Source organism: Calliphora vicina, chromosome 2 (genome assembly GCF_958450345.1).
Source record: "Calliphora vicina chromosome 2, idCalVici1.1, whole genome shotgun sequence".
In the NCBI taxonomy this organism is placed as follows: domain Eukaryota; kingdom Metazoa; phylum Arthropoda; class Insecta; order Diptera; family Calliphoridae; genus Calliphora; species Calliphora vicina.
The window spans coordinates 102,476,048-102,530,955 of NC_088781.1; the positions used below are offsets into that span (position 1 = coordinate 102,476,048).

The 54,908-nt window shown below is 31.7% G+C and overlaps 1 protein-coding gene across 3 annotated transcripts; it reads right to left on the reverse strand.

Moving 5' to 3' along the window:
* Positions 1-283: 283 nt before the first annotated feature.
* On the reverse strand, positions 284-40,533 carry LOC135952147 (uncharacterized). 3 transcript variants are annotated; one of them, XM_065501949.1, is made up of 2 exons: positions 40,389-40,533; positions 284-2,750 (listed from the first exon to the last, which is right to left on the reverse strand). In XM_065501949.1, the coding sequence occupies exons 1-2, from the start codon at positions 40,531-40,533 to the stop codon at positions 1,246-1,248; spliced, it is 1,650 nt and encodes a 549-aa protein (XP_065358021.1). In that variant the 3' UTR covers positions 284-1,245. The 3 variants fall into 3 exon arrangements, with proteins under 3 accessions (XP_065358021.1, XP_065358024.1, XP_065358023.1); XM_065501952.1 differs by lacking the exon at positions 40,389-40,533 and adding an exon at positions 30,246-30,857; XM_065501951.1 differs by lacking the exon at positions 40,389-40,533 and adding an exon at positions 2,834-3,050.
* Between the last annotated feature and the right edge of the window lie 14,375 nt (positions 40,534-54,908).

Consider the following 54,908-nt stretch of genomic DNA (forward strand, 5'->3'; position numbering starts at 1 on the left):
GGGCGAATTTAACAATTAGAGAGCTGTTTCGAATGTCAAACTCCGTATAAAAAAAATTAATGAATACGCTCGTATCTGCCTGAATTCGCCACCCACACCACCTGTTATATAAATTCGCATTGCTCCATTTATAAACTCGTTCCCAAGTCGAATTTATATACAAGGTGTTGTCGGTGGCGAATTCAGGCAAATACGAGCGAATTCATTATTTTTTTATTATCAAAACAATGAGAGAGTTATTTCAAATATCAAACTCCATACATAAAAATTAATGAATTCGCTCATATTTGCCTGAATTCGCCACCGACACCACCTTGTATATAAATTCGACTTGGGAACGAGTTTATAAATGGAGCAATTTGCTTGAATTCGCCTTTGCAATCAGCTGTATAAATTCGCATTGTTTTTAATGAATTCAAGGCAGATATGATGAACTTATGTCTAGTATACTAAATTTATGAGGCCACTTCTTTTGGTTTGTAAATTAACTATCCTTAATGTTTGTTTTGCCATAAAATTCTTGTTTGTTATGAATTTGTTCTAATATAGTGGTTTAACACTATTTAAAATCTTTTAAAAATCATGCTTTAAAAAAACTTTAGAATGAAATTCGTTGTAGGAGAAATCTGTTAACATTTTGGGGAAATCATTTCATATTATAAGCGAAATCAATCAAACAATTATTGTTCTATGAAGTGTAAAGTGATGATTAACTCAAATACTACCATTTGGTTTTGACATATTCATCAATGCACAGATTCGTTTTATGCAACATTTCAATACAGTTTTTAAGGTGGCATGTTTTGTTTATGCCGACCACTGAGCTAGAGACTTTAAATTTCGGCCGTTGGTTCGTCTCTTCTCAAACTAATCCACAAAGAATCTAACATTTTCTAAACTAATACAGATTCCAAAAAAACATTTAAGATCAATATAAAAAAAATGTTGGAGAAAACAATTTAGGTAGTCGTGATTTTAAATAGCAACCTTAGTTGGACAATAGCTGATTAATTGGGGTTAATTAAACTTACTAAAATATTGTAAAATGATTACTGCCCTTCAAACGATTTCAACTAACACCAAATTTCATTCATTCCACAATTTTAAAGCAATATTTTCACTCACATTTCTTAAGACCTTTGTACTCAAATATGGCACATTAACACATCTGAAGCATACTTTTACCCTTTGGATATGTAATTATTCTTCTCTTCAAACTTCTCTCACTCTCTCTCCACGCCGACTCTATAAAAACGAACAGCTCAGGATTAATATCAAAACCAATACGGGAAAGATGGCATAAATTTCTGGTCTGGGATGACAGGTTGAGATCAAATACGTGATATCATCGTCCTCATGTTCGATACCATCACGTGTAGGCACTTCGACGACCACTATCTCATCGGACATAAAACCAATGGGAAATGTGCAATTGGTGGCATTAACACAGGCCTGCTGGTTAGTTAAATTCGAATATTCAAAGGTGGGCTTGTAAATATCGAATATGGCATGGATATCATTGCGCACCATATCATTGTCACTGTAGAATATGTAATAGTAGTAGCCATCGGCATCGATTTCATGTATAGACAACATGCGATGCGAGCCATTCTCCAGAAAATGGGGATTCGTACAATCGGCCATGGGTGGAAAATCGCCAAAGGAGAGTTTATTGGTTTTGAAACATTCTAGCAGACCGTTCTCAAAACTTGATATTGAATTGGATTCATCGGTTTGAGTGAAATTCATGGCATTACCGCCATGCGTATATTTACGATCGTACACATGATCACGTTTGGGTCGATGCTTGTAAAGTTGATCGTATACCTTTTGTTTGCGCTGCTCATGATCTCGAGCATGCCTTTCCAAGTACGCTTTGTGTTGGGAAGTACGTCTTATCCTGGGTATATTCAAGTCTTCTTGAGAATTCATTTGCTTAAGAGGATTAATATCTTCTTCACTTGTCTTCAGACTATTGCCATTATTCTCACGTTGTTTCTGGGAATTAGGAGATCCTTTCTTTAGTTTCTTGCGTCGTACCTTTGTAGTTTTGGGAATTTCTGTGGTTGTAGTAGTGGTAGTATTATCTTCCTCACTCTCACTCCCATCCTCATCAATATCCTCTGTTAAATCCTCAGCTCCTCGGTTTTCCATCTCCATTAAATGATCCGAATTTTCAGTGGCATTTTGTATGTCCGTACTATTAACCAATTCATCACTGCGTATATTTTCATTGATAACCTCGAAATCTTCAAAGAACACCTTCACCTGTTCATGACCCTGATTCCAATTGGGACCAAATTTCTTTTTATTATGATCCAATAAACCACAAGTATCCAATTCTCTAGCACCCTTTACCACCAACATACGAGCACCATCATATCGCGAACAGAATTTCAACAGAACTCTGGCTCCTTTTAGCAAATAGAAACCCCAGTATTCGAAAGTATCATCCGGCAAAGTCATGGACTTTTTCAATCTGATGTGCTTGTGATTTGTGGAAATTTCGGGTCTGCCTGCCAACTGGAAGGCATTAAAGTTACTGCTCATCTTAAGAGAATGTTGCTGGCAAAATATCGAGGAAATGCCATCTCTTATCTCTATAATATCCGATTCGGCCACCGGATAAACCACATCGGCAAATACTGTTCTCCTCAGATACAAGGGTATAACAATCAAAGTGGCCGGCAGAATTACAATTAAAATGCAAAAGATTAAAACCCTTTTGACGCCATGCATCTCTTGAGCCTCTGAAAATAGAAAATTTAAAACAAAAACAAACAATTAATATCAGTTGAAATATGAAAGTGTATCTGCAAAATAAATAAAACACCTTCAAAATGATATTCGGTAGTTCGAAGTTTATAATTTGCTATCATCTCCATGTTGTTAGTTTATCTTTTTTCCCAGAACAATTCAAAAATGAAAACTAGTTAAATAAAATTCGTTTTAAATTTTAAACCGCACGATCTTCACGATCTTAACTTTTGGACAAACGTTTATCAAATGAGCTGAGTTCGTTGAGCATTTGCCTCTTCAAAATAATTATGGTCCCCCTCATCAAAAAAACAACAACAGTACACAAAGACGTAAGAAAACTGATTTTATATCAAAATTCCGTTCATTATCAGTCACAACAAATCAAGCAAATAAACTCTATTTGCTCGACTAATTTTAAGTTTTATTTATTTGTTGTTGCTATTATTATTTTTAAACAATTTTTTTCTTCATCTTCATAGTTTGTGATTATTTTATGAGAGCACGGGTAAATATTTTCATATGTGAATAGACAATTTGAACTATAGTAGGTGGTGGTGTTTTAGTGATGTTGTAAAATGATACTGTGGGATAATTCGCACAGACAGTGGTTCTTAATCGATGGGAAATTTGGCGACATTTCCCACGAATAAGTAGGAACTATGGAGGATTATTTTTGAAGAGTTTATCAAATCTTACATTTCCTAGGATATCAAAATATTGGAAGTATTATTTTGCTCCTTAAAAAACTATTTTTAGAACAAAAGCGAATTCAAATTCAAAACAATTTGGTTAAGAGGTTGAAGAGATTCCGGGTCACGGGTCAAAAAGTCCGTGAGCTCTATGCACCTTGTCCAAATTTTCTCCAATTCTTTTATATGTATATATTTTTTGTGAGATAAAATCATCTCGCTGGAGTCAAATCTCTTTTCGCCGAGACATTTCTTCAGGTTTGGAAACATGAAATAGTCACTCGGGCAAAATGCCCGAAGAGGGCGCAACTGTTTCGGGTGTACAAACCTCAACTGGGCGTCCAGAACATTGGGCATCTTCCGTGTTTGTAGGCCACAACGATATTCAGTAAACCACTTTTTTACCATGAAAATTGAAAATGCAGAGTTCTGATGTTTCAGTGATGTTTTTTTTTTCGCTAAAAGTAATGCTTTATGAGAGAAGAAATTACTTTTTTCTAATTTCTCCTGAAGTCACGAGGTAGTCTGCTATCAATGGCTGTCAACTGAAACTAAATGACGCAGCTTGTTAAAATTTTGACAGGAGTCAACTGACAGATGTCTGTTGACAGGAGCAGTTTTTTTCTTTCAGTTAAGAGCCGGAAAATTCAAAAAGTCGCGGACTTATTGACCCACACTCATAACAAATTTATTGAAAACGTGAGACTCAATGAATTGAGAATGTTTGATCAAAATACATATTCATATTCTCAGCACTGCTACAGGTTTTGTCAATCCAATCTTTAGTTGCCAAATATCTCTTGTAAACATTGTAGAGAATTAGATTTACAATATTTACAAGATATCTTGGATAATTGAAGATTGTTAAGGCATAATTGAAGATTGTTTTAAATGTAAATGCATTCCAGCAATGTAGATAAATTTGAGGTTAAGAAATGAAACCCATTTTTTTGACAAATTCAGTTCTATTGCTTTTAATGAAAAGTAAAAATATGGAAGTGAATAATGGAATATGATGTCGGGCAAATGTCCTCCTTTGGTAAATCGGCAGACGTTCACTTTTTCTAAAAACGTTTGAACCACAGCCGAATATCATGAGATTTAACACCAATGGATTAGTATTTATGGAGTTGATTTACTGCTCTGACAAGCCAAGAATAGAAATTGGCAACGTTTCGGACGAAAATTGCCTCCAAAGTATTGAAACGTACTGCTGGTTTTCATATAAAGATAATCTTTTTCGAGCAACTTAATTTGGAAACTTGATGTCACCGAAGCTCCCCTCGTTATCCTCCAGCCAACTGCCATACAACTTATGCCTCAATAAATAGTTAGCGAACCATGATATCAAGGAAATTCTAGTAAAAAGTACATGATAAGTAATCGGAACTTTAGTAAATTTCTATCTTGTTTTAAAGATTCATAAAAGATACAAAATATATAAGAAAACATCTGGATATTTATTCATTATTCATTGAAAGACTTTTATTTGAATAGAATTCATTCATGGATGAATTAAATCATAATGAAAATAATTCATAATAAAATTCATTCAACAATTGAATGATTAAATTTTTGTTAATTCAAATCTAATCCAAATAAAATGAAAATATTTTTTCTTCATTAAAACTTACAAAAAGAATTTTTCAAAGCCTTTTTGTAATAGTTTTGAATTGACAACATATTCAATCACTTGAATTTAAGAAAATTTTAATGATTCAATAAGGAATTAATTCTATAAAGAATGGATTCGTTCAGGAAAGTAAGCAACAATTTTGAAGCTGTAAGGAATTAAGCCTATGAATTAATTCGTAATGCATTTTTTCATTAGAATAATTAAGAGATAATATTTGATTTTGAAAATTTAATTAAGAACTAATTCTATTCTTTATTATATTTTATTATTAAGATTTTGATCTGACCTTTGCACGGTACTACGAAGAATATAGCATTTTTAGTACCACGAATCATTAGAATTGGCTTGGATATGTGTAACGTTCCTCATCAAAAATAATACAGAGAACAAAAGCAGCACTCCAGATTATTGCTTCGTACAGAAAAGTTGAATAGAAAATTTTTAAAGAGAAATCTAATTATTGATTGTATGATTTAAAAATGCGGGACTTACAATAGATGGCGTATTTTTTGAACGCGGTTTTTGTTTTTAATAACTTATATATCATTTTGAAGGCTACATATCTGTCATTTATTCTCACTTAGTTATTGAATATTATAGTGTAAACAACAACATCTTTTTTTGCTTTGAAAATGTTTAGCTTTACTCCTTTAATTTGAAAAAAAAGTGCCGCTGAAGCACGCCGAAAGCTAATGGTGTTTCAACGTGCGAGAGATGGTTGTTTCGGTTCAGAAGTGGTGATTTTGACATGGAAGACAAAAATGTGGAGGAGTTAATCTATGAAGAATGTTGTCAAACTCAATAAGAGCTTGCAAAATCATTGACAATTTCAAAATCAATCAGCAATTTCAAAACGTTTGCAAGCAGCAGGATTCATCCAAAATCAGGGATATTTGGTATACGAATTGAAGCTGAGATACCTAGATAGACGAGTTTGCATGTCCGAATGATGTTGAACGCTATAAAAAAAATCATTTTGGCACCGAATCATTACTTGCGGTGAAAAATTGATCCATTACGATAACCCGAAGCATAAGAGATCGTATTATCGAATCGATACCAATACCATATCCATTTTGCTAAGGTAATGTCCTGTATTTGGTGGAAGCAAAAGGGTCCTATCTATTATGAGCTGCTGAAATCTGGCCAGACCATCACATGAAACCTGTAACGAACGCAAATGATTCCTTTGAAGCTAGCATTGGCTGAAAAACGCCCAGAATATGCGACCAAACATGAATCGTAATATTTCATCATGACAACTTTCGGCCACATGTTGCAATACCTGTTAAAAAGCATTTAGAATGAAGTGATTGAGACATTTTTTAGTCCAAACCTTGCCCCGTCCGAATACTATTTGTTTCGATCGATGCAGAACGCTCTCTGGAATACGCTTCACCTTATTCGTTATTTTCTTGATTCGTTCTTTGCATTAAAAGATGAGTATTTCTTTTGACCCGGTATCCATATTTTGCCAGATGGGAAAATGTTATAGCTAACAATGACCAATACTTTAATAAATTTACACTCAATTAAAAATACCATAAGCTTTAATAAATACCATTTTAAACATTTATGTAAAAAATATTTGGAATTTTGCAATGAAAAGAATCCACATAACCGAAATAAGTTTCTCTAAGCCTATATCAATGTCTAGAAATGATCTGAACATCAGAGGAACCTCGATTAGGGCAATTTAATAAATGCTTTTGGATGTAAAATACATGGAATATCGCCTCCAAAGTTCTGTTTTAATACCATCTGGAAGCAGCAGTATTTTACTACCAAGGTATTGCGGATTATAGCAGTATACTACTGGGAAATTGTAGTACGGAAATGTGTTATGTATACCAGTAATATTAACAACTACAGATTTTCTGAGCAGATCTTTAATAAAAAGTATGAGAATAATAAGGTATCATCAATCGTTTTATATGGGACAAGTTTGCCAGTTTGTTTACTGTGAGAGAGTACTTGGAGAAATAAATAAATAATGTTTTGTCTCAATGAATCTGGAATTTGAATTTGAGTTAAAATTAGGATTAGGATCTACATAAATCAATTTGAGAAACACTGCTTACTCAGACAACATCTTATAAATTATTTTACAAAATTTATTTATTTTACAAAGATAAGATTAAATTTTGTTTGTAACTTTGACATATTTATATATTTTTTTTATACTTTTTGCAACTCAATCATTATAAATTCTTGATAAAAAACAATTTTTTTTTTTGGAAAATTCTATTGAACAAAAATAAATATATTCAAATTTGCTTTGCGGCCTCACACTCGATTAAAAATGAAAATATTTACAAATGAAATTAGTAATTCAATTATGAAACAGTCAATCGATCAAAAGATCTAGTGTTCGAAAATACCTTTAGTTAACAATTGGAGTCTAGAGCACACAAACGAATAAAATTATTTGATTTCTAAATTGTCCAATGGCGAAATATACATACATATCTTTAAGTTATAAAAATTATAAAGAAAATATTGTCACAACTAATTTAATATTAATGAGGTACTAATTTTTGTCGAATTATTTGGCAGTAAATTGATGAACAACTAAAATTTAAATTCAATTGATAAGAATGGGTCAGTCAGCCAGCCTGCCAGCTGGTTGGTCGATATAATGATTCTTTGTCTATATTTTATTATCAAACGCAATTTCTGTTTTATAAATATAATTGAATGCAATATTTTTTTGTTTTATAAATAAGTATTATTGAAGAGTCACTTGTAGTTAGTTTATTTTGTGATAAGAACGATTAAGTTGTTGCAGATAATAATATTATTATTTTAATAGAAATGTAAATAGTTTTATGGCTAAATCGAAGTACTTACGCCCTTCTGCTACTTTCGCACATACAATTTGTAAAACAATTTTGAAGATTTACCTCACAATATACCTGTAATACCTTTTTAAAAGGAAAATTATCTTTATTATAAATATCGTAATAACTACATAGAACTATCGGAGACAAAAAGGTCTTTCCTACCAACTAGTGTAATTTTTCAATAACTGAAACATAACAGGAAATATCATTTAAGATAGTTTTATAGCAAGAGGAGAAAATTTGAAAAATTTATGCAAAAATGTTGTAACTTTTTTTAAACGTTATTAGTGAAATTTTTGCAATTTTAATTTTTTGGTTTTAATTTTATAAAATATATGATTTATAATTTATTTAAAAATAACTTACCATAAAAAAATAATAGTTTATTACATTCTACACATTTTTCAAACCCAAGTTAACAACATTCTAATTGTAGGGCACACAAATCAAAATGTTCTGTAACAATATTTGTTTGTATTTTAACATTTACATTTTATGTTAACTTTAATCAAACACTCAAAATAAACATCATCAACACTTGTTTAACAAATGTTTAACAAATGTTTAACCAGAATTCCAACAACAACATTAACAAGTGGAAATGTGTTTCTGTTATTTAATGCAAATGTTAACAATAGTAAACTTTTCTCTTTAACACACCTTTACAGAGATAATAAAAATATTAAATAAATTAAAGCATATCTTTAGGATGAACAACAAAATGCAGACTAATGTTAAACTAGCAGTAGCAGTTAACAGACATTTTTCTTTGATTAACAGATTTCTTAAAAATTTTATGCGAGCAAAGTAACGATAAAATATATAAAATCGTAGGGGTAAATGATTCCAGGAATTCTAAACAACTGTGCTCTAGAAACCATAGTTCTAATGTGGATTTTGACCTTGCAAAAATATGTTGTATGTAGTGATACGCTGCAATGTTTGTGTAAAATTTGTGTTAATGAACCCTCTAATTTTGTCTGTCATTTATCAATTCAGTGCAATATTGCTATTATGAGACAGGAAATTATGAAATTAAAGCTGGTGTTCCACAGGGAATTGTTCTCGGACCAACACTTTATTTGGTATATACTTCTGATTTGCATGTGTGCAGATTCCAAGGTAGCTTCTATATGGTTGGATAACTGGAGAATACGAGTAAATACATCACATTTACTCTGAGAAGGGGTTATTCACACTAAATAACATAAACATTCCACAGACAGACACAGTATATAGAAGCCAAGAGACTTCACATGAAGTTAATAGACTCGAGGCTTCACTGGTTAATCAATGGCTAATTGATTAACCAGTGAAGGCTTGCAAGACTTCTCGCATAGAGCCAAATACGATCATGGATTCGTAGAGCCGATCTACCACCCTGTTAAGATGGGAATCATTGGACTCCATCAAAATTCCTACCTTTACGCTGCCCAATTGATCGGTACTGAACTAAGACTAAAGACACCTGGGTGTCATTCTTGGCAGTAAACTGTAATGGAAAACCAACAGAAGGCCATGGCGCCAATGTATGTCTGCCGAAAGGTCATAGGCATGATATGTGGTATCATACCCAGGAACAGATACTAAACCGATTATATTCATTGGAGTCTCTGTCTGATGAAAAGCACTGGATATGGCGTCTAACTGCATAGTCTTTGAAAGGGTTTTAGGGAGACTCCAATGATACTGGATCCCGGAGGATCAAATGTCCAGAAAATTGGATTCGAACACGGCCATATAGAATTTGGTATAACTGTGTCGTTTAGGATCCCAAACGGATGCATAGTGGAGCAGAATTGGATATAAATCTGAAATTTATAAGCGGCTGGTCTGATCGGGATAAAATTGTACATGAGGGTAGCCAAGGAGCATTCGAGTTTAAGTTATAAAAATGTGCCCTACAAATTCTCCAGGGGCGGCGCTATGGGTGCTCAAATTAGGGTACCTTCGACATGTAACATGGATTGTTTCCCATCGGATTTCAAAGATTTTTATATTTTTGGAAAATACTCGGCTAGGCTCGCAAGTTATTTATCCCTTACAATTTCCCAGTTATAGGAATTTGAAAATTGAAATTTAAAAATTTTGCCATACCTCAGATTTTTTAAAATTTTGAGCGTACTTTTGGACGGAATGGACTCGAATTTTGTTAAACCTAAAAAAGGCTTCATAGTCAATTATGGATCCAAAAATAAACAATTTTCAATATAAAAATTAAAAAAATAGTAGATTTTTGCTTTTTTTTTTGGGTGAAAAGGTGGGTTAACTATCTTTTATTAAAAAAAAACTTTCTTTACCCCCTGTCTATACATGATAAATTTGCATCATGATAAACGTCAAAATGGCTGTCAAAATAAAAAATTATCAGGTATAGTCTCCATTGATTAGTATTATTGCTCCGTTATGACAAAATTGTTAGTGCTTTTGCTTAGACAACTTTATCTTGACAACAAACGTCATTAATTGTTATGATAAATATTTGTCAAGTATAGACAGGGGAGAACATTTTGGAATAAACGGAGAACATTTTGGAATAAAAAAAGTTTCCTATTTTTTGAATATGTCGCCCCTACGCCCTTCAGAATTTGACCTATTTTTATCAAAATTTCAACTTTGGGTCACATGTTCTAAAATCTCTTGGGTCAGAAAACGAAAAGCAAATATTTGAGGGAGAAATGTCACCCATTGTCGTTATCTGGAAAGTATACAAGATTCGACTGCGAACCAATATATTTTTGCTCAATTTTATTTTTAATGTACATACATACATAAATTCTCTTTTTCTGTTTCTTTAAATTTAACGGAAAATAAACAAAACAATTTTTTGATTGACATCTTTGGTCATTGATCGATCAGTGATCATGTTTTCATTATTTGGAATTCAACAAATATGCATTTGTTTTATTATCCAGCACACGCTACAAAATTCATATCATGTTTACAAGCTTACTTGGCAAATAAAATTGATAATGAAATTTGTATTTGAACTCGAACGAAATTGAGTAAAACAAAAAGCATTTACAATTTCAAATTGCAATTATAATTATATAATATATATTAAACTTTAATCGCAAATTGTTGGTTTAGTGTAAAAAGGTGTTTGATTTTAAAAAGTTTAAAAACAAGAATATTTATTTTGTTTGAAAAGTCTGGCCCATAATCATAGTCAAAAATAAAGTACATTTTAAGAGAATTAAACTCGACTTTACTTAAGAGTGGACTTTAGGTCTATCATAGACAAGTTAAAGTATACTTCTGACGCTGAAGTCGACTCTAAATATAAAACTAGCTGAAGTTGTTTTTAACTCGTTTAACAACAGCATCTGCTGTTCTTCGCCAAGTAAAATAGTTCGTCACAAAGTAAAAAATGTTTAAGTAACAAGATATTGGTAGAGATTTTGCAATTATTGAACAGTTATCAATAAAATTAATACCAAAATATCGTAATTATGATATTAATATTATCTCTTCCATTTTTCCACAACAAACAACTTTCTTTCTTTAGATGTCCCGGTTTACGTTTTTTGGATTTTTTTTTAATTTTGTATATCAGCTGTTCAACGTTGCCACTTGTCTGTTTTTTGTTGTATATTGTATGAACTAGGGTTCTATAAGTCGATTGTTCGAACAATCGACTATTTCCTGAAAAAAGTCGAAATCGACTTTTTGGTCGGAAAAAAGTCAAACAATCGATTATGTTATCTCAAAAGTCGAATAGTCAAAAATAGTCGATAAAAGTCGAAAATAGTTGAAACAAGTAAGAGTACTATATTCGGCCGTGCCGAATCTTAAATACCCTCCACCTAAATATGATGGTATAAAAGCTGAAATAATATAACAATTGTTAGAAAGACTAGTTTACGCAGAAGATATTTTATTTCAAATGTACAAAAAATTGTATCTAATTCAGCAATTTATAACTGAAATTCCTATTAGAACGTTTGACACAGTTAATTATTGTCTTTTAATTGAGAAATTGTCGTCTAAATTTAATTTTTCTAAATCTTCGTGTAAATTATTATTTTCTTACATAGGTAACCGTAAACACTTTGTTGGAACTGGGTAAACGATCTACAATATCTGAGTGTCAAAGTGGCGCACAGTGGTATGAGAAAAAAAAGAGGGAAACAAATCTGTAACTTCTAAACCCTTAGTCCGATTTTAATGAAATTTCACATGCGCAAAGGGGAAGTATTGTCGAGTTTAAGTCTGGACCTCAACATTTTTCTCTTTTAACCTCAAGTGAAGAAACAGAGTATAAAAAAAGGGTATACAAATATATTTAGACAAATTTCAAAATATTTGGTTGTGGAACTTATGCGGGAGCTATGACCTATTATGATTCGATTGTCATAAAATATTTTTACGTCATTTTTATGTATTTATATGAGAGCTGTGGCCAATTATGGACCAATATTCACAAAATTCAGTATTATGATTTTTGAATACAAATTACTGATCTGTGTACTATTTTGATTTAATATATGGATGCTATGACCTATTATGGTCCTAAGTATTTAAGGGCTATTTTTGTAGAATTTCATATAAACAACGCTATTAACAAGAATGGATCTTATGTGGAGCTATGCCGAATTATGCACCAATATTTAAAAAATCTTGTAGTACGATTCTTGGATACAAATTACTCATCGGTGTAAAATTTTGGTTGAGTGTAGATTTTTATGGATATTTGTGCAGGGTGATGTGTTTTCCTGAAGTAGTTCTTATATGGAGGTTATGACCAATTATGGGCCTATCATCATAAAATTTGGTACATCGATTTTTGTATATATTGAATAAATTTGTTTTGAATTTCAACCTGATAACTATATTTGTAAGAAATTTATGAGGATATTAGTGATTTTCGGGAGTGGACCTTATATGAGAGCTATGGTTAAATATGGACCGATATTCACAAAATCCAGAAGTATGATTACTGGATTCAAATTACTGGATCTGTGCGTAATTTCATTTTGATATCGATATGTTTTTAATACTTTTTAAGGTTAATATCTTTTTTCGGAAATGGGAGCTATGACCAATTATCGGCCAATCTGCATAAAATTTGGTACAGTGATATCTATATATATGTGTATAATTTTTGTCGAATTTTAGCATGATAAATGTATTTATAAGAGATTTATGAGTACTTAACTGATTTTTGGAAGTGGACCTTATATGGGAGCTATGGTCAAATATGGACCGATATTCACAAAATCCAGTAGTATGATTTCTAAATATAAACTATGGATGTGTGTGAAATTTTGTTTTGATATCGATATTTTTTAGATATTTATGTAGGTTATTGTGTTTTTCGGAAGTGGTCCTTATATGGGAGCTATAACCAATTATCGGCCGATTTTCATAGAATTAGGTACAGCAATTTTGGTATAAATGGGGATTATTCATGTCGAATTTCAACTTGATAGCGATATTTATAAGACATTTATGCTTATTTAAGAGATTTTCGGAAGTGTACTTTATATGGGGGCTATGGTCAAATATGGGCCGATCCACGAACAATTTTGTAATATAATTTCTTTTACCACGAAACTTATTTTCGCTGAATTTCATGTGGATATTCCTTAGGCATTTATAGACCATAGAACCATATTTCGGGAAGAAATTTGTATGGGGGCTAGGAGAAATCATGGACGGATTCTTATAATTTTAACCAGAGTTACTCCTTTTATCATAAAAGTAACGAGTGCAAAATTTTATGATATTAGCTGCAATATATTTACAAAAAATGTCCAAAAATATATGAAAATTATCAATTTTTTTTTGAGGTTGTCCCACATTTTCATTCATAACTTTGGTTCCACTGTACCGATTTCGCTGATTTTCAATACCAAACTGCTTAGGAGAACAATAAACATTTTTCTAGCAAGTCTAACCATTTTGTTTGTCTATTTTGGACGTGAGCGTGTTTTACACAGACAGACAGACAGACGGACAGACAGACGGACATGGCTCAATCGATTTAGAATTTCATAAGGATCAATAATATATATACTTTGTTGGGTCTCAGATGAATATTTCTCAATGTTACACACGGAATGACAAACTTATATATACCCTCATTCACCACTTATTCACCAGGTTATAAAAAGTCGAATAGTCGATAAAAGTCGACTTTTTAGATTGTTAAAAAAAAATATTGCACTTGCATTTTTTGTAGTAATAAATAAATAAATGTTTATAAAATAAAGCTCTTTTCTACACAAACTATTATCGCCTTGATAAATTTAATTTGTATTGCTAAATATTACAAAAGCCGCATCAATAAATGTAGAAACCATATATTTTTTACAAGAAATGGTAAAAAGTTGAAAAAAGTCGGAAAGTCGAAAATAGTCGAAAAAAGTCGATTAACTAAAAAGTCGAAAGTTCGAAAAGTCGACTTTTCATAAACTACCAAAAGTCGAAAGTTCGAAAAGTCGACTTTTTAAAAAACGGAAAAAGTCGAAAGGTCGAAAAGTCGACTTTTTGTTTCAGCTATAGAACCCTAGTATGAACACATTTTCTACATTTGCGGTGGCACCCAGTTAAAGTCGGTTCAATTTAAAACATACTTTAATTTTGACTATGGTTGCAAATTAATAAAAAGTAGGTTTTTATTTTAAAGTTGTTTTTAAAAAGAACCGACTTTAGTGTTTGACTATGATTATGGGCCTCTGTTATTTACTGTATATTGTCGCAAATTAAACCTTTTGATAAAATAATGAAGTAAAAAATCAGACCAGTTGAAAATTTCTTTGGTTTATTTATTAAAGTAATTTAAAATACAATAATATGGAAAATTTTTGATAATTCAACATATTTTTGAACAATTCACAATCGGTGTCGTAGCGTTTTAACGTTGTATGTCGTCATTTTTTTATTAATATTTTGTTTTTGTTTCGAAAAATTTAGTTTGAAAAATATTTGTGACATACAACTTACAACGCATTGTTGTATAATTGTTTTCGAATTTCTTGTAATCTGCGGAAAGTTCATTTATAATAAGTTTCGTTCACAAAACTTAAGCTCAGTCATACACTAGAAACAAATTTAATTTTTAGTTCAAAAAAATCGAGGTTATTATTATGTTGACCTCAAACAATTATTATTATCTCTGTATTTTACATTATTAAACACTACTTCAACAAAAATCTCAAACAAAATTCATTCATGAAAAAAAAACACACAAAGAAACCAGAAATAATTGTGCAACGTGTTCACATTATTAAATTTTGTACTTGCATACGAATAGAACTAAACATTAAGTTGTAACAACAATAATTTTCAAAAAAAATTATTATGAAAATGTGAGTGTTTTATTCTTTACGAAAAGAAGGTTGTTTAATATTTATGTAACTTCATGTGAAAAAATAAGATTAAGAAAATGAAATCAAAATTTAAAAGTATTATTTTTATCGTTTAAAAATATTTTCTTAATTTTGAACTCTTTCCAAAAACTGTATGAAATTTCAAAGACAAGTATTTCAGGCAATGGATTTGAGTTTGGATTTTAGTTTGGACTTTAGTTTGGATTCGAGTTTGAAACAAAATTTGTAGTCTTGGGAAGCACATTTTCCTGCCTGTATGGGGACACCGCATGTGGTCAAAGGTCTCAATCCATATAATTGGACAGTTGAAGTATAAAATGGTTTGGGCGGTAAACATATTCCAATCTTTTAAAGCACTGAATCCGTATGATGCTTTCCTGGCAACCTAGCGTTGCAGTAGTTCTTCTGGTTGATATTTACAGGAATTGCCTAATTACTGGATATATGTCAATGGGATGGAGAGGTTAATCTTTATACCTAAGGTGGATAGGCGTGCCACTCAAAATCGAATAATTATAAACATATTAGCCTATCGTCTTTTCTATTTGAAAACAAATATGTGATTGCTAGATCTATTCGTACATCTGAGAGTCATTATTTATAAGCGACTCTCAACATGACTAAAGATGGTGAAACTGTTGAAAATACACTCTACGAGGTGGTGAATATACTATGAGTCTCAAAAGTGAGAAAATTATTTGATTTTCTTAAGCTAATGAAAATTATAAAATCCTTCCATCGATTAATATTTAAAAGTTTTGGTTTGGTACAGCTTAGGACGAATATTAGGTTCGGTTCTGTAAAAAGGTTTAGTTTGAACTCTAATGTTTTTCACTACCTTAAAAGAAGAATATAATTCACTGATGTTATTCACTTTTTACGCACATAGTACATGACACAGAAGGTTCGAAAGAACCTTCAATAAAATTAAGATTTAGGCAATTGGGGATACTTTAGAGGTACTTACGATCCAGGATTTTCGCATGATTTACAGCAGATTTATCAATTCGATCCTAAGAGTTTAAGGATAAAGATGGCCAGAGGAACTAAACGAAAACGGGTTTTATCACCCTTATTGTGGCCACCGGTGGTCAACGTTATAATGCAAACTTTTGAGGCAAAATTCCGAATATAGTAGCTAATGCGGATGACGATTACACTGGTAAAATGGAAGATTTTTTCGATTATCAAAAAAATTATGCAGGCAGTAAAGAAGAGGTTTAATATGCCGAAAATTGTATGTTTGAAGAAAAAATTAGCAGTCGAGCCAAAATACTGGATACATTGCCCTGAATAGTAAATTATTTTAGAGAAGGAAAACCCAGGAAAGGCTTAAATGCGACTGCAGGAATTTCATATGTAAGAACTAGAGCTTGGTATACATGGTAGTTCATTACGCGCGAACTAGCAAGACCACATCACTCGTCAGATGTAGTGTCATTTAAATCGTAATGTAATGTCAAAGATTGTTAGACCCAATCTGTAGCCGTGTGTAGGCCATTAAGTCTGGACCCTGCTACCTCACCAAGGTTGATCAGTGTGTAGTTGCCCAGGAATTAGTGTCTTTTGACACTCAGTGCTGGGCATTCTCAGAGAAGGTGAAAAATCGTTTCATCTTTTTCCCTATCCTTACAGCTACGACAATGGTCGTTAAATAGAAGGGTTATCAGTTAACTATACAACTGATAACCCTTCTATTATGGGTTATCAGTTGTATAGTTCGATTCTCGTTAAAAGAGGACACATTAACTTGTATTAATTATGAAAAATCTCAGCCTGAAAAACACTACATTCCTTTGGAAGACCTATCCCATGTTCGTCACAGAAAACACCGGAACCAACACCACAGCTCTTTTTAGAATCGTCTGTACATATTCTGGTGTCATATGCATACACGAGATTACCCCAACACCACTCACTCCTGGAGGGAATTAAATCCTAGAACACCCTATCAAGAGGTGGCAGCACTTCAGGCAGAGGTGGCCATTATATGAAGGTCTATTGGAACAAGGTGCAGTATAGTGTTCAGTGCCTGTGAAGGACTAGTTCTTAGAGTGCCAGTTATGCCAATGCAGGCCTATCTCTGAACTTTATATAGTTGGTATACAACATAGTTCCTTCTAATTGCAGTCCACCATACAAGAGATCCATAAGTAAGAATTGGTCGTACTATAGCCGTGTACATCCTTTTAACTATGCTGAGACTAAGTCCCCATTTTATACCAAGCATCTTACAACAGGTACAAAAGGTCACCGTCGCCTTATTAACCCTGTGTTGAATATTCAATTTCCTTGATAATTTAGAGTCCAGGATAATAGCTAGATATTTTGCATTATTTGAAAGGGGAATTTCGCAGTTTTTCAACTGCGGAAGTCTGAAGCTTGGAATCTTGGTCTTTGTCGTGAATTGTCATAGCTATACTTACGATAGATATAGGAAGATAGTAAATAAGACTCATAAGTGCATCTTACTTGATATTAGAAACACAAATCAGATGAATATCATTCTATACATACTATCTATTGAGATATTTGTAGATTTATTGGCGCCAAGAAGCTTGCCATGACTCTATACGAAGGCTATACGAATATTTTGTAAGAAATCCGGTGTCTTTGACATGATAGTTATCTTTTTTTGAATCACGGACTGCAGGATCTCCATACTCGATTTTGGAAGTACGCCCAAATAGTGCTTACAGAAAGGTGTGCTGGGAACCGATAGACAGTTTGAAATGTGTGTAGTATTCGTAGATGAATGTAAGACGTAGATAAAAAGCGATGTTGCAGGCTAAACTGCCTTTTGGTCAACACGAAGGTAGTGGGGAACTGTAAATGTGCTAATGAGTCAGTACTATGTTAGGGTATACTCGGGTTACTGTAACATACAGATTAACTGGTGAGGCAAGGTTCTGGACTGGACTTGGAGGTGTGGAATATTGGAATAATATCTTCAATCTATCACTATTATAAGTAGTGCAATATCCGAGAGGTACTTGAATAATTCCAACCGATCCAGGCAAAGTAAAACAGACTGCAAAGTCTTAAACAAACTGTATATGCCGAGAACAAGAATGATGTTGTGGATAACTGCTGGGATTATTATGTTCTTGATGAACTATCGGACCTATAAGATAACGAGTTTTGGTTGGCTCTGCCGCATGTCGTCTGATAGTTGGTATAGACTCTAACAACCACCCTTACAATATTTGTAGTTCTCTCTCCGAACAACCCTCGCATAGTTACACAATTATACATACATTTATAACCTTCAATAATTATTTATACACCTTGTTACCTTTTTCCTCAAAGTACCAATACATTTGTTTGTTTATTTTCCACCTAGAAAAATTAATTATATTGAAAAGAGAAAAGCCGCTAAATATGAATAAGTGCAAAAGAAAATGTAAAACAACCACATACTTCCGCTTACATTCAATTCTAATCGCTAAATGGAAAATTATTCCAAGTAACTAAGTAAATGAATGAAAAAGAAACACAACAAACCAGAAGTGACCTCATAACCACTTAGATTCTAAAGAGGATTTCTTATGATTCAATCTAAATTTAGCAAATTAAAAGCAGTTTTAGAAAAACATTTCTGTTTTTTTTTACAACATTTCGCTTGGCAATAATTTCATGGTGGACGTTAGCAGAGCGACCGGGATTTGGTCTGGTGATAAGTACTCGTAGAATTGCTTTCGAAGTAATTGACAAGCGATTTAGTTGTTGATAAGACAACCTAAATAGACGACATACATACGACAAGCACTACTCAGCCGTTTACGAGTGGTAACAATGATAAAAATATACTGCTGTACTATATATAAATACATATAAATAGTTTTACTATTTGGGACCCTAATAAAACATATTCTGATGATAGAGAAAGAAATGAATTTGGTATAATATGAATCTACTATGAGTTCTCTTTCACTTAGAAACCCCACAACATAAACTGATTTTATATGATTCCTTAAATTATAATAATTTCAAGTTCTTGAGTCCTTAACTCCTTTTTAAGGTATTCTATTGCCAAATAAATAATTTATGTTAAAAGCTATTGATCACCTTTCACAAGCATCATTTATTCCCCGAATGACTAATATGTTGCAAATTTAATTGGCACTAATTCTTACTAGATTATGTGCCAAGTAGGATCACTAGCAATATTACAAAAAGGTCTGTGAAAGTTCAGTTATATTTATAATTAAATTTGGTAGACTACGGTCATTGCCAAGAAAGTTTTGCATGAATTTAACGCCGCGGAAAAGAAAAAAAAGCACGTGCAAACATTTTTATGAAAATCATGTTCAATTAATCTTATCTACTACTCAACAAAAGATATGAACAGAACAAATAAACCTATAAATAATCGGTCGCTTAATGCAAAACTGTCACAACTAAACTTTTTGCTAATATTTCGTTATTTTAATAAATGCGAATTCTACAGTTATTCAGGCAAATTCTAGCGAATTTATTAATTTTTTTTCATATCGAGTTTGACATTCACTTGACTGAGAGAACATAGGTTTAATGTCATATATAAAAAATTAAAGAATTCGCCTTTGCGGTTGACTGTATAAATTCTCATTGATCCCCTACTACATATATGGGGGATTTTATGTCAAGTGAACCAACTTTTGAAATCAATGTCTTCCGATCGGGATGAAATTTCCAATTTGTTATTCCTATTGTATAGTAATTCAGACACAATTTTTCAACAAAATCGGTCAAGAACTCTCTGACATTTTTGATATTGTATTGCAAATTTCATCCTGATCGTAAGATATCGATTTCAAAAGTTGGTTTACTTGACTGGAATCCCAGAATAATATGGCAAGAAATGTCAGCAATACAAAATTTCACGTTTTTGTATTTTTGAGGTATTTTGAAATATTGATTAGATATTGTGTGTTCAAATAATAAATAATCCAGTAAGTTGGAACTTCGTTTGGACAAAGTATGTCCCGTTTGAACTGTCTAATCCCAGATAAGTTAGGCCAATGTCAGTCAAATTCCGCATCAATCCAGGAGCGAATTATTTCCAAAAATGCAACGCACTGCATGTCGACCCCAGACCTCATCTCATAGGAAGATAATGCCCTAAGTGCCGCCTTTCCGACATAACAAAAATCACAACAAATCATTTGGAACCATCGGTAAACCACACCAGATCGGCATTTCAATGCCATCAATTCTGATTTGACCACTGATCACTTTCAGGTATAAGTACTCTAAAATTCCTATGTAAAACCAAAATCGACTAGAATAATATGTTCCTTCCCGGTAGTCTGGTTGCACTCCTATGGGTCTCCTCCATTAAAAAATTATATGAGGGTGGGATGTACAGGAATCATAAGTAGGGCATGACCTCATGGACCCAGTTGAGATGATAAACTTAATCAAGTAGAGATCTCGCTATCACTTGTTCCACTTTGTTCCACTATACTAAGGCGGCATGTGTAAGTATTGATCTTATCACAGTTACAAAAAAACAGTATGTTCCCAGCAGTTCTAGGATACTGCACCGAACAAGTGATTTTACCTATCATTTAGGGTGACAACTAGTTACATAACTAGCTACGTGAATAGATATTTTAACATCATGTCCTACGCAGGGGGTCAATTACCTCTTTGGATTACAATGAGACTGTCTAATAGCTGGTACAAAGTACTCAACGCATTGGATTCCCATATCGGTTACATAGAGTTAGATACCATTCTAGCTACCTAACTGGTTACATGATCAGCAACATAACTAGTTATTTTAACACCTCAAATAGTCAGTTAAAAAGACATCTCTCATAGACAGTCCAATAACCAATTGCTTGTAAACAAACCTTCCTCCGACAACTTTTCAATAAATTACTTCTGGTGGATAAAAGTGCAGCACAAAATAAAACGTTTAAAGTGACTAAACTCTAGGTTACTTAGATACACTAAAATGACAATTGACACACGCTAGATTACATGGGATGTCAGTATTCTTAAGCTAACAGAAAATTATATCAACACAATTTGTATAAAACCGTTTTATATGGTTTTATACAGACTCTAGATCACTTACGTTATAATTGTCTTCAAGCTAGACTACTTAGGATGTATAAAGTAACCAATTGACTGCTCACCACACTACAAAGAACACATACTACAAAGAGCACGTGTCAAATGACCCAAAATATATAAATTGGAATCAGCCAAGTGGTCAGACATTATTGACAATTCCTGTCTAAAAAGTTTTAATCCCCACGTACTTCCAAAAAGCCGCTGGCAGCCATAGATTGCTTTAATGTTAATGTTTTGCAAATGACTATTCACTTATCAAGACGCTTAGATAAGTGTGACCCCAAAATATTTTATCTTTTGGAAAGTCCCTGGTTGTTTGTATGGATCTCTATGAGCCATCTTAGTCCAACTTAATAACTCTAGATTACAACAATAAATTTTTTTTGGATTTCGCTATAGGATTGTTTAATTAATCAGAATTCAACACATGAGGTCTTGCAATATTTGTTTCTTTAAATAATTCTTGATTTTTGAACAATTGGTAAAACTAGCAAAATACGATGACCTGTAATGGTGGCACATGACAAAAAGTTGAAACGTGTTGATGGGCACACGGCTGTTAGTTAATTCAGGTCGGAAATATCACATTCTCTGTATGATCACAGATCTGAGATGTTAGGACACTTTTAAAAATTGACATTAAATTTTTATATGAATATGACTCAAAAAATGAGAATGATTAGATGACGAAAATCTGAATTTCCTACAATAGTTTCCCAAATGAGCTTGTATTCTGAACACAAATGATAATTATTTCAACTCCCTATGTGAATAAAATGAGACGAGAGAAATGTTTTACGCAGCCTTAAGGACCGTCACAGGCTGCCATCAAAGTACCTCCGAACACTACATTCACGAGGAAACCAAGGTTCTACCGGTCAATGAACACAAAGTCATGTTGACGCAACAGTTCCCTCTGGCATGTCACCGGAGGAGTCTCCCCCGAGGCATGTCAGACAGGTCCTACGGAAATATAAGGAGAGCTCGTATATGACAGCTTTGAACGGTATTCACAGATACGCCATCAATTCCGCAGTAGCAGGATACCGTATGAATATCTTACTTGGAGGTCGCCCACCACCGATAGCAGACGCCGAGAAGCTACTCTACTACGAGCTATTCGAAAGAAGATGGCACTGTGTATAAATAGTGGCAGAGGTTGCAGTCGTTAGTTTAGTTTATGTTGTTGTGCCAGAACGACTCTTCTTCGACGCGGCAGACTCTTCTCGGCTTCTGCTATCGGTGGTGGGCGACCTCCAAGTACGACATTCATACGGTATCCTGCTACTGCGGAATTGATGGCGTATCTGTGAATGCCGTTCAAAGCTGTCATATACGAGCTCTCCTCATATTTCCGTAGGACCTGTCTGACATGCCTTGGGGGAGACTCCTCCGGTGACATACCAGAAGGAACTGTTGCGTCAACATGACGATGTGTCCCTTTATGATCTTAACGGACAAAACTAGAATATTCAAATTTTAGAGCTTTTAGCAGCTACAATGTTAATGTTAGCAGCTTAAACATTTAGTGTTGCCATACTTATAAGCAATACTAATAACTGCTTGCTATCAACATTGTTGATAAGTAGAAGCCTCCACCGATGGACATGTTTACAAACATGATGAATGTTGCAAGCTGCCGTTACGGACCGTTAAATTCAAATTCATAGTGAAATTTCGTAACAATAAATCGTACAGTACAAATAGGATATAATTTTTGAAATCCTACCATAACTACATACATATGTATGTATGTTAAGTAACATAAAACTGGATCTGCTGATCATATTTTGTGTAATTCAATATTTATCCTTATTTATAACTTAATGTTACTTCAAATAAAAACATCTGCTTGTTTTTGGTCGCTGAACAATGATATGAAGATGGATTTTCAAAATTCATTGCACTTTTGCCAATCAAAATCCAGCCCTGCAGTAATTCATCCAATATGATAGAAGTTTGAAATACCGTTACAGAATCTAGGAATCTAGGTAGTTAAAATATGCAAATCAAATTCATATAAATCAAGGTACATATACAAAAATAAACAAATTTCATGAGCACACTGTTCAACTAGAAAATTATTAATTGTTTATTTTCTTTAACATGCCTTAATTCTAATTTCATTATTCACTTTTAGAATATCTCAAATGTTTCCAACTGTTTATCATTTAATATCATTAAAACTACTTTTCAAACTAACACAGCTCTATGTGTACTACAATGTAAATATTTAGCAAACCAAAAATAAATTCTAATTACTAATGCTTTTCTAAATAGAGTATAATCATGTTTTATTTATTTTACCCAGTACTATTTACTCTAGACTTGTCATTTCTGCTCTCGTGTGATAACAAAAAAAAAAGGTCACGTGAAATTTTAGTTTACCTCCGACATATTTTTCGTTATGTGCCATTTATTTAAAACAGCCCTCTTGTGATAGAAAAATAGTTCAAACTCTTCAATCTCAATCGTTTGAGTAGCACACATTTTAATCGATCTTGACCATTAAATTCTATTCTATTTTTGTAAATTTGTCTGTTAGTTTTTGCTTTTATTTATTTTGTATTTTGCTTTTTTTTGTGTTGTTGCACTGCTATTGTTATGATTCAGCTATTTAATATTGACACTTGTGGGCTTTGTTCACATGAGAAACCGCAAAAATGTTTAGAATAGTATAATGCTCAAACAATATAATTACTTAGGGTAATGGTCGATTTATGTGTACTCTACTGATATGAACAAACTTCATATTTCAGAAGCCTCCAGGAGATATAGTGAAAGCAACTCTTATAAATTAGAGTAAGATCTTCGGACACTTAGATTATGTTAAAACTAGATTTATTTCCACCACCAAAAAATTGCGGGGTATATTGATTTAGTCATTACGTTAATAGCACATCGAAATATAGATAGAAACCCCCAAAAGTATATGTATTCTGGGTCCTTATAAAACTTAAGAAAAATATATGTAACATGAAGTATTTATAAAAACAGCACAAAAATGGAAATCAATCCTTAATGACACTTGGGGTTAAAATGACACTCAAATTTTGAAATCACGAAAAATACAGTCAATATGATTGGTGCTAATTTTAATGTTTTTTTATAATTAAATGAACTGAATCATTCAAGTTAATTTTTAAATTTAATAAATCATAAGGGTTAAAGTCAATTTTATTCTTCTAAAAGGCTCAATATAATATTAATTACGATATTAAGAAAACTGATCGCATTTGTGAAAAATGTTTAAAATGGGTTAACTTATTACTTTCTAATACACAATACAATATTTTTAAGTTTGCTTCCTTTAAAAATCAAATTTTGGTCAGCACTATTGAAATGGACAAGGTTTTTTATGATTTTAAAAGTATTTGGTCATTTTAACCCCAAGTGTCTTTAAATGTTAATTTCCATTTTCGTGCTGTTATTATAAATACTAGACTTCATGTTATATTTTTCTTAAGTTTCACCAAAATCGGCACAAAAATAAATAACATTTCGCTATCTTTAAATTAGAAATTTCAAATATTGAAAAATTTGACCTTTGACCTTCACGATTTAAAGTTTAATAACTTTAATATTCTGAAAAGTTATACTTAAAATTCATACCAGTAAGGAAATTGAACTCATTCACCGATATATGGCCAATTTGTTTTTCTCAAAAATTTCAAATAAATCCCAATGAGATGGTCAAAAAATTCTGAAATTTGTTTAACAAACTTTTAAAAAATTTAAAATGGAGCTTTGAAACTGCGGTTTAAAAATTTTATTTTTTTGGTCATACCTGCAAATAGGTTAACGGTATCCTACGAAGCCAAAAACTCATATACAAGTAAATATTGACATATTTTAAGTAAAAATGAGCTTTTATTTTGATATTTATGAAAATATTGTTAAGTTTTAACCTTTTCAAAACGTTGGTTTATTTACTTTAAATAAACCGGATACTTTTGATAATAAAAGCCGTTTAGTAGTTTAAAAATTGTAAAAACTCTTTATTTATTTAAAACTAGTTGATCGCCCCGGCTTCGCCCGGAAGCATTTACTAATCCCAGCGGGAAAAAGATGCAGTAAAGAGGCCTTCCTAAAGGCCTTCTTTTGCAGACACAAGGACTTCTAGCCGCATTGCAAAATCATTTCAATTTTACACGGCGTTTCATTGCGAGCCAAGGCCTTGCACACTCGCTGCTGATAGAAGGCCTACTTAGCAAGGGCTACTAGAAGGCCTACTTAGGAAGGGCTACTAGAAGGCCTACTTTGCAAGGGCTTCTAGAAGGCCTAATTGGGAAGAGCTATTTATGCCTGCACAAAACCACATATTACTGATCTAATGAAAGGCCTGTAGAGGACTGTCATATGGAATGCCTAGAAAGGTAGGACTACTGCAAAGTCTTATGATAGGGCTACATGAGAAGGCCTAATAAAGTGCCTAAAAGAGAAAAAAAAGCATTAGAATAAGGCATCAAGGACGGCCTATGAAAAATCGTGTATTTTCAAGTTTTATAGAACGTCTACCATGGAAGACCTATTTAAAGTCTTATTAGAAGATCTAAAATAAAAATAAGAATTAAAATGAAGTTGTTTCTTTAATTTTTTGAAACATGATAATTTCTGATTACATGCTTAAAAACAACAAAAATAAATAAGAAGCCACATCAAGCAATTTATTGTTGTACATTTTGTAAAGAGAGTTAATCAAAGAGATGCAGAGTATTTTATTTTTTGATATATACTATTTTTATTTAACCACTTGTTATTAGAAGGGGATTCATAGGTCTTCTTGAACACCTTCTAAGAGCAGGCAGTGTGGAATGAGTATCGGATCTTTTAGAATGTGTAAGTATGCCTTTTAGAAGGCCTACATACTGAAGTCCTATAATTTTTTCTCGCTGGGATGTTATTTCTTCAAGTTTCACCAACCCACTCACACCAGCCTGTTCTTATTTATTTGCAAATAAAATATCTATATTTGTACTGCATACTTTAGGGAGCTTTTTTATTACAGTTGACTGGACTCATAAAAAAAAGAATTTCCGAGTTTTACCCGGAATTTTTGAATTTTTTTATACCCTTCAGCTTCGTGAGAAGGGTATATATAAGTTTGTCATTCCGTTTGTAATTTCTACATTTTTCATTTCCGACCCTATAAAGTATATATATTCTGGATCCTTATAGATAGCGGAGTCGATTAAGCCATGTCCGTCTGTCTGTCTGTCTGTCCGTCTGTCTGTCTGTCTGTCTGTCTGTCTGTCTGTCTGTCTGTCTGTTGAAATCAATTTTCTGAAGGCCCCAGATATCTCCGGGATCCAAATCTTCAACAATTCTGTCAGACATACTTTCGAGAATTTTGCTATTTAAAATCAGCAAAATCCGTCCATAAATAACGGAGATATGAGCAAAAATCCGAGACAACCTCTGAAAATTTCATCAAAAAACACAATGTATTGCATGCTTTGACAAAAAAACAACAAAACGTATGTTTGGATGTGCAAGTTTTGTGTATTTTGTTTTTTTTTTGTGTTTTGTTTCTTTTGGCATTGTTGTTGTTTTTTATACAACTAAACGTTAGTTTGGTTGTGTGTTGGTTTTTTTTACAAAAAAGCAACAAAACGTATGCTTGGTTGTGCATGCTTTGCGTATTTTGTTTTTTTGTGTGTTTTGTTTCTTTTGGCGTTGTTGTTGTTTTTTATACAACTAAACGTTTGTTTGGTTGTGTGTTGGTTTTTTTGACAAAAAAGCAACAAATCGTATGTTTGGACAAAAAAGCAACAAATCCTATGTGTGTTTTGTTTCTTTTGGCGTTGTTGTTTTTTATACAATTAAACGTATGTTTGGACGTGTGTTGGTTTCATTGGCTTGCGTATTTTGTTTTTTCTTTTGGTGTTTTGTTTCGTTTGGCGTTGTTGTTGTTTTTTGTGTTCTTGATAAATTTAGGATGCTGTACGCTGAAAGTGGGCAATGTACATACATATATACTAATTATAAAAAATAATAATGCATCCACAACAAAGGTGAAGGGTATATAAGATTCGGCATAGCCGAATATAGCACTCTTACTTGTTTTTCTTTACAAACCATCTCCTGAAAATTTCGAATTGAATAAAAAAAAATCAGCCAAATCGCTCCAGCCGTTCTCACGTGATGACATTACATACATGGACCATTTCATTTTTATATATATAGATAAGATAAGATGTACAACAACAGCATTAAATAGTCGTTCAATGTTTTTTATACACGTTTATAAATTCGCAGAAATACAGACACATTTTATAATATACAAGAATTCACTGGAAAATACAGCACACTTTAAGGCACTCAATTGATGTTTATTCGAATAGCGTCTCTGATAAACTCACTAACGACTGCAACCTCTGCCACTTTTTATAACACTGCCATCTGCACTCTAGATTGTTATTTAACTGTCAAAGTTCGTATATTCGAATTCTAGAGCTTTCGATGTCACTTAGTGTTGCCATACTTACAATCAATGATCAACTCAAAGCTTTTATTTAATGTTAATAATACCCACAGATATGTTACAGTTTGAGATGAACTGCTGTTTAAAAGCATTATGAAACTTTAAATTAGCCGTTAAAATCGTTCTGAATGCAAGTAAAATTTAGTAACAATATGTTAATTTTGTTCCTACATTTCTTGTTCTAGTAGCCTAAAGCTACGTATACACGGTTGTCATATTCTTACAATATTGTCAGAACATGCTCATAAAATGGTTAACACAACATTGAGAACTTATGTTGAAACATATGGGTGTTAACCATTTATTGAACATTTTCTGACAATATTGTAAGAATATGACAACCGTGTATACGTAGCTTTAGGCACGTTTTTGACCAATTTCTGTTATGTCTCATTAGAACGACAATTACACATAATTGCACATTTCAATTATTTTAAATCAAATTGCAAAAGTAATTTTTTAATGGCAAAATTTTTACAAAAACTGTAAAAATTGCAATTATTCCCCTTGTAAATGCATGTCAAAACTTCAGAGGGCTTCCGGCACTTGCGGTCTTAACCCCTACCGATTTACCTACAATTTTTCAGGATGATTTTCTTACAATGTTCACCTAACTGGGGAGGATGAGACTTGCAAAAATCCAACTTTCGTTTATTAAGTGCCACCCTATTGAACATATTTAAATAAGTTTAGTTATGACATTTTAAATTCAATATGTATTTTAAGATCTCATTTACGATCTAATGCATTAAAATATAAGTATAACATTCTATTGCACAGTCATATACAAACAAGTAATAGAGCTATATTCGGCTGTGCCGAATCTTATATACCCTTTACCAAATTATATTTCAAAATAAAAATTTTATATATTTTTAGGTAAACAAAATAATTTTTTTTTTTAAGTTAATTTTTTGGAGAAAACATTTTTTTTGTCGAATTGTTTTTTAAATTTAAATTTTATTTTTTTAATTTAATTTTTTTTTTGTTTTTTTAATATTTAGCGAAAAAAAAACTGTTGGTGAAAAAAATTCGGGTTATACATTTTTTTCCGATTTTGACCCATTGTAGGTCCAACTTACTATATATACGTCGTTGCAAAAGTCTTTGAAATATCTATCATTAGATAACTATATTAATGACTTAGTAATCCAGATATAGGTAAAAATCTAGGTTGTCCTGGTTTTTTCCTTATATCTCAGCCATTTGTGGACCGATTTTCTCGATATTGATTTATGAATCGTTTATGTAAATTATTTGGGGGCTTCGGAAAGTTGATTTCAACAGACAGACGGACAGACAGACATGGCTTAATCGACTCCGATAAGGATCTATAAGGATCCAGAATATATATACTTTATAGGGTCGGAAAATTATATTGTGGAAATTACAAACGGAATGACAAACTTATATATACCCTTCTCACGAAGGTGAAGGGTATAAAAACAAAATCTGAAGAGCTTTACAACGAAAAATGTATCTTTTTATATTTTCTTAACATAGACTTGTTAATTTTCAATTCTTTTTGTTATTATTTAATGAAATAATGTACAAATTAAATCTAACAAATAAAACACTTTTTTTGTAAAACAAAAACAAATATTTACTGTTAAATTTGATCATTTATTTGGGGAGGGGAAAAACGTAGTGACAATTTTCATTGGAGTAGGGGAAAACAGGGATTTTTTTGTGGGAATTCGGCTTATATAAAACTTGTTTGTGCTGAATTCAGTTTGGATATCTAGTATATAACTAAGATATTTATGAAAGCTTAACTATTTTCAGATAGGGCAATCGTATGGGGGCTAGGAGAAATAAAGGACCGATTATAACCAAATTCAAATTCCTTGTACCAAAATTTTGTCGAATTATCTTTACAATTACGACCTGCAGTTTGATTGCTAGGTTTACATGCAGATTGGTATACTTTAAGGTGGGTGTTGGGACAATATTTTTGCACGTTACATACGTCAGCGCTAACCCAATATACCCTTCCCACTATGGTGGTGTAGGGTATACAAATTCCCGAAATATTTTAAAATATTCCCAATAAAATCGCCTTTGAAAATTCCCAACTTTGGGAACAAGACTGACAAGTCTGTTTGGGATCATTGATATTTTCCCATCACAAACTGACAACAACTTTATATCACTACTAACTAATTTGTATCGATTCATTGTATCAAACTGTTTAACCAAATGAATATACTACCTCACACCCTCTACAGCAAAATAAAAACACACAACTTTCCATATGATTATCGGCCATTTGGGCCATTTGTTTTTCATAACAGAAATATAAAACTGCAACAACAAATAATACAAATAAAATTGTCTATAGCTATCTGTCAGCTACAATTTGATTAAAGACAAAAAATTATTAAAACTAAATGATATAAATAAATAGTAAGTAGTAAAAAACAAAATACTTACAAATTATATATTGATAAAGAGCCGAAGAAAAAATTGAAGTAGTAACGCAGATAGCGAGTAGTTGGTGTAAAAAATGGGAATAATAAACTGGGGCATAAATGTTCCGATGTTAGTAGAAAATGACACTGGTTTGTTATTATAATTGTTGTTGCTATTTAGCATTACAACAAATTGTAATATAAATACTACAAACAAAACAAACTATCAGCTGTCATAAAAATAGCAATACTAAAGAAGACAGCGAAGCAGCAGCTACGTCAATACATAATAAAACAGCAAAGGCAGCAACAACTATAATAATAACAACAAATGAATTGACAATCACAGCCAATAGCACCAACAACAAACAGCAATAATGACAGCAACAAAATAGTGGTAAGAAATTCCGTGTGTGTGTTTTCTCGGTTTTAATTTTCTTTGTTTTCTTTTATTCGTTGTCTTGTTTGTTTAATTTTTACTCAAAATTAAATGAAATTTTAATTAATTTTTTTATAAAAAAACCATTAATATTTTATTTATAAAATGTTATTTAACTTAATTTAATGCTTGATTTTGTAGAACATCAAAAACATATCTTTTAGTTCAACATTTTATTGAAATTATTCACCAAAAACCACAAATTTTTACATTTCTTGTTTTTTTTCAAGACAAATTTTATAAAATAAAATTGTTGTTTGTTTTCCATCTAATATTTCTCACATTGTTGTTAAATAGTAACAAAATATTTTTAACAAGTTACACTTCACATCAAAACTTTGTTTATTTCTTAATAATTTCCACATAAATTTTCATTTAAAAACAGTATGTAAAATGAAAAAACAAAAATATTCAAAATTAAATTAAATAAAAATTTAAAAAAACACTTCTTGGAAACGTGTTCCCTTCACGAGCATTTATGATTTTCAACTGATGGTTGCGCTATCAAAACGTAGACCTTTTTTTATTATTTCTAGTTTTTCTCCCTCTCTGCATTAATTGTTTTGAAAACAAAACAAAAGATATGCTCTTTTTTGTTTAACCACATCAAGAAAAATACATTCTCTCCCTTAAAATGTTGTTAGTTTGCCATTAACAAAAGAAAAACAACAAAATTTTATTTAATCGAGTATTAAAAAACAACAACAAATATGCATTAAACACATTGAAGACAGCAGGCTTCCGACTTCAATCTGTCAAAAATAGAATACACACGTTTATATGAAGACGATTCTTTTGACGACAGCACAACTTCACGACGACACGACTTCGTTTGCTGCTGCTGCCCAATTAGACTAATTTCTATTTTTGTCAACTTCAAAACAGAAATAGTGTTGCTAATATAATAAAAAATGTAAATCAAATCAGTGCTTAAAAAAATATTTTTTTTTTACTTCATTAAGAGAAGTTTCTGATAACCATATTGAAATAAATTAATAACAGGTACATAAATTATTACCACATATATATATTTACTTAAAATAATTGTTTAAATCTTAATTACTTTGGAATTTTGTACGGTTATTTTTATTAAAGTAAAAAATTAAAGTGACACCACTGAATTATAAATCAGCTGTTTACTTTGAAGCTGTCGTCTTTAAAAGAATTCAGCGGCTGCCGCACGACTTCAACTTCAGCCAGCAGCATTTGTGTTCGTGAAGTCGTGAAGCCTGCTGTCTTCAATGTGTTTAATGCAATAATCTGTGAAATTTCCCTTATTAAATTCTTTGTATTTTTCACAAACACACACTCATTCACATATGTTTACATCTCTTTTGCATTTTACCAAGAATTTTCTCTTACTAACTTGTAAGTTTATTGTGTAAGTGAGTGTATTTTTAGTTACTGCACTTGCATTTTATTTTGTAAACAAATTCTTATTTTCATTTTGTTTTGCTGTGAAGTTGGCTGTAGTTGATACACATTTCCTGTTGGGTTGTTGTCTTAGCTAGCAAATAGCCGTTACTAGTTTAATTGTTCAACACTTGAAGAAATAAGTGTGTGAATTAGGTTTTAATAAGAAAATGTAATAATTTAATGATATTTTTAAGCATTATCATTTTTGCTTATTCATATTTATTCATAAATCATTATTAAAAATCTACTTTTATACCTTAAATTAAAAATATATAAAATAAATTAATAAAATGTATTTTAATATTTTGGCTCTGAACAAGATAATAACAAAAGTTTTAAGTTTCTTAGAGTGGTTATGTTAGTGATATCACATACACTGATGCATATTCCTATAAACGCAAAAAAAATTTTAAAAATTAAACAAAAACATATTTAGGGGGCTACAAATTTGTTTATTAACTTAGTTAAGACTTCACTTAAAATATTGTTAACAAAAAATATCATTTGTACTTTATTTATTTTTTATTACTTAAATTTCGAGATTAACAGCCATTTTTAAGGGTATTTTCCTATAAACGCACTTTAATTTATGGGCCACTGTTGCATTATTAATAATGTGTGGATGATCCTTTGTTATGGATTGTTTCAAAAATACGATCTGGCATTGATTCCACTAATTTTTTAAGCAGATCGGAATCAATTTCCTACCAGACTTGGTTTATTTTTAGTTTCAGCTCTGTCATAGTCATTATGCTTTTATTCTGGGCATTATTTGCATAAACTTTACGGGCCATGTATCCCCACAAGTTCTCCATTGGGTTTATGTCCGGACTACAAGCCGGCCAGTCCAACAGAGGAATGCTATGTTCATTAAACCAAGATTTCGATTGCTTAGAAGCATGGATTGCAGCATTATCTTGTTGGAATATGCAATCTTCATCCATTTTTTCATCCATAAATGAGAGAAGAGCATCTTCCAACAGTTCGTTATAAATCGCACTATTCATTTTTGTCGGAACAAAAAATTTTTTCGACTTGCCAACTGCAGAAAACGCTGCCCAAACCATAACACTGCCACCACCAAAATTACGTTTTGACATCCGAACATCGTTTGATCTCAAATCGTTCCAATAGCATGAGTATGAGTCAGGACAGTCTAAATTAAAATTTTTCGTCAGAGAAAATTACTTTTTTCTTGCGAAATTTAGACGATTTTCTTTATGGTGCTTTTTTAGCATTGGATTACATTTCGTCTTTTTCCATTTTATGTTTTCATCGTTTCGTAAAATGTGTGAAACGTGTTTGGAAGTCACTGGCAGATTCAATTTATTCTTTATTTGTGTGGAATTCAATTTGTTGCGGGTTGCTTCTTGTTTTATTAGGTTACGTTGTCTTCTTGTTAGTTTTGTATTTCCCTTTGTAGGTTTGCGAACTCCATAATTTTGACCTTTCTTCAAGAAATTTCGCACTACAGTCTCCGAACGATCGATTTTACATCCAATTTCTCTATTGGAATATCCTTGGTCGTGAAAAGATTAAATTTGAATCTTTTCTTGATCGGACAAAAAAGTTCTGTTGGGCATCTTTAAAAGTGATGAAATTTATTGATTCAAATTGAAAAAGTTGCAGTAAATTGAGATGCTACTATTAGAATCGTACCTTTGGTTGAATAAAAAACTAAAATTGATAATACTTTATTTTTGGTAACTTTTTTAAAAATAAATTTCACGTCTGCGTTTATACGAATCTTCCACTTAAAATAGCACCAAGAACATTTGATCGCATAATTAAGGCAAACAACAATAAGAAAAAAAACTTGTTTGCTTTCAAAAAGTACCGTTAAGTTGCCTCTCATTAAAAAAAGTTAAATTTAGCTTTTGTGTGAAACAACAAAGATATAACAAAACAAGTAAGAAAGTATGGTCGGTCAAGCCCGACCATATAATACCCTACACCAAGTAAATGAGTAAAAATATTTTTCTTTTAAAATATCAATAATTTATATTCGTGAGTGATTTTCAATAGGCTTCGTCCTTGGGCCGAAAAAATTATATGTACCAAATTTTTTTTCGAAATTGCGACCTGTACTCTGCGCACAAGTTTTACATGGACAGCCAGCCATCCAACCAACCAGCCAGACGGACGGACATCGTTTAATCGACTCAGAAAGTGATTCTAAGTCGAACGGTATCTTTAAGGTGGGTGTTAGACCAATATTTTTGGGCGTTACACACATCTGCACAAACGCATAATACCCTCCCCACTATGGTGGTGTAGGGTATAATTAAGTGCATTTATAGGAATATGCACCAGTGTATGTATATAGAAGATATAAGTTTGGAAGATGGTAGTGATGTAGTTCTCACTTTATTAAATACATACATACATATATAGACGTTTTATAGACGTTGTATAAATTTTTTCCAAACTTTTGTGACCAAAAGATTGATTGAAACCTCTAGAATATAATTTTTTACATTTAAATTGGATGCTAACCGTATTATTTTTATGAATAAAAATTTAAAATCAAGGTATCATAACATGCATTTAAATGCCTAAATGAATCCTATTTTTACACAACTTCTGCTATTGCCAGCAGATAATAGCGTTTTGACTTTCAGTACAAATCGGTGGTATTTTCTTAAATAATAATAACCTTGTCATGACAAAATCAACCATTTTTACGATATTATTTTATAACAATTAGTTTTTTATAATAACAGTACTAATTTAAGATAGCGCTTAATGGATGTAATAAACATAATTGTTTGTAATTTATCTAATTTACCACCCCCTAACAAAGCTGACTATCGAAATAAGAGTGAGTGCCCTTTTAAAGAAATTATGACTTTTAACACACGATTTTATTTATATTTATGTGTTGATTTATCTAAAGATAAACATTTTACAATAGAAGAGTTACATAGATTACTATTATATTAACAAACATTATCATTTTAGGATTATATGGAGAAATAAAAAGGAACAATTAATGAATTAGAGGTGTAACTGAGCAACTACAATCATAAATTGATATAACTTACTGGGTTTATTATGAATAAATTTAAATAAAATGATAAACCTTTAAATTATTCACCAACAAATTTCAAATTTAATTCAAATCCTTGCCAAGTTCCAACAAATTTTGTTTTTTTACAAAGAGGAATTTAAAGTTTCAAAATTTGAACCTTTGACCTTGATAGTAAAATGTCAGATTTTAGTTCTAACTGCACAACTCTATAGTTAAAAACTGCACAACACTATAGCCAAAAACCTAACTCTGTTGTCCAAAACCTAATTCATGATAATGTCAAGCATTTATTGTATGTGTGAAAAGAGAGCAATTTTGTTTTATTTTTTTCTTTGACATTCCTCCCCTTCCTCTCCTTATGGAACGAAATGTTAGACAACCTCCAAAAATTTTAGATAAAAACATTGCAGAGAACACCATGAAATTTTCACTCTTCTAGTTCACATACAAATTTCTTCCCGGAATATGGCTTTATGCTATCTATTCCATATAGAGATTTTTACATATGAAAATCGTAGTACCCAGTTTTATGTAGATAGGCCCATAGTTGGTCATCGGTCCCATTCGAAAAATACATTAACCTTCATAAATGCCTAACAAATATTGATATTGAACCAACATTTTACACAGATCAGTAATTTGTCAGTCCAAAAATCTTACTACTGGATTTTGAGAATATCATTTCATATTGCCCTCATATAAAGTTCATATCGGAAAATCGCATCATAATTGGTTATAACTCCTATATGAGTATATGTATATAGCTCCTATATAAGTTCCACATTCACAAAATATTGTAAACGCAAATATATCAGTAATTTTCACTGTTCAGGTACGAATTGAGTCACTTGTTAATACTTTTTATTGAGCCAATTGGGTAATATAAACCAATAATTAGTTATTTCTATTATAAATTATTAAAAAGTACACACATTCCTACTATAAAGGTATGAAAGGAGTTAGCTGCTGAAATTTTCCACAAATACTCTTTGTTGATAAGGTTTGTTTGGTGTTGGGCAATATCGGGCCATGATTTTACCTAGCTCCCATACAAATATCCCCCCGGAATAAGGCTGGGCCGATTGGTATACAATTTGACGTGGGCATAGATAAGGAGTTAGAGTAGTCAAACCGGTTTTCGAATTATTTATTTCAAATTTTCCGTTTTTTTTTAACCGGTTTTTACAAAAGGACGGTTTTTGAGTTATTTGGCAAACCGGTTTTTTTGTCTCGAATTATTCGACAAAATCGAATATTTTTTAAAATAAATTTTTAGATTTTATGCGATTACTTTTAATAATTATCTATTCCCCTTTTTAATTTTAAACAAATTTTAATACAAAAATGTTATATTTAAATTAAAAACCAATGTTAGCAAACTTTAACAGATAGAAAGAAGCCAGAAAACATATCGAGCAAAAAATAATCAGATGGCTTTTTAACGTCACCTGTAATAAATTCGCCTTGTTGTACCGTATTGACGTTTTGGTCAGAACTAAATGAAAGTTCATCAAACTCTGATTTAGAATATATTGAAAGTGACTCGCAAAATTTAGAAGCTCATCTCAGTTTAACATTAAAAGAAGTTCAAAATCTACACAAAAGAACTTATATTGCAACAACGAGCGACTTAAAACAAGATTTTAATTATTTGGAGAAATTTTCAAAAATATCGAATTAAATCTTTTATACAATGCAATTTTAACAGTTAGTCCATGTTTCGTCTTCAATAAAAAATAATTTAAAGAAAAATATACAATTAACTATTATTATTATAAAATATCTATTGATATTCTATTAATAATATAATAATATACATCCTTTCTTTTGACTTAATTTGTTTTAATAAAAAAAAATAATTTAATATACCTCAATTCTTAAATTGACAAAAAAGACTAAAAACCGGTTATTCGAACCGGTTTTTGATAGAAAAAACATGCTTGCGTTTGCTATAATATCTGGTCCGCTTTTATAAAATCATAGGGCCTAATTTTGGACCGAATAGATTTTTTTGTTTACTAATAATTACCAATAATATACAAAAGATTTCAGAGCAATATCAATTATGGATCCAAAAATAAACGATTTTCAATTTAAAAATTCAAAAAATAATTAATTTTTTGCTGTTTTTTGGGCAAAAAGGTGACTTAACTCTTTTTTTATTAAAAAAAAAGTTCTTTTAGAACATATAAAAATTTTGTGTTTTTCTGTAAAACATTTTAATATAAAAATCATGTCCTATTTTTTGAATATGTTGCCCCTACGCCCTTCGGAATTTGACCTATTTTTTTTATCAAAATTTCAACTTTGGGCCACATGTTGTAAAATCCCAAAGCTGGGATCAGAAAACGGAAAGCAACTTTGTAAACCTTGATGGGTTCCCTAATTATCCTTAAAGTGTTTTTCTAGGCCCGAATGAAATGTGGACCAATTTTTAGGAATTTGGGGGATTGCCGTTGACCTTTTGACAAGTGTTACACTTTAATATTTACCCCCATTAAAACGAAGTCTGGTTAGGTGCTAATTAATAGTTATAATATCGTTTAAATTTATTTTTGTATGAAAACTGTCAGTATAACTATTAGTTTACATATAACCAGACTTCGTGTTACTGGGGGTTAGAATGATAAATTTAAAAAATGTTGTAAATTTCATTGAGTTTTGTTAAAAATAAAGATTTTATTATATCATATTTTTTACTGTGTGTCGTATAAGCATACGAGTTAGTTATTTATCCGTTTCAGATAATATTCAGAATTTTGGCATCGATTTGTTAGTGCATATTTTTGCATATTTTGCTCTTTACTGCATATTTTAGCATATTTTGCATTTTATAGCATATTTAACTCATAACGGCATATTTTTGTTGCTTATTTTTTTTTCATTATTTTGTTTTCTTAATATAATTTTATTGTTTACATTATTATTTTTCATTTCTATATTTTACTATTTTGTTAAGGTACCATGATAATTCACCTAAGCTACTTAAAAAAAAAATTATAGTATCTATAATTGACTTATATTCATTGAATTTTCGTTGACTTAAGGCAGCTTAGTTTCCATTTAAGTATGTATTTGAATTAACCTAATAAGCAGTTTTACTGGAACTCAAGTTCAAAGCAAGTGTAATTCAAGCCTTGAATTATAGTCAAGCAATTGAATTACGGTTGTATTACACTTTATTTCAACAGCATTCTCCAGTAAAAAGGTAACATAAATTCTAACCATATGTTTTTTGTTTGAAAAATATTTAATTTTTCAAATATTTTTCAAGTTTAAAACATAATTACATTTGCATTCAAGTCAAGTCAAATTCCAACAAAATGTTCAAGTGCTTGAATTTTTGGGGCTTTAGTGCTTATTGCTCATTTAATTTAAATTAAAACAAGTAAGAAAGTATGGTCGGTCAAGCCCGATCATATAATACCCTACACTAAGTAAAAGAGCAAAAAAAATTTTTCTTTTAAAATTTCAATAATTTATATTTTTGAGTGATTTTCGGAAGTGGTCCTTATATGGGAGCTATGACCAATTATGGACCGATCACCATGAAATTAGGTCGTGTGATTTATGTCTATATTAAAGTTAACTATGTTGAATTTTGTGTGTTTACCAACATTTTTAAGCGATTTATGCACGTTAAAGTGATTTTCGGAAGCGGGTCTATATGGGAGCTATGACTAATTATGGACCGATCGTAACAAAATTTGGTGACATGAATTTTGTGTATATAAAACTTGTTTGGAGCGAATTTTAAGTAGATACATATATAAATTAAACATTTATGACCGATAAAGTCCAATTTCGGGAGGACATTTGTATGGGGGCTAGGTGAAATAATGGACCGATTTCAGCCAGTTTCAATAGGCTTGGTCCTTTGGCCGAAAAAATAATATGTACCAAATTTGATCGAAATATCTTCAAAATTGCGACCTGTACTCTGCGCACAAGGTTTACATGGACAGCCAGCCAACCTAAGTCGATCGGTATACTTTAAGATGGGTGTTAGACTAATATTTTTGGGCTTTACAAACATCTGCACAAACGCATAATACCCTCCCCACTATGGTGGTGTTGGGTATAAATATACAAACACATATATCAAAATTTAACAAATAAAAAAAAATACGTAAGGTTGCTTGAGGCAGTTATGGTTGGGCATTAGTCCCCATCCATACTGTGAAACATTTGCTGCAAAACATTTGAGTTTGATGATGAAAGGGAAAAGAGGAATGGAAAAGTGTACTCTGTTTCATGTACATGAAGTTTTTGTTGAGTATGTCATTCACATTTATTCGTTCGTATTCGTTCTGTACAGAAATGTCAAAAACTGAAATGCAATAACTTAACTGTGTGGACACGAATGCAGTTTCAAAAGAGAATTTAAAAATGTTTTGCAGCAAATGCTCCTGAGTGTGGACCGGGACTTAACAGTTAACCTCTAATATAAAATTAAATTATTCAACAAAAGTCCAGAATATTAATATCCATCGAAAACCTCGCCTTCAAAGCATTTTGATAGATTAACAAAAATTGTAACGAAGATATTAAGAAATCATTAAAAAAAAAAAACAATATACAATCAATTGTCGAAACAATGGATGAGAAAGGAAGAACCATAGGAATTGTGATGGTATTTTGAGTCCCAATGATAAAACTGCAACAAAAAGTTTTTTTTTTATTTGCCGCAGTCTTAAATAGAACAAAACACTCCACTATTGTAAGACTTTTCGATATTTCTATTTAAATTTTGGAAGACGAATTTGTAAATTGTTAAACTATACATACATGATAAATATTCCAAAATCCATCGCAAAAAAAGTGGCTTTATAAGCGAAATTTAATGCTATAATAACCAATTTTAATTTATGAGCTCAATATTTGTTTTACTTTTTATATATTTTATTAATACAACTTTAAAATAAAACAATAACCAACTATTTTTAAGTGCATATTTCATACGCATTCATTATAGAACATTTTTAATGTTGTTATAACATTGTGAATCAGAATAATAACCCGCTTACGACTCATAGTCGCTCTACACGAAAAAGTGATTAATTTTCGTGTGTGATTAATTTTCACTTTCGTGAAAGTGATTAATTTTACACACCTCAATTTCTCCAAACAAATTTTTCAAAAAAAAAAACGGTTTTAAGGCTTGTAAATCACTCAATTTTCAAAAATGTTAAAATTGTATTAGGCCATTAAGCAAAAGATATTCAAATAAGAATGTAAGCTATTTCCATCCACTTAAACATCATAAATTATTTACTTACTATTTATCTCCGGCATTGAATAGTACAAATCCGTGTGATAATAATGATAGAGACCCAAACTTTTGCTGTTATTGCGGTTATTGGGGAATTTTTTATGTTCCATAGTTTTCAATTTCAATTCAAAATCTTCCATTTTTTTCGACATTCTATATCACAGTTACTTATTTTAATTTTTATTTCATAGGAAACTTTAATTTATTTTTTCTTATATTTTATTTAATAATTTTTCCTTTTCTTTATCACTCACTAGCAAACACTTTGCTCGAGATTTATAGTTAAACTGATGATTAAAGCGTGCAAGTTCATTGATAATACTCCGTAATACAAAAAAAACCTCTTGTATTCGCTACGCCACGGGCCTTTAGACAATAAGGCAGGTCTGTCTATTTAACTATATTCGTTTGATAATGATACGATTATGACTGTTTAAAAGGCTGGTAATGAGAGAGGAAATATATAGTAAATAAATAATAAAAAAAAAAAATAATGAAAATAATAATAATAATGTGAACTGAAAATATATTAATATTGATAATGGCTACAATTACAAAAATAACAGCGTCAAAGGGCAGCAACAGCACTTACAATCTTTAATAATCACAAGAAATTGCAAATATTTACCACGGGTGCTGATTGATACATTAGGTCTGCCAATAAAGTTAAAAAAAAAACAAATATAAATCAATTTATTAATCGTTGGTAGAGTCAATAAAGCGCGTTAAAGGATATTTTGGTGATTTTTTAACAATATTTCTATTGATAATTTTTTGTTGAAAAGTGGGACCAACATAACCTGGAAATTCTTCTCAGATAAGACCTGTTGAATTAAACCTCTTCAATAAAAAGGTGCATTGAGAACGACTAAGGTAAGAGATTTTAATATCATTCTGCCTGAAATTACGATCGACATGCAGGTGATAAGCTGCGAAACTCATTTGGCTTCGTATGCCGATCTTACTGGAAATGTTTACTACGAATTTTAAAAAGCAACTAATCATTTTATGCACATGGAATATCATTTTGCTTCCAAGAACATTTAAATAATTAATTTCCATTTCCGTGGACCTAGTGGACTCTTTTCTGCAGTTCTGTCAAAATCATCCAAAAAATACAACAATACATTGCAGTACATTCATGAAAATAAAAAAAATCCTAAATTTGACATTTGATCCCCGCCATGGCGCGCCATAGGGAAACATAGAGACGAGACATTATTGTCAAAAACCGAACTCTTGCAACAACAAAATACATGCTATTCAATGTGTTTTGTTGTTGTTTGGGACATATGATTTGTTGTAGTTTTGTAGTTTTGACGAGTGTCTCGTCTCTATCTATAATTCTCTATGGTTTTCGTTTTAAGCTAAATGTCCAGTATATACTTACATAATTCTTATAGATTGAGTTATAATATTCTGAACTTGGTTTATTAAATCTGAACAACGCACATCTGTGTAATCTTTTACACTACTGGTCCGTTTACAAAACGATGTATGAACCAATCGTAGACCACCCTATTAGATTACAAGGTGAGATACAGGGTGTCATAGTCGACCACCTCTGGTGAAGAAAACTTTGTACAAAGTCTGGTTTTGAAAATGGTGTAAAAGTGTTTACCTTGGTTGGTTAACGGCGTAGTTCTCTGCACACCAACAGTCAAGTAGAGTCGAAAGGACACCGTTTTGCCTCTGAAGCACTAGTTCTTAGTGCGCCAGTTATGTCAATGCATGTTGATCTCTGGACTTTATATAGTTAATCTACGAAATATATTTTACTAGTTGCAGTCCGCCATACAATCAGAATTAACTAAGTTGGGACTAAGTTCCCATTGTATATCAAACATCTTAGGACAGGTATTATAGGACACCGTTGCCCTCTTGACCATGTGTTGTGTATTCAGTTTTCATGATCATTTAGAGTCCAGAATAATACCTAAATATTTCGCATTAGGCCGCGGAAGTCTAAGTCTGGATACTTTGTCTTTGTTGTGAAGAGTACAAGTTCTGTTTTGCTTGGATTCATCCCAAAACCACTTTCCGTGGCCCAATTATTGAGAAACCCTAAAGCAGTGGACATGATTCATATTCGGAAACAATCCTGATAGAAGTATCACCACATCGCCCGCATAAGCAACAATTTGTATCCCTTTTATGTCTAATTCAATGAAAATCAAGTTAGTAACGATAAGCCAAAATAGTGGAGAGATCACTCCGCTCTGAGGTGTGCCTCGTCCAACTTTCTTGGACTATTGCCAAGATTTTCTGTAACTATACTTGATTTCAACATTGATACTAACCAGTCGCTGATATTCTCTTAACACATCCAGTTTAATAAGAGCTTGTAGAGTTGCAAGAGCAGTTACGTTATTGAAAGCACCATCCTATGTCCAGGATGGCTGCCATTGTGTATTGGGGATCTCTCTATATAACTCCTACGTCTTCATGCCGAGCAGTCTCTGTAGTGCGACCCTTTAGGAAAACATGCTGACTGCTTGGGAGCCGTGCTGTGCCTTCTAGTCGATGTCTTATACGAGAGTCGTTGGGTCTTTCCAACATTTTAAGTTGGAAATATGAAAGAGTAGTAATTGGACGAAAGACCTTCGCATTCTCATGACTTCTTTTGCCGATTTTTGAAATAAAAACGAATTTAAAAGAAAGACAGGTTGTTATCCAGGTGGTTATGTTTACTTTTTTGGTAATTTGATAAAATTTTTCCTAGTTAGACAATAATTCATATCAAAAATTTAATGAAACTTACAAAGACTTTCTTTTCTTGCATTTTTCTTTACATGTGGCCGGAATGGTTGGAGGAATTCCTAATAACTCGAAAAGCTTCCAACCTATTCCCGACTTTTGTATCTTTGTGGAAATATAATTCAGAATAGATTACAATTCCAGTATAAGTTAATGTGGAAAGATAAAATTTAACAATAAATAAATATTTCGGAAAAACTGAAAAAAACATTTTTTCCCTCTTATAAAAGAATTTTTACATACGAGTTATGATTACCAGATTTGTCTCAAATTTTCAGAGTTGGACTATTAACCCAAATTCACAATAATCCGAGCTGCACTCCTCAAAATTTACCGAAACGAAAGGAACATGGTGAAACTATAGCGGTTACTCGTTGAAAAACATTATAGTGCCTTCTACCGTGGCTACCGGGTATGTTTCAAATGTACTAATGTTCTGTCATCGCCCCATTAATATTTAATATTACTGACAGTTTTAAAAAAAATATTCAGAAGCCTGAATATGTCGCTATGGATCTAAGAGTAGCTGAGTTAGAACCTCAAGATCCTAAAGTTAATGGACGATAGCTAAGTGTTGGAGGGCTTATGTCCTGAATCCACTAAATAATCGTTCCAACAAATGAAGACAAACACATATTTTTATTCGTTAATACCGCTACGAAATACCATCATATTTAAGTATCTTACAATTGGCAGCCTCATAATCTGCGTCTCCTTGCAAGTGGAATCTCTCTCCCATCTTTCTTTGGCTATGAGAATTGCCAACTTCCGCAACTGCATCAGCTCTGCAATTTCCTTCAATGTGCCCGTGTTCAGGAACCCATACGCGGATAACCGATAAATGTCTTTCTATCTCGGCATTATTTGAAAGTTTCGCTTTCTAAAGATATAGTCGCCGATTTACTATCAGGAAATATGTGGATAACCCTGCTCGATATCTCATGATACTGAAAGTATCCCCCAACATACTTCCCTATACTCAAAGCAGTACTCTGCTTTGTCGATTTCTAGAATGAAATATGGAATGCATTTGCATAATTGTCTTTTAACCCAGAAACCAATTTCAATTCCAACTTATAAAAGGTGATATATCAAATATTGTAGAAACACTCAGAAGACGTCAGGAAATGAAAACGTGAAATCTCGAATTCCGTAGAATAAAAAGACATTCAATATAAACAAGATGTTGGTTTAATTAGGATCGATCCAAGATGTTTGACTCCATGCACACTATAGCAAAACTATCCGTGAGTATTGCATTGCACAGTGGTTTAGAAACTTTTTTTCTGGAAATAATTCGGTATCTTGGGAACTATTGGAGATATTTCGAGTTGATTAACGTTTGTTCAGCTTCCTTGGGCCAATTTGGGCCAGTGCGTAGCCCCTCAAAGTTGGTCACCTAGGGTCTCAAATTTATTTAAAAAATCGCCAAAAATCCATTTATGACCCGAATCAGCTGAAATTTTGAATGTAAGGTCCTTGAAAAGCTACGATTACAAGTGTAGGTTATTTCTATTAGTTGAAGAGATATTCAGGTTTATTGATTTATTATACCCTTCACCTTCGTGAGAAGGGTATATATAAGTTTGTCATTCCGTTTGTAATTTCTACATTTTTCATTTCCGACCCTATAAAGTATATATATTCTGGATCCTTATAGATAGCGGAGTCGATTAAGCCATGTCCGTCTGTCTGTCTGTCTGTCTGTCTGTCTGTCCGTCTGTCTGTCTGTCTGTTGAAATCAGTTTTCTGAAGACCCCAGATATCTTCGGGATCCAAATCTTCAATAATTCTGTCAGACATGCTTTCGAGAATTTTGCTATTTAAAATCAGCAAAATCGGTCCACAAATGGCTGAGATATGAGGAAAAAACCAAGACAACCTCGATTTTTAACATATTTTTTTACCTATATCTGGATTACTAAGACATTAATATAGACAATATGGATATCTAATGATAGATATTTCAAAGACATTTTCAACGACGTATATAAGACCATAGTAAGTTGGACCTACAATGGGTCAAAATCGGGAAAAAAAATTTTGAACCCGAATTTTTTTTTTTCAAAAAAAAATTGAAAAAACAAAAAAAAATTTTTTAAAATTTAAAAAAAAAAATTTTTTAAAATTTAAAAAAAAAAAATTTTAAAATTTAAAAAAAAAAATTTAAATAACAATCGAAAAATTTTTTTTTCAAAAAAATTCAAAAAACAACTGGAAAAAAAATTAAATTTTGTTTACATAAAAATATTTAAAATTTTGAAGTATAATTTGGTGAAGGGTATATAAGATTCGGCACAGCCGAATATAGCACTCTTACTTGTTTTTTTTAATTTTGCTCGATCTTTTTATGGTTTTTTAGATATGGCGGGCCTACGGAGGGTCGAAATTTATTTTTAAAATATCAGCTATATTGTCGATAAAATTTTAAATAAAATAAAATCAACTTGCTAACAGTTATCTCTTCCCTATAATAAGTTATACGCATCCAAAGTTGGAACTTGTAAAAAGGGCCGTATTTTTTATGTTTTCTCCCAAAAAAGCGTAGAAAAAAAATTTATTCGGGACTATATACAATTTTTATATTATCCGGAAAGATAACTTAATGCAAAAGCGGGTAAAGAAAAATTTGGCTCACTTAAGAGGACATACCACCCCCCAGTCCTATCCAAACTTGGCCAATTTTAAAAGAAAAATTCGGTTTGAGTAAAAAATTCGAAAAAGGCAAATCACCGATCCACGAAAAAGCTTCATATTTGTATAACCCCATATGTTTCTTAAATACCTACTACGTATTTTTACTATCATACAGTAAATAACTTCACAGTAGGCACTTTTCTAAAAAAAACTCAGTTTTTGGAACACATTTTCCTCGTTTTAGGAATTTCAGTATTTGAAAATAAAAAATTTCAAAAATTGTAATGCCATTGATTTAAGGACATTTGAGTCTATATTGGTTTCAAATTTTGTTATGTTATCTTTAATTGTTAAAATTTTACATTAATTCAAATTTTATATTTTTATTCGTGGAAAATCACCATATGAATTTTTTTTTAGTTTTTAAGGTAAATGAAGTCCCAAAATTTTATAAAATTATTTAATTTTACTAAAATATCAATCCACAAGTCATAATGTTTTCAACAATATCAAATACTTACACAAAAAGCCTTTATTTCCTCCTCAGAAGTTCCACAAATCATGGCCCCTTTGAAAAATTTGTACGCTTCATAAATCGTTAAATAAAAAATTAATTAATTAAGATTTAATGGTTTCTGGAGTTATTTTAAGTGCAATCTGGTGGGATATGGTCTTAAAGTTTTGGCAACACTGGGCGTATTGTACTCACCATGTCATCACGGTTTAAGGTCCTGACATACATATATTTTGAACTCAGAATCCGTCTATGACAGGTGAAGCTTAGCTTCGAAATACCAGAAATATCTTTGACCCATAGTTTTCATAACATTTGATGTTTTCTACAATAATGCTGTTGGCATCACTCACACCTTTAACTTTCTTAACTGTGAAAGTATTATTTATTGATCTACTCGTGGGAGGTTCAATTAAAAGAAAAACATAAATAACATTGTAAAGATTAAAAGCGTTAATTTAAAAATAATTTTTAAATTACGATTCGCTGATAACTATTTGTTCCAACCCACCTGGGCTATTTTAAGTAATTAGGAAATAGAAAAACTAAAAGTATATATTGGTAAACAAAAATAAAGTGTTTTTTATAGCAGTTAAATTCCCTGTATAAAAGGGCTTTTTTGAAATACATTGTTGAATTTTTATTAACATTTATGTGGTAAATCCTGACCATTTAAAAAGAAGAAATAGTTCGATCTCATTTACAAAAAACATAATTTAAAATTTGTTATTTTGGTAAGAGTAGTCATACCTCAATTAATTTGGAACATAAGATCCGAACTTCAATACATAGTCACGGTTTTTAGATTGTATAGTTCTGATGCTGTGAATACAATCGGAACTATGAATGCTCTCTGCATTCCCGAAGAAAGTAGTCTAACGGGTACCGGAGAGACAACATATTAAGAGAGATTCAAGTCACTACATCTAACTGGATCATCCTTGTCCGAGTAAATTCAGAATAAGCACGAAAATTCTAACCATGTGTAATCTACCGCCCCAGATGTACACGCGTCTAACCAGATGTCTACTACCGCCCAAGGAGCACCAGACAACAATAATATTTCTAAAGATGTGACGTCTGATCACATTTCTACCCTCATGTCACCAATCATCCAAGTCGGGATTGGATGTTCACATAGGACGTGCATATCCCGATGTACCTGATCAGTTAAATGTTAAATCGTTGGAATGATGAGAAAATTTCATTGATGACATGTACCGAAGCTGAACTCACCATAATGATCGGGTACGCTTCATGAATCATGCTTTACATGAATGATTCGTGCATCGCAAAGTTTAGGCAATCAAGAAAATATCTGTCAATAGATATCCATATTTAGTCGCGTGATTTTGCTTATATCTCAGCCATTTGTAGGTCGATTTTCTCGATTTTAAATAGTAACCGAAACTATTTATTGCTAGCAGTGAAATCAATAAAAGTATTACTCAAATACTGTTACCAAGTAGCAGTTAAAGTCCATTCACTTATATAAAAAGTTTAGGCCCAAAAACTGAATAATATATTGTAATTTTCAGAAAAACTTTTTAAGTACTTTAAGATTTACTATGACGTACAATTACTATCAACTATATTTGAAGACATTTTAAATAACAAACTTTTTTTTAGTGAATTACTACTTCTGGTTCGGCTCATTTTAGTCTACCAACACTAAAATAAAAACATGTGTTTATAGAGTGATTACATTTTTATTTTATTTTTGTATAAACAATATAAATAAAACAAGTATTAATCTTTTGATAATCACGTTTTGTTTTCCTATTTTGTTCTTTATCTTTGAAGTGGTCGAAGTCAAGATAACTTCATTATTAATTTAGATTCTTTTTTTTTGCCTATTATAGGTCGTTTACTTTACCCCAAAATGTGGCTACCAGTTTGATTGGGTTTTGATCGCAATAAAGTCATATAAACAAGACTATAAATAAGTAATAACTATAAACAGATAATAGAAGGAATTAATTGGAAGACGCTGTGAAACTTATTTTAAATGAGTTCGAATTTTATCCTAGAGAGAACGACAACCTTGATTGAATTCGAAAAACTAACAAAGTATGTATATTGAATCTGATTAGTGTTTCGTCTTCAAAAGATAAGGAATGATGCTGGATTCAATGTTGTTATTATACTTCGAGAATTATAATGAAATCATAGACCCGAAATATTAAAGATTTGATTTAATTTTTTGTCAGATATGATTTTATTCAAGTTCTGTCAAACTTTACAATACAGATGTCAGATTTTAAGAATCTAAAAACAAGTAATTGTACTTCAAAATACAAATTTTAAATATTTTAGGGTGAACAAAATTTTTTTTCATTTTTTGTAAAAAAATTTTTGGGAATTGTTATTTTAAAATTTTTTGTTTTTTAATTATTTGGTGAAAAAAAAATTCGGGTTAAAAATTTGACTAATTGTAGGTCCAACTTACTATGGTTTTATATACGTCGTTGCAAAGGTCTTTAAAGTATCTATCATTAGATATCAATATTGTCTATATTAATGACTTAGTAATCCAGATATAGGTCAAAAATCCAGGTTGTCCTGGTTTTATCCTCATATCTCAGCCATTTGTGGACCGATTTTGCTGATTTTAAATAGCAAACTTCTCGAATGCATGTCTGACAGAATTATTGAAGATTTGGATGCCAAAGATATCTGGGGTCTTCAGAAAATTGATTTCAACAGACAGACGGACAGACGTACATGGCTTAATCGACTTTATAGGCTTGGAAAATTATATTGTGGAAATTACAAACGGAATGACATATATATACGTTTCTCACGAAGGTGAAGGGTATAATAATATCATATTCTTCGCACATCAATAGTTCAGATTTAATGTCGATACCAGGAATTTATCGGTATTATATTTATTAACAGAGTATCAAAGGACAGTTTAAAAATGTTTTGTTTAATATTTTTTATATCTACACGAATTGAAATGTTTTGAAATGATTTTTTAATGTATTCATTCCTTGCAACATCTGTATACAGCAGTTAATAACTATCTCCATTATTTCACTGATAGAAATTACACTGTTAATGAAGCTTCCAAAATAATAATAATAAAATTCGAAGATGATTTCAATTACGGTTTATTTGACATAAATAACACACGTGTGCCTAAAATACTTCATTGGAATTAAAGGTATTCACACAATCTCGTGAAGTCTTATTTAATTTAAATTATTGATAGTGATCAGTTCTTATCATTTTCTACAATTTAAATGAAATAAGACATAATCTCGACAATACGCTCAATTCCAATATTGAAATATTTTGTTGTCCTAGTTAAAAACAGTACTTTGAATCATAGAGGAACATAGATTGGAAACTAGAAAAAAACTCAAACAAACAAATTACTTAAAATAATCACACATACATATGAGTGTTGTTTTTGTTTTCACATAGTATTTTCTACTTATACATTCTCACCACTTAGGTTTCTGACAACTGAGTTAGGTCATTCACAGGAAAGTTTCCGATCTATGCCTATTCTCTATGCTTCGAATAACTATAGGTTGTTTTCGAGTTTTGCAAATTCTAAAGCTAACTTTGATCTATTTGTGTTTAAATAAATAAAGATCTTTTAAAGAAAATATTTAATATTTTAAGTGATTTAGAGACACAATTAATACAATCAGTGGATGTGTTCAGAGGTAATTGATCAATGATAATAGCGGCGTTGTCTATTCAGGTTGTTAACATGGAATAGAGTTATCATATGGAATCACTTTGGATTCTTTCATTATTACCAGCTTTTTTTAAAATAGGAACACCACTTGTCAACGCCTTTATAGAATCTGACTCTGAATTCAATATTAAAATTTAATCTTATTTAGATCAAGTAAAAATGCCTTTCCTTTATAAGGAATATTTTACAGGACTTCATGGTCCAAATAGGAAAACTAACTTGCTAAACGGGACACTTTATATCTTCACGAGAAAGTACAAGATACTGTTATGAAATTGTACTTGAATTCAAATATAACGATTTTAAGGGCTGATTTAAAAGTAGCATAATGCTACTTTTAAATAACAGTGCTGTAATAGCAAACTGTAACATATCTGTGGACATTATTAAATAAAAGCTTTCAGTTGACCATTGATCGTAAGTTGGCAACGCTGTTTGAATTCGAATGTTCAGTTAAAGAACATTGTAGAAAGTACACCACAGATGGCGTATGATCTAGAATATTCGAACTTTGACAGTTAAAGAGCAATCTAGAGTGCAGATGGCAGTGTTATAAATAGTGGCAGAGGTTGCTGTTGTTAGTGAGTTTATCAGAGACGCTTTTCGAATAAACATCAACTGAGTGCTTTAAAATGTGTTGTGTTTTTTCAAGTAAATTCGTGTACATTATAAATTGTGTCTGTATTTCTGAGAATTTATAAACGTGTATTTATTTGCAATCAAAAGTATCCGGTTTATTTAAAGGAAATAAACCAACGTTTTGAAAAGGTTAAAACGTAACAATACCTTCCGACGTATAGTTTTGAGAATCGCCGCCATCAGTTGAGCTTCAAAATGAATACCATTGAACGGGCGAAAGCAAACTTTACTCCTAGAAGAAGGGTATTGAAGTAAGGTTTAAATCGTTTACTCATTCTTTCATGTAATGGCATGTCTAGATTTGGGATTGTTAAAAAATGTTCTGGGAAAGTCTTCTATTGTTCTTCTGATACATTTACAGCCACTGGATTTGGTTAGGTTAAAAGAGGATCACACGATTAATGTGTGTATTTCACTAGATTCATTGTGATTTCTCAGAGACTAATAACTTCATTATCTTTAACGGCTAATTACTCAAGCTACAAGTAAAAAGAATCAACAAATTTAAATCGATTGCGTGATAATGCAAGGCATTGACAGGCATTAAGGATTTTCCCCACTTACACACCAACTGCACAGTCGAATCTTTATTAGGAAATATATCAATACATGTATATATGTATGTCCCGTAATAATAACTATAATCATTTTCAATTCAGATTTACTTATGCCTCTCTTCAATTTCAATTCAATACTTTTGAAAGCTGTATTAAACATTTGAACATTTCTATTTCACAAAAACATTTACACTTATACTCAAGCTTTTCCCCTATTGAACTAAAAACAAGTAAGAAAGTATGGTCGGACAAGCCCGACCATATAATACCCTACACCAAGTAAATGAGCAAAAAGATTTTTCTTTTAAAATATCAATAATTTATATTCGTGAGTGATTTTTGAAATGGGTCTTATATGGGAGCTATGACCAATTATGGACCGATCACCATGAAATTAGGTCGTGTGATTTATGACTGTATCAAAGTCATTTATGTTGAATTTGGTGTATATACCGACATTTTCAAGAGATTTATGCACGTTAAAGTGATTTTCGGAAGCGGGTCTATATGGGAGCTACGACTAATTATGGACCGATCGTAACAAAATTTGTTGACAAGAATTTTGTATATATAAAACTTATTTGGAGCGAATTTTGTGTAGATACATATATAAATTAAACATTTATGACCGATAAAGTCCAATTTCTAGAGGACATTTGTATGGAGGCTAGGTGAAATAATGGACTGATTTCAGCCAGTTTCAATAGGCATGGTCCTTGGGCCGAAAAAATTATATGTACCAAATTTTATCGAAATATCTTCAAAATTGCGACCTGTACTCTGCGCACAAGGTTTACATGGACAGCCAACCAGCCAGACGGAAGGACATCGTTTAATCGATATACTTTAAGGTAGGTGTTACACCAATTTTTTTGGGCGTTACAAACATCTGCACAAACGCATAATACCCTCCCCACTATGGTGGTGTAGGGTATAAATACAACTCTGAAAGTATCGTGTAATTACTTTTTGATGTTGAGTAACAGGAAAATAGACATTGTTGATTACTGAGCAACCAAATACTCAATACTTTTACAACTCTAATCTGTATACTTCTCGGAAAATTATTTCACAATGTGACTGGATCAATTCTAAATGTATAACTTTATCGCCTTGTATACGAAGTGAAGGGAGATTCATTACAGCAAATATTATTGTTAGCTGGTCCCCAGCACACTTTCAATAGGAGTTGTTCGTTGAGAATATAAAGCCCTATGCAAAAACGGCTAACTACCTTCGATCTAATATGGTGGCATCGCTTTAACATATCCACCTCACAGATATTTTTATAACCACTTCAGACATTTCAAATGTTTGAGCTTGGAAAATGCAGCACGAGTCCCTCACGAATCCCCAACTTCTTACAGAAAACTGCACTTTCCGAAATACTGAAATATTTTCGGTTATCCTTTGATGGATTACTTGTGGTTACCTTCTTGTCCCAATGGACAAGTGATATTTGTATAATATCAAAGATCTTCTTTTATTGAGTTGATGATTCTGTCTCAATCTGAATTGAGTATTAAGTGACGCACAGTGGTACAGAATCAATTTTTTTGGAAATAAATCTGGCATTTCTAAACGGCTGGTGCGATCGAGATAAAATATGACGTGGGCATAGCCAAGGAGTACATATTCGAGTTTGAGTTATTAAAATGGACCCATCCGATTTCAAAGATTTTTATATTTTTGGAAAGCGGCTAGATCTGGAAAAACTTGCTTGCGTGTGCATTTATCTCTTATAATTTCCGAGTTATAGGTACTTTTGGACCGAATTTTTTGTTAGTTAGACAACTAAATTACCATTAATATACAGAATTATGGATCCACAAATAAACGATTTTAAATATAAAAATTAAAAAAATAGTAGATTTTTGCTGTTTTTTTGGCGAAAAGGTGACCTAACTCTTTTTATTAAGAAAAAAACATTATTTAAGAACATAAACAATTTTATGTTTTTCTGTCAGAAATTTTTGGTATAAAAACATGTCATCTTTTTCCAATATGTCGCCCCTATGCTCTTCAGAATTTGAGATATTTTTTATCAAAATTTCAACATTGTTCTAAAATCGCAAAGCTGAGATTAGAAAATGGAAAGCAGCTTTGGAAACCTTGATGTGCCCCTGGAGCATTTGTAGGGCCCATTTTGATAACATAAACTCGAATACTCCTTGGCTACGCCCACTTCAAATATTATCCCGATCGGACTAGCCGTTTGGAAATGCCAGATTTATTTTCAACAAATTTTGATTCTGCCCCACTGTGTGACATAGAGTTACAATTGATCGAGTTCCAGTATTCTAAACATTGCTTCGGAAGCAGTATTCCTTCGAGCTTCTATAAACTTATAGCCACTATTATATTCACCGATGCTTATTTGTGGTTTAAGTGCCGCCCGCATACGTATTTCTAATTATTTCCTTCAGATTAGGAGTCCAAATTAATTGATTGAGAGCATATTAAATTACTTCAAAGAGAGAATCCGAAAAATATCCAATAACTACTAAAACTACCAGGGCCTCCTACAAGTGAGTCAAGATACAGGAGGATTTCATTTAATATGCTGCTTGGTTGAATTTTATTTTACCTTCGATATGACCACAACTCTGACCCTGGGCCAATTATTGAAAGCACTGGCCATTTTATTTTCTCTAGAGTGATGAGTTTTAGATCCTAATTATGACACCAGTTAACTAATACATCGTTTCCCATCGAACTCACTTAATATAACCTTCAGAATCAGTAAACCGAGTTAACTTTTACGCAATTGCTAAGTTGAACATTTTTTATTAAACTGATCTGTGTTTGTGAGTACTCCAATAATATTAATATGACTCTTGGGTTTGTTGGGCTTCCCGACCTATCGAATATTAGTAGGGAATAATGATAAATGCTCCACACCGAGGATTTGACTAATCGAAGCTGCCAATTGCAGGACAACCAAAAACAACACCCAAATAAAGGCTAATCTTGATAAATTCTATGGGAACTCTGCACCATCAATTTCAATGGTGAAAAAGTTGATTACTGAATTTCGTTGTGGCCGTACAAGCACGGAAGATGCCGAACGTTCTGGACGACCAGATGAGGTCTCTACACCCGAAAAAATTAAAAAAAAATCATGATATGGTGTTGGCCGTTCGGATATTGAAAGGAAGCCATAGTCATCTCATATGCTTTCCGCAAGATGGATGCCACGTTTTCTCACAATCGGGTGATTACATGTGCAGTTTCCATTGCAAAAATCCATGAATTAGGCTACCAGGCTCCCAATGCTAATCCGACCTGTATTTAAATGTATGTAAAATGAAACAGAAACTCCGGAATGTTTATATCAAAATAATATTAACAATTCACAATATTTGTTTTTTTAAAATTTCACTTTATTTATTAATTTATTTATATGTTCAACAAACAACTTATAAATAATAGAACCTAAAACTAGACTAGAAACTCTAATTAATAATTTAGCAAAATATTTGAAAATTTTTAAAACTATATAGAAATCTTAGGCAGGCACAATACTGAAAACGAAAAGAATGCTAATTAGAAATATTCAAACTTAAATTTCAAGTTTGCAACTTCAAATATTTAAGTAGAGAAATTAGAAAACAAGTGCCTGCCCTGGGATTTATTTCAAATATTTTCTTAAGCCATTAATTATTTATAATAACGACTACAAAGTAATCAATTTATGCTAAAATACAA

Bases quoted from the DNA above. Each gene is read 5' to 3' on its own strand.
- LOC135952147 (XM_065501949.1), bottom strand. From the start codon at position 40,533: ATGTCGAAAAAAATGGAAGATTTTGAATTGAAATTGAAAACTATGGAA. The intron at 2,751-40,388 runs GTAAGTAAATAA...TTCTATTTTCAG, and splicing joins TTCAATGCCGGAGATAAATA to AGGCTCAAGAGATGCATGGC.